Source organism: Eleutherodactylus coqui, chromosome 7 (genome assembly GCF_035609145.1).
Source record: "Eleutherodactylus coqui strain aEleCoq1 chromosome 7, aEleCoq1.hap1, whole genome shotgun sequence".
Taxonomy (NCBI): Eukaryota; Metazoa; Chordata; class Amphibia; order Anura; family Eleutherodactylidae; genus Eleutherodactylus; species Eleutherodactylus coqui.
The window spans coordinates 194862840-194934928 of NC_089843.1; the positions used below are offsets into that span (position 1 = coordinate 194862840).

The 72089-nt window shown below is 42.8% G+C and overlaps 1 pseudogene; it reads right to left on the bottom strand.

Moving 5' to 3' along the window:
* Positions 1-25028: 25028 nt before the first annotated feature.
* Positions 25029-32840, bottom strand: LOC136573570 (uncharacterized; annotated as a pseudogene).
* Between the last annotated feature and the right edge of the window lie 39249 nt (positions 32841-72089).

Here is a 72089-nt window from a genome sequence, read left to right on the forward strand (position 1 = left end):
AAGTCCCAGAAGACTGGAAAAGGGCAAATGTTGACCCTATCTTCAAAAAAGGGAAGAAGGTGGATCCAGGAAACTACAGGCCTGTGAGCCTGACTTCTATACCAGGAAAGATTTTTGAATAAATTATTAAATAGCATGTATGCAAGTACTTGGATAAAAATGGAGTAATTAACCAGAGCCAGCACGGGTTTGCAACAAACAAGTCATGCCAGACAAATCTAAATTTTCTTCTATGACAGAATCACTGACATGCGGTGGATATAGTTTATCTTTATCTGGCATTTGACAAAGTATCTCATACCATACTTATTGAAAAAATGACCAAATATGGGATTGACAAGGCAACTGTTAGGTGGATTCACAACTGGCTGAGTGATCGTACTCAAAGAGTGGTCATAAATGGCTGCATATCCAAGTGGAAGAATGTACCAAGTGGGGTACCACAAAGCTCTGTATTAGGCCCAGTATTGTTCAACATTTTTATAAATGATCTGGAGGAGGGAATTGATGGGAAACTTGCAGATGACACAAAGCTAGGAGGGATAGCCAACACTCTTCCTTAGTCAGACCTCATCTGGAATAGTGTGTCCCCCCACTTTAAAAAAAGACATCGGCAAACTGGAGCAAGTTGAGAGGAGATTTACCAAGATGGTGTGCGGTCTGCAAATCATGTCCTATGAGGAACGGTTAAAGGATCTGGAATGTTTAGCTTGCAAAAAAGAAGGCTGAGAGAAGACTTAATAGCTGTCTACAAATATCTGAAGGGCTGTCACAGTGCAGAGGGATCAGCCCTATTCTCATTTGTACAAGGAAAGACTAGAAGCAATGGGATGAAACTGAAAGGGAGGAGACACAAATTAGATATTAATAAAAAAGATATGAATTAAAAGAAGAAAGTTTTTCCTAAGAATTTTTTTTGCATCCGAAGACACTTTTTAACATGCAACACAAAACACAGAACCCCCTTTCCCCCCTAGAAACCCTTCCTATAAGTCTCTCTTGTACTGTCCCATCATATTTTATAAAGTCCTTCGTTTTCCTGTCACCGCTTGTAGAGTTGTTGTATTCAACATTATTTACTTGTTTTAGAAAAAAACTTTTTGACAGTGAGGGTGATCAATGAGTGGAACAGGTTACCACGGAAGGTGGTGAGTTCTCCTTCAATGGAAGTTTTCAAACAAAGGCTGGACAAATATCTGTCTGGGATGATTCAGTGAATCCTGCAATGAGCAGGGGGTTGGACCAGATGACCCTGGATGTCCCTTCCAACTCTACCATTCTATGATTCTATGAGTCCCACAACTAGGTCTACACTCAGGATTTGTGCAGCCTGGACATTCTATGAAACTGCATGAGAACAAAAGAGCGGTCATCTATAAGATCTATGGTAAGCGTTTGAAATGAGGCATGAAATTAAACAACCTTAACACATGTATGAACAGCCACATGAACTTCTACCACCTGCTGCCTTGGAGAAGCCAACTGGGCCAGAGGGCAGTCAACTTTGTCCTGCTCTGTCTTCCACTGCTGTAGCTGTCTTTTCCTCCATCTCTCTCTCTGTTCATGCAGTAGCCTCTGCCACAGATTTTGTCTAGCGGCAGTAGCACGCCTACTTCAGACCTCTCCTTTGGCATTGATGACCAGGCTGTAGACTTCAGAGCCGGGAGTGGGAAATAGAGAGCAGACGTGGAGCTGGCACCATCACCACCACCTTCACCAATATTGACATCTACCCCATATTCCAGTGTGTTCCAGGTCAGCAGTCATCCCTCTATCCCCCAGCTGTGCGAGCAAAGAAAAGTACCCTCCCAAACATCCACGAGTACAGAGACCTGAATGCAAACATTGCAAATCTGCTGGGGATGGAAATGTTGCCCTTTAGACTAGTGGAAGCAGACACTTTCTATAAAGTAATGGTATGTGCTAACTCACAGTACCAGATGCCTGGCCACCATTTCTTTGCCCAAAAGCTGTCCTTGCCTTGCACCGCCATATAAATGATAATGTGACCATGGTAGAATGCTGTCAATGACAGGATGCACCTGACCATGGACATGTTGTCCATCAAGCATGGCCAGGGGCATTACATATGCTTAACAGCACACTGGGTCAATGTCCTGGATATGGGGAATGAATCTGAAAAGGGTGGCCCACATTTCATGGTACCCCCAAGACTTGCAGGACATTCATCAGTTTATTTCCCCTCTTGCTACTATCTTTCAACACCCTCTACATCTACACGATATTGGTACCTCACACAACCTGGTCTCCATGCAGTGTTGCCCGCAGGAAACCGCATCATTCTGTGCTAAAATTCATCTGTCTAGCATGGCCACACCAATGAAGCACTGTTGACAAATCTGCAGGCCCAGGCTGACACTTGGCTGACTTCACACAAACTGATGCCAGGCAAAGTCGTGTGTCAGAATGGGGCCAACCTGCTGGCAGCCCTTCACTTTGGAAGTCTTACACACATACCTTGCTTAGCCCAGCTGATGAACCTAGTAATCCAATGTTTCCTAATCATTCACCTAGGTTTACATCCACTTCTGGAAAAAGACAGAAAACTGTACTCACACTGTTAGCATTCACACCCAGCTGCCTCTTGTCTGGTGGAGGTGCAGCGACAGTTCGAGCTACCACCCAACCGTCTAATCTGTGACGTACATACATGGTGGAATTCCACTCTGCACATGTTGCAGAGGCTAAACCAGCAGCAGGGAGCGATCAAAGAGTACCAATTGGTGTATGCCATTAACAGACGCTGTATGGAGGTCAGTCACTGGATGCCTGTGGGGGGCTTCAAATCAAGGGTGTGTGTGCTTTTTTAGCCAGGTTTGAGAAAACGACCAAAATAGTCAGTCATGATGACGCCATGATTAGCATGAGTAACTCTGTTGGATGCCTGCTGAAACAGACACTAAGGGGCCTCATGGACAATGGCGTATTGTTGTCACAGGAAGAGAAGGAAGGTATACTATTCTCCCAACTTTCAGGCCAGTTTGTCATTGCTTAACCCCTTAGTGAGCAGCCCATAGTGTTTTTACGTCCTGGCCTGCTGGGCTTTATTCCCAGAGGACGTAAAAAACATGCATCCTGGGGGGTGTGGCTTGGCGATGGCGGTGTGAGCATCCCGTTCTCTGAGCTGCCGCCGGTCCCATCGACAGAAACCTGCAGTATACTCACCACAGCAGCCAAATAGCAGCACCGAGTCTTCCATGGGCCGCAGGATAGTCTCAAGCCGCCAGGCGGCATCATCGGAGGCAGAATCAGCCGGCATTCAGCGCTACCTGCAGTCTCCCAGCACCACGGGCGCCGCACCCAAGATGGCGCCGGCTCACACACGCAGCCTCTTCTCACCACCAGACAACAGCAGGGGGCCCTCCGGAGCCGACAGCCGCGCTGGGGTTTGCTATCGCTCCTGCTCTACAGATGAGGAGGACAGAGAAGAGGCAGAGCAGAGAAGAAGACCGGCGTCGACAAATAAGGTGAACTCCCCCCAGCCCCCAGGGTCCCCTGAGGAGAGTGACAGCGAGTTGGGGAGCGAGCAAACACCTAGCCCAGGCAGCTTTATTGAAGCAGGGCAGAGCCCTCAGGCAGCTACAAACCACTCATCTCCAGCACTCTTATATAAGGAGATGGACATTAACAAATGCTACCAGGGACAAGCACTAGAAGGGAGCCCGCAGAAGCACCCAAGTGCAAGGAGACCAGCCATGGCGCACACCCAGACCACAATGATGGGGCACTCTGCCGGAAGCGGCAACCATAGAGATCGGGGTCACACTGTGCGGCCAACCAGAGGCCATGACATGAATCATGACATTACCAATGTACCCCAAAAACAGAGCCTTTCCCCTGACGGGGCACATTCACACCCAGAAGATAACAGCCGCACGGGCCACTGGGGCCACAGAGGTAACCCTGGCTACACTCCCTCACCCGCCCGCGGACCACCAGACGAATTGATAGAAGACAACCCCTGGGACTGGAAGGAGCACTTGTGGGCACTCCCCACAAAACGAGACTTTTAGAGACTGGAGGACTCCCATAAACAAGCCCTGTCTCTCGTACAACAGGAGCTGCGACACGTGGGTCAACGGCTACAAACTGTGGAGGAGTCACAGGATGAGGTGTTCTCTCAGTTGGACGCCCACAGCCACGTTAGCAATGCTCAGACGCTCCAGATAGCAGATATCTTATCCCACTTGGACAACTTGGAAAAAAGGCACCGATGCAACAACATTCATTTACGGGGCCTGTCGGAAGAGGTGACTCCTGAACAGCTGGAAAACTGGGCATGCAACATGTTAGCTCCCTACTGCACCATGATCGCTCCCTGCCAGTAGATATAGATCGTATCCACAGAAGCCTGGGCCCTAGACCTGAGGACCCGAGAAAACCCCATGATGTAATTTGCAGGATCCATTTCTACAAGGATAAAGAGGCGATTTTGAAACAGGCTCGAGACAACAACCCAACCCTCGTCCATAACGGATCTCCTATTACAATATTCCCGGACTTGGCCCGACGCTCTCTACAGCTTCGCAGGGCGGTGAGGCCACTCCTTAATGCTTTACAGGAGAAGAATATAATCTACACATGGGGTTACCCATTCCAACTGATAGCTTCTAAGAACGGTAAAACAGCAATATTCAAAAACCCCGCGGACCTCCCAAGATTCCTGGGGACCTTGGAGATGCCCATGGTGGCGCTGCCGGACTGGCCGTCTCTACCATCGCTAGTTGTGGACCCCAGAGAGGCTTGGCAAGAGGCCCGACCCGAAAAACGAAGGGGTAACAACCGTCCTGGATTCATTCCTCCCACCTGAGGACTATAAAGAAGTATAACCTCAAGAGCTAAACGTGAACGCCCTGAGAAATAATCCTGTACAACTGGACTTTAACTGAAGAGGCCTGTCGACGGACTGACTATTCAATCCTCTCCACTTTTACCCCCCCCCCCCCCATTTTTTCCCTTCTCTCTCTCCCCTTCCTGTTTCTCAAATCTGTACCCCCAGGCCAACACTTATGTTTGTTCGTTATGACACGTCTCAGGTGATGGGGCTACATTAGTTACGCCACAAAGAGTTTAGACTGCTGTTCAGACTGCACTTACCTAAGAATTGCGAGTTTTGCATTTGTGCCCCATTGGGGCACTTTTCTTATATGTTATCACTTGGTGGGCGGGGCGGGGGTGCTCACGGTGGTATTCCCTTCTACTTCCCTCAATAGGCTAGACGCCACTAAGTGCCATCTATTCTCTGGCACAAGCCAGACGAATACCTACATTCATGAGTTCAGGGCCCTATTCCCTGACTGACAGATTACTGTATTTCTGTCACCTTACCTTACCAAGTCCCAAAATGTACCAACAGATTTTATCCTCACTGGTATCATAGTACCCACCCTGACAAAAAAGCATGCAGAGTTTCTGTGGCCATACACAAAAGCTTACCGTTTAACCTTCTCTCCATGGAGCTCGACACGGAGGGCAGATACCTCTTCTTAAAACTGGAACTGGGGGAAAAGGTACCACGATAGCTAATGTATATTTTCCTAACTCAGGACAGATCACATTCGGGATCCGGGTGTTGGACGAGCTGGCTCGGAGGAGACCTGAACCTATGTATGGACCCACACCTGGACTCGACATCAGGTAGGTCTGGCGTTTCCCTGCCAGCCGTGTGTAGGCTGCGGACACAACTGGCCTCGCTTAAACTCATTGACCTTTGGAGGACTCTGCATCTCGAGGTCAAGGACTTTAGCCATTACTCCACGGCCCACAACAGTTATAGCTGGTTGGACTACCTATTCATTTCGCATGGCCTTTTAGATCTAGCGCCCAAAAGCTCAATCGGTAGGCTAGTTTGGTCGGACCACGCATCGGTCTATGGGGCACTAACAAAGGGAGAAATGGGGTTTGGAAGAAACAACTGGCGATTGAACGATAATCTCCTGGGAGACTTCTGTTGCTTAAATGAGGTACGCCAGGCTATTGAAAACTTTGCAGAGATACACAAGACAGACGAAACAGCCCCACCCTTGAAATGGGAGGCCCTGAAATGTGTCCTACGTGGAATTTTCATATCACACGGGGCAAGGCGTAAAAAAGAGAGAGCGGGTAAACTACGGGATCTATTGACAAAACTAGATTTAGCAGAGCAATCCAACAAATCAAAAGCCACCCTGTCCCTGAGTGCATAAATCTCCCTACTGCGCCAGCAGATCCTAGCGATTATGGACCAGGCCACTCTATGCGCAAGAGAGAAAATGAGAGAAGAATATTACGAGTACGGAAACAAATGTAGCACATGGCTAGCCAGAATGCTTAACCCCCGAGAACCACAGTTGTACATACTCGCACTAAACTCCTCCAGAGGGGAGAAGGTACATGCCAATTCGGAGATAGTGGAATGTTTCCACAAATACTATATGAAACTATACAATATCCGCAACAACAATATAGGTCACGAGGAGTCTGGGGACTCGGGATTGGCGTCCTATGTGGAGGTCCATGGCCCAGGACCCATCTTCGGCAGGGAATTAGAGGCTCTCGAGGTAGACATTTCAGAGCAGAAGATCCTAGATGGAATCCAGAAGCTTAAAATCGGGAAAAGCCCAGGTCCAAACAGTTTCACACCCAGATTTTATAAGACCTGTGGGGACCTACTGGTCCCTCTACTCTGTCGTTCCCTCAATGCTATCTCCGAGGCTTGCCCATTCCCACCTCAGGCACTGCAGGCAATCATAACAGTGATCTCAAAGCCAGGCAAAGACCCCCTGCAATGTGCAAGTTATCGACCGATCTCCCTCTTAAATGTAGACACCAAAATTTTCACAAGAATAATCGCCTCACGATTGCAGCCGCTCATGCCAGGGTTGATTCACGGAGATCAGGTGTGGTTTGTACCGGGCCATGAGGCACGAGACAACACCATATGGACCCTTTCTTTGATTGGAAGGGCCCAACAGGAAGGAATACCCCTATGTCTTCTTTCATGGACGCTGAAAAGGCGTTTGACCAGGTGGATTGGGGCTTTCTAGAAACCACCCGTAAAAAAGTGGGGTTGGGGCCCAGAGTGCGGAGCTGGATTATGGCACTGTATAGTGGCCCCACTGCACGGGTCCGAGTCAATAGCAGACTCTCATCTCCGATAGAAATTAGCAATAGCACGAGACAGGGATGCCCCCTATCGCCCACCCTTTACGTCTTAGTCATGGAATCCCTTGCAAACACTATAAGAAGGAACCCTGATATAAAAGGCTTCCCAACCCCACATTCAGAACACAAACTAGTGTCATTCGCGGATGACCTGCTCGTGTACCTGACTAGCCCCCAGACAAGCCTCCCGGCCATACTGGAGGTATCAAAAGATAAAGCCAATATAGCAACTTTAAAATGAACATTAATAAATCTGAAATCCTGAATATAACCCTTCCACCACCGGAAGTCACACACCTAAAATCCAGTTTCCCTTTGAAATGGAGAGATGACCATATCAAATACCTGGATATCCACATTTCAGCCAAGTTAGATGATTTGTTTAATCTCAACCAAGGGCCTCTTGGCTCCTCGCTGGTGAGGGACCAGGAGAGGTGGCGATCCCTGACTTTGTCGTGGTTCGGCAGGATTAATGCACTAAAAATGAACATCCTTCCCAAGTTCCTCTATGTGTTCCAGACACTACCAATTAAGCCACCAAAAAGTTTTTTCACAAGGCTCAGAAGTGAAACCTGGAACAGAACTAGACCCAGATTGAGTTATAAAATCTTAACGCAAAGAAAGGAATCAGGGGGAGTGGGACTCCCGGACCTAGCCAAATATCATAAAGCAGCATTGAGTGCTTACTTGACTTAATGCTCAGGAGATCCTCAAAACGGTGGGTTGAGCTCGAGCAGGATTCAGCCCCTTTCAAAGCGCAAGGCATATTTTGGCTAAAGGGAGGCCTTGGACGTCGGAGGATTGTGGTCTCCCCATTCCTAAGGTCTATTTTAAAGCAATGGGATGGCTTTGCAGTAAAAACAGGCTTGACCTCGGTGCCCGGACCCTGGACACCCCTGGTGGGGAACCCAGACTTCCCGCTGGGTATGCAAGGCATGCCCCTCCTAGACAAGATGGGGATACCCATCCCTAGAATTCAGGATGTCACGACAGCGGGCAAAATCAAGCCGCTGGAAATATTGCTAATGGGGGGTCCACTGGCCGGTGCGCGGTTCCAACACCTACAGTTAAGCCACTTTATCTGATCACAAGATCAGATCTCAGAGGTCACGCGAAGGCCCACCCTCTTTAAGGAGATGTGTGCTATGTCCCCTGAAAGGAAAGGGGAGATCTCCACAGTTTATGGCATACTGATAGCCGGGGATGCTCCAGACTATAGGGTCAGTTACAAAAGAAGCTGGGAGAGGGAGTTGGGCCAACATATCGAAGAAGGCGACTGGACCAGAGCTCTTATCTTGACACACAAAATGTCCATATCAGGCAGACACCAGGAACTGAATTACAAAATTCTCTCCAGGTGGTACCGCAACCCGGCGCGCTTAGTCAAGATGTACCCCAATACTAGTAGCAACTGCTGGAGGTGCCTGAATGGCTTAGGGTCAATGATCCACATATGGCGGTCCTGCCCCTTGGTGTCTCCTTTGTGGAAGGAGATAAACACACTATACAAGCCCTTACCGCAGTGCGGATCCCTTTTTCTCCAGAACTCACACTCCTATCTATTATACCAGGTCCTATGGCCTCGATCAAGAAAGGACTTCTTAGGTTCTTCCTCCTGGCAATGAGACAGGTGATACCAAAGCTGTGGAACACTATGACGGCTCCTACTCGTTTAATGTGGGTAAATGCCATGGACGACATCAGGTACATGGAAGAATCTTGCTGCGTGATTTAGTAGTATTGTCATGATAAAGGTCTCAGGATTTGGACGATTTCTTATTTTTCCTACATACCTGAGACACATATACAGGATTCTGTGTATTCAAATGTTAATATGCGCCTACACAGATGTGTGTGTAGGTATATAAGTTCTAACTAATTACCTATACTCTCTTAAACAAATTTTTCGTTATATGTTTTGTGTAACTGAGCTGGGAATCCCCAGGGAAGAGATCGCCCTTTCCCAGATGTAGAATCAACAAGAACTACCAAGCACCCATAGGGGCCCTGTTGAATCTCTGTACGTTCTATCCCAACTGAAAGGATTTCCCTAAACTGGACCTGATATTTGTATCTTTGATGTTATACTTAATAAAATATATATTGAACTTAAAAAACATGCATCCTCTGGGAATGACAGCCCTGCAGGCTCAGGACGTGACAGCTCCATGCTGCCGGTTACCGGAGGTAGCCGACAGCATGGAGCTCTCATCCAGAGCTGCAGGACCCCACTCCCGGTGGATACCGACGATCGCGTTAAAGTCTATGGTCAGTAAAAAAAAAAGTAAAGTTTCAGCTCCCCATACGGATCCGATCCGTAAGGGGAGCTGAGAATACTCACACACCCCCCCACCCCCCGTCCTCCGCGCCGTCCGACGTCTTCCTTCTCCTCCCCAGACCTGCTGCCAGTGTCTGCGCATGCGCGGCAGACGCATTACATCACGCGCATGCGCAGAGAGCCAGGAGGCTCTGGAAATTTAAAAACTCCCTTTTCCCGACTAGTATGAGTAGCCGAGAGTAGGGAGCTGTCACCGGGAGCCACTGTATGTGGTTCCCAGTCACATGATCGCTGTTATCCAATGGATAACAACGATCATGTAAAAGTTTTTAAAAGTTTAAAAAAAAAGAAAAAAAAGTTTGTTTCATCTTTCCTCATGGATCATATCGGTAAGGGGAGATGAAATTAGGTACCTAAGCCCCCAGATTTATCCGTAGACCTTACCCGAGCTTCTGCGCACGCGTCCGTTGCCAAAATGGCGGACGCAGGAGTAAAAGCAGCAGATTGCCGGGGTAATTTAAAATCTCCCTGGCTACTAAATGTAGCCAAGAGCCAGGAGATTTCCTGGGGGGCCACAGTACGCGGTTCCCAGTCACGTGATCGCCATTATCCATTGGATAACGGCGATCATGTAAAAGTAAGAAAAAGCTAAAGTTTCGCCTCCCGTCACAGATCCAATCAATGAGGGGAGGTGAAATTACTGAATTAAGGCCACCGGTGATGTCCCCTGATGGGATCCTTATCCGTGGATCTTTCTTCAGCTTTGGCGCATGCGCCTGTCGCCAAAATGGTGGACGCAAGTGCAGAAGCTGCGGAGGGCAAGGGGAAATTTAAAATCTCCTTGCTCCTGGCTACTAATGGTAGCCAAGAGCTTGGAGATGTCGTGGGGGGCTGCGGTGAGTGTTATCTATGAATAATGGCGATCACGTAAAAGTTAAATGACAGTTAAAGTTTAATGTGCCATTCAGTTTGGGCCTCGTTGTGCATTCAGACAGAAGATTAGGGCCACAATGGGTATATTTCTAAACACGGGACAAACGGGGGTATCCATTTTGGGGTGAAAGTCTTCATTCATATGTGTGCTGTAGAAAAAAAACTATTTTTAAAATGACAATTGCCAAAAAAACAAAAATTGTAATTTTTTCCTTCTGCTTTGCTTCGATTCATTCAAAAACAGTGGGGTTAAAATATGCAGTACACCCCTAGATGAATTCGTTAAGGGGTCTAGTTTTCAAAATGGGGTCATTTGTGGGGGTTCTATATCGTTTTGGCGTCTCAAGGGGTCTACAACTGGGCAATGGGGCCTAAAACGCCTTCAAGCAAAATGTCTGTTCTGAAAACCACCCGCTGCTCCTTTCGGTTTGGGCCCAGTTGTGCATACAGACAGAAGATTAGCGCCACAAAGGGTATATTTCTAAACACAGGACAAATGGAGGTATCCATTTTGGTGCAAATTCTCATTTTCATGTGCTCTATAGAAAAAAATCCTGTGCTTAAAATTACATATTTGCAAAAATATGAAATTTTATTTTTTCTCGTCTAAATTGCATTAATTCCTGAAAAGAAACTGTGGTGTCAAAATCCTCCTGACACACTTCAGTGAATACATTAAGGGGTGTAGTTTTGAAAATGGGGTCATTTGTGGGGGTATCTATCGTTCTGACATCTATGAGCCTTTCCAATCTTGGCTTGGTGCAGGAAAATAAAGTGTTCCTCAAAATGTTAATAAATTAATCAATGTTAAATTTGTACGTCTCCTAAATGGTTTTAAAAAAATGAAAGTTTTTCCAATGTGCACCCAAAATAAAGTAAACAGATGGAGATATATATCTTATCAAACATTTCTATATTATGTTTGCACAAATTTGAGATATTACAGTTGGAAATGTGAAAAAATGACGTTTTTTCGAAATTTTCCCAATTTTGAGTCTCCTCACTTAGTTTATAGTATAGTTGCTCAGGAGAAAAGATAACGTTTCTGACCCCCGTCCCAGGTCTCTCACTAGCAAAGCCAGACTCCTACACTGATGAAGGGCAAAAACCCTAAAACAGCTGTATGTACATGGAGTCTGGCTCTGCTTTTAATTCCCGGTCATTGTAACAAGGCTTGTATAAAAAGTCTGACTTTGGCTTGAAGAAATGCTGCCTTTCATTAGGTGGCACTGTGGAGGATTTATTCCATCTCCCTTATTTGCATATTACCCAGAGGAGTGTGCATGACCATTTGAGTCTCCTCACTTAGTTTATAGTTGCTCTCCCTAAGGAAAAAAGATAGCATTTCTGACCCCTTATCTCTCCCTCAACCTGCATATGGAAGGAGATGCAGCACCACCTATTGGATGTCAACATTATGACAAGTCAACTTCTGAATTTTTATTAAGTTTTAAAGGAAGAAAAGAAAATTATTATTTTTTAAATTTATTTTTGTTTTCCAGCAGAATCACACGCATCAAGGAGTCGTCTTTGTTGTGGTAGTTTAGTAAATTCTGGGGGACACTGTTGTTCAGAAACCAATTTGCAATGCTAGAGCAATATTTATTTATCCGTGTTTTGAGGTCATTTATGGTGCAGCCCTCATAATTCAGGCTACAAGTGCATTCAAGCAAATAGACAATGTAATTTGAATCACAATTTAAGAAGTCCCTAATGTTGTAGTCTCTATTTTCGTTTTCTATTAACATTTCTCTCTTATTGTGACAAATATTCAGACAGCACTTCCAGTTGTGTACCCCACATCTGAAGGAACCACAGATTGGTCCACCCCCGTCGGATTGTGTTAGAGCAGGTGATTGGTGAGGACATGAAGGAACCAGTATGTTTCTGAGGTTCTTATTCCTCTGAAAGACTACCCAAGGCGACTAAAGATGTTATCTGTAAGGAAAAGGCTCCACCAAGGTATCCCCCAATGCTGGCATGCAAAGAAATGGAAATTATCAAATCTTTATGGAAATTCTGGAGAATCAGGAGAAACTTTACCACAGACTCAGATTTTATTCAACAATCTAATATTCTCAAAAAATATTCTACACTAATTTGTAGTCACACACAATATGCCATTCCTGGTGAAAAAGGGGGGCTAATGTACTCGCATGTCCATAACACATTGCACTTTCCTGTATTGTTTGCAGTTTATTGTCCTTATTGCAAGTCATTTAGAAAATGTACTTTAAAATGCGCCTCACTAGCAGTTTAAAAATGCTTTTATAGCTAAATGAGAGGTGGACTTACCCGGTGCCAGAAGGGTTAATCCGATGGTAAAGGAATTGCCCTCTGCACCTGTTGTCCACGTTTGCCTTCAGCAGGTTTCTTGCTTCTCCATGTTTCCTTTTGGAGCGGCGTCCGGGGATATCCTTTCACCGTGTTTGTAAGCACGGTCTGGCTGGATTACGGAGTATAAAAGTAAAAGTAAAAACTATCCCGCGCCTTGGCAGAAAACCAATCTTTTTTATTCTTGTTAAAACAACGCGTTTCGACACAATTTGTGTTTTTTTCAAGTTCATACAGACATTGTCATATATGCTGCCTTATATAGTGTGGGATAACATGTATGTGAGGCTCACTTCCCAATCATCCAGGGGCGTGGTTTTTTTTTTTCTCAATTAGGGTGATTTATTTATCATTTGTCTATCCACGGAGCTCTCATGGAATGCATTGCGTTCCATAGTTTTTTTCATTAAACTTTATTGTTTCGATTATTTCTCCTATTCACACCATAATCCTGGTCTGATTCTAAAAACTTCCCTATAAAATTATTGTATAAGATTACTATCTATTTATTTTCCTATATTCTACATAAAAACTCTTTATTTTTTGTTATGTAGTTTTACTATATTTTTTGTCTATTGTTTATTATAAAATCTTCCATGTGTAAGCATTTATCTTATTAAAATTTCTCCAATACTTCATTTAGTCCTTCTGGCATTAAAGTGTTTAGACGATATATCCAGTACATTTCCTTTCTTCTCAGTTTCATTATTGAGTTTTGTTTTATAGTTTCTAAAGGAATTAATTTTAATTTTTCGCTGTTTTTATTGTGTTTTTCTTTGAAATGTTTTGATATACTGTGTTTTTCATACCCCCTTTTTATGTTATACCGATGTTGATTGATCCTAATGTTCAGGCTATTACTTGTTCTTCCGACGTATCGCAAGCCGCAAGGGCATTCTAATAGATAGATGATATTTTTACTTTTACATGTCATTTTTTCTTTTATTTCTATTTTTTCCTCACCTTTTTGTATATAATTTTGTTTGTGACATATATGTGTACAGCATTTGCATTTCGTGCTGTTGCATTTGAAACCACCTGTTATTATTTTATTTTTCTCTTTGAATGAATTGTTTTTTTCTTTTTTGTTATTATTTAGGGGATTTGATGGAGCTAAGCTATTACCAATCGTTCTATTTTTTCTAAAAATAATTCTCGGATTTTTTTCTAGTGTTTTACCTAGATAGGGGTCATTTTTTAGAAAGGACCAGTTTTTTTGTATAATATTTTTTATATTGCTGTGGTCTGTGCTAAATTTTGTAATAAAAATATTGTTGCTGTAGGTGTTTTGTTTTGTGTTTATTTTTTCCTTTGTTTTTTCATTTATGGTTTTTTGGTATGCATCTTTTAATAACTGCTTTGGGTAATTTTTATTTTCAAAACGCTGAATTATATTTTTTGCTTGATCTTCAAAGATATCTTTTTCGCTGCAATTTCTATATACTCATCGTAGTTGACTATATGGTATATTATTTTTCCATTTCTTATGGTGGCAGCTATTGTATTGTAGGTAACTATTTTTATTTACCTTTTTAAAATGAGTTTTTTTGTTTATGATATTGTTTTTAATACATAAGACTAAATCTAAGAAAATGATTTCTTTATTGTCAATTGTGGACGTAAATTTTAGATTTTTTTTTTCGTTTTTGTTGATGCTAATTATGAAATTTTCTAGTTCTAGTTTTGAGCCTTTCCAGATTATTATTATGTCGTCTATATAGCGACCATGATATACTATGTTGTTGTTTTTGAATTTTTCGGCCTCAAATTGTCCCATATATAGGTTAGCGAATGTCGGAGCAAATTTGCTCCCCATCGCTGTTCCGGTTATCTGGAAATAAAAATTTAAAAAAAAACAAAAATAATTGTTTTTTAGTGCAAAAATAATAAATTTTAATATATACTTTTTTTGAGAATGTGGCATGAGTGGGTCATTATCAATGAACCACTCAATTGCTTCTACCCCTAATTCATGTGGAATGCAAGTGTACAAAGATTCAACATCAAGTGTACACCACATATATTCTTCTTTCCATTCTATTTTCTGTATAATTTCTATTATTTGGCTGGAGTCTTTTATATAGGTAGGGAGGCTTATGACATATTTCTGTAAAATTTTATCTATATATTCCGCTAGGCGGCTAGTTACTGAATTTATTCCTGATATTATAGGTCTACTGGGGGGATTCTGTGTATTTTTATGGATCTTTGGTATGTGGTATAGGAATGGGATTTCCGGTTCTATATTTATTATATATTTTGCTTCCATTTTACTGATTGCGTTTTCTGCTTCCGCTTCCGTAACAATTGTTTTTAGTTCTTTATGAATCGTTAATGTGGGATCATTTGTGACTTTTTTGTAGTTATTTTTAACATTAACTAGGTTGTTACCTATTGCAAGTCATTTTGTCTCATATACGTCTTAGCATTGACTATCGCTTCATTTAGCATAATTGTCTAACAGTAAGACTGCCCTTTTTTCCCAAAGCAACAAATTACAGCGCAACCTGTATCTTAACCCAGCAGCTTGAGAAATGAAAGCTGCGCTGTGATTGGTTGAGCAACAAGGATGGTCTGTAAAACAGTTTTGTTAAATGAGACATTTTGACTTTCTGTTTCTATCGATATCAAATTTTTGCATTGGAGGGTCATTAAAATGGGCGTTATGAGGTGTCACAAACCCAGGGATCCTTTCTAACAACCCCTTATTAAAGGGGTTTGTACCAAAAAAACACTTATCACCTATCGATAAGCAAGGATAACAGTATGATTGGTGGGGGTCTCTTTACTGAGACCTGCACTGATCCACAGAACGGAGGTCCCGTGTTCCCCCTCCCCTACATTGCGGGCTTACTGCACCCCCCACAGAGAGGATGAGATTGAATGGAGCAATGGTCATTCATGTTTCGCGGTAGGTGGTGGTGCAACACAGGTTCAGGATGGCGCAATGAGGACAAACAGAGATGGTACATTTTAACAAAAATATAACTTTATTGAACGTATGCATAATATACAGTATTTCTTAACTTGGGGGGGGGTTATGTTACTTAATGCTGTGTAATATCTGGCATTAAAGTCTTCCTTAAAGCGATAGTACTTAGTAATTAGTAGTATTAATACTACTAATCAGTTGGCGCCTTTCACCAACATTTACATTCAGTTCATTTTTAGTTCCGTCATAGCCCGTAACAGGGTCGTAGTATACCAGCCGCAAGGTGGAAATGGACTGGCAGCTGGTATAAAGTCAGCCCAAGCCACATTATGATCCTTTTGTAGTTGTATGTTTGTTATGCCCTTGGGTTCCCTTGCTGTTAATAAAGGGTCATTGAAGTCGTATGTTAAAATTCCCCTAGGTGGTTTGTGATTTTTGAGTTGCTTCTGCCATTAGTTATTACCACCTTAGTATTGACATTTCCTGTATCTACCCAGGGTCAGTACAGGGGGCCTAGGTTTAGGACGTGGGGTCGTACTTGTTGGGATGATCACCCCACTTTAGGCAGCAGTATTTTGCCTCCTTTGGCTGGTAGGGCTAGATTCCTTATCTTTTTACCCTGCTTATGTTTGGTGGTGGTTTTAGTTTCTTATGTAGGAATTTCTGGAGTTTATTTGTCCTGTGGGAACACTGTCTTGCATCCATACTGGCCGTGGTGCATAAATGCTCAGCATGGACGTAACAAGTTCCTCCTGGCAGTTGCAAACCACATGGTATTATCATTACATCTCCACAGAACTATCAGCATTAGAAATGAGCGAACCTACTCGGCCACGCCCCTTTTTCGCCCGAGCGGCGCGATTTTCAAGTACTTCCGTACTCGGGCGAAAAGATTCGGGGGGCGCCGTGGGTGAGTGAGGGGTTGCAGCGGGGAGTGGGGGGGGAGGGAGAGAGAGAGGGCTCCCCTCTGTTCCCCGCTGCTACCCCCCGCTCCACCACGCCTCCCCCAGCCCCCCGAAGCCCTCCAGCGCCCCCCGAATCTTTTCACCCGAGTACGGAAGTACTCGAAAATTGCGGTGCTCGATCGAGTAATTACTCGAAACGAGTATATTCGCTCATCTCTAATCAGCATCGTTGTCACTTATCTGTGATGTAGACACTACATACATTAATATCAATATGGCCATAGGCCCCGACATGAAATAAACCCATAGTAGCAGTGCTCTCACTTTCAGAATGTACACATACATCGTAGATGTCACTACAAATAGCAAGAGGTAGTCACATCATCATGATCATCATACTAGCTTTTTTTAGTTAGACAGGTCCTGGTAGTCGGAAAATCAATTATTAGGGCAACAGAAAGGGCAATCTGCCACAAAGACCGGGGTGCTTGAACAGTATGTTGTCTTGCTTGCGCTGAAGTTCGACACATCGTGGATCGGGTTGACAGATCACTGTGAGGGGCTGGTGAGGACCCAGCAGTCGTTGTACACATTGACACCAATGACAAAGTTAGAGTTGGGTGGAAGGTCCTGAAAAACAAGCACCTCCAGAGAAATAGATACTTCCTGTACCACAGGACACACCAGAAAGGCAGTGGGAGATTAGGGAGGTAAACAAGTCGCTCCGCAGTTGGTGCAGGAAGGAGGGGTTTGCGTTCTTGGAGAACTGGGCTAGCTTTGCTTTTGCTGCAGGTTCTAATGTATGGATGAGCTACATATCAATGGGGAGGGGGCAGTTGTGCTGGGGGAGAAGATAACTAGAAGGTTGGAAGAGTGTTTAAACTAGTGGGGACTGGGGGAAAGTAAACTCTCCATTAAATGTCACCAGTCAAACCAGTCTGACTGCACAGCCACCTTAAGGGCCATTTACATGGGATGATTAGTGTGCACAATTCCTTCAAACAAACGAAAGTGTGCGATAATCGCTACGTCTAAGTGCAAAAACATTTTTTACTGTTCATTTACTTTTTCTTATCGCTGCGTGTAAACGCTCCCCGTGCAGCACTTCACATAGAATGTGAACCGCTGATCGAGAAACCAGCAAGAAATTAGTGGTGATTTGCTTGCCTAAATGCTCTGCACGAGTGCTAACAACCTTAGCACTGAAATCAGCGCTCATGCAGTCGTTTAGCCAACAGTCGTTCCATGTAAACCCAGAATGTGAAAGATTAAAATAGGCAAATCAAGCGACTTGAGTAAATGGGACCCCTGTTTCTTTCATAGAGTGGGAGGGTCAATGTGGTCAAGATGGACTCACTACCTAAATTTCTCTATCTTTGCCAAACCATCCCGATCAGACTTCCTAGATTATATTTGAAAAAGCTGAGATCCTTAATAACGGCATTTGTGTGGAGAGGGCGCAAACCGCGCATGCACTTCTCCCTCCTAACGAGGAGAAAGGAAAGAGGTGGCCTAGGTCTCCCTTATTTTTTCCTCCATTATAGAGCCAGTGTCTCTAACTGCGTGTTGGATCTGCTAAACATAAATCATCGAAGTTGAGGGTAGAGGCAGAGCATGAGGGAGTGGCAGGTTACTTACAGGCGGCCTTCGGGATCTCACCCAAACAGAACAAAAACGTACCCATTTCATCCTCATTTTGTATCCAACTTATCAAAAAATGGGCAAGTTTCGTGGCCTCCAAGGGCCTAGTGGGAATGCGGGGCCACTCACACCTCAAGTTTTTAATCCTCAGTTCGAGGCCACCTTCAGGGGCTCTTCTTTTCTGGTGCTCCCGAGTGCTCCAATACCAAGATTGGGAGATGTCTTGTCACATTCAGGCCTAAGGTCACTGCAGGAGATCCTCAGAGGTAGTGAGGCTCAACCGGGAATGTGGTTACAATCCTTTCAGCTGAGAGGCTTTGTGAATGCACTGACGCCACAGGTGACTTTCTCCCCGGAACTAGCTCTTCTCTCTATGTTTCTCGGATCGTTGAAAGAGGTAAAGTGGAGTCTCCTCTGTTTCTTTATTATAGCAGTTAGAAGAATTATCCCAAGGCTTTGGCGTGCCACTATAGTCCTGACCTGAACGATGTGGGTGGAGGAGCTCCACACACTTATGCACTTCGAGGAGCTGGGGGCAGAGGAACTGGAGAAAAAATTATTATACCTGGCAGACCTGGGCGGCTTTCAGGTCGCCGAGTGGGCTTGAAATGTGGTTGGAGTCGGGCGCCCCCTGAGATGGAGGACTCGGGATGATGGGGACAGGCCCCGAAGATAGGAGGATCTGGAATTAGGCCTCCATTTCCCCATTGCAAGACACTTCCCCTTGTGTCTAACCCTGAATGTGATTTTTCCTGGTCTGTGTATCTGTCTGGTATCTCTTTCCTTTTTTCCTTATATGTCCATTTGGTTAGGCTCCAGTGTCGGGTCCACAGCTGGGGGTGCAGGCCGGTGGGAGTATTGCAGGGGGGAGAATTCTGCTAGGTGATCTGTGATGCTGTAGCCAAGGGGCCATATCCATAAATGTTTAAATGGATTCCCCGGCCGGATCTGGCTTATCCTAGCATAGTTAAATTCTTATGTCCAATAAAGCGGGGATTACACCAACTAAAGTTTTTTGCAGTCTGACGATCCCAGAGGACCAAGTCTATTCTCCTGTAAGACTGTTGTCCAGGCGGGCTGTGGGATGCAAAGTAGGGAGGAGCTTGCCCTGCCTTACCCATTGACTACTGTTGAATTTACCATTCAGAGTAATGCTCACAATTACCCTGTCTTACCTCTATTTTCCCTAATTTCTCAGATTTTTGTTATGTTATATTACATGTTGCAAAAAGTGTAATGAAATTCTTTTTGAACCTAAAATAGGCAAATCACCAGGTGCCAATTAAATAATGTGATAGACCATTGTTTCTTATATGTAAGTACTCTATAGTGACGGGGTCTGATCCACTGAATTATTACATAGCAAATATGGTGCCAATATTCAAAAAGGGTTCAAAAAGTGAACCCGGAAACTACAGGCCGGTAAGTCTTACTTCTATTGTGGGTAAAATGTTTGAGGGGTTTCTAAGAGATGTTATCCTGGAGGACCTCAAGGAAAATGTATGTATAACTCCATTTCAGCATGGGTTTATGAGGGGTCGCTCCTGTCAAACCAACCTGAACAGTTTCTACGAATAGGTAAGTTCTATTCTGCGCTGGGGAGAGTCATTGAATCTTGTGCATCTGGACTTCATACCATGCCACATAAAAGGTTGGTAAATAAAATGAGAATGCTTGGTCTGGGCGAGAATGTGTGTAAGTTCTGCATATACTCGAGTATTAGCTCAAGTATATACAGTACTTACCTCCCAGTCGGCGTCTGTGTCCACAGCGCGATGCTCTCTCCGGCGGTGCGGCAAGCTGCTTCAGACTTCTCCCCGCTATCATCTCCGTCTCAGTTTTGAATTCCCTGCCATCAGCACTGTGTGAAGATGCGCTGTCATTGGATTGAGCGCCAGCCAATCACAGTCGGCGCTCGATAAACCAATTACAGCCATTCAGTGATGTTATTTACTGAATGGCTGTAAATGATCAAGCGCCGGCTGTGATTGGCTGGCGCCTGATCCAATCACAGCGCTTCCTAACATAGCACTGACGGCGGGGAATTCAAAACCGAGACAGGGAGATGACAGCGGGGAGAAGTCTGAAGCAGCTTGTCGCACCGCCGTGGAGAGCATTGCACTGGGCACACAGACGCCGGCATTTTTCTTTTACCTCAATCGAGTCTAAGCCGAGGGGGGCTTTTTCAGCACAAAAAATGTGCAGAAAAACTCGACTTATACTCGAGTATATACACTAAGTGGTCAGTGATAGAAAGTAGAGGGGGGGCTATAAATGGTACATACTCTGATTGCGTCTCAGTTACTAGTGGGGGCCACAGGGGTCAGTATTAGGCTGTATTGTTTTTAATACATTAATGATCTCAAAGATAAATTGCACAGTAAAATATCAATATTTGCAGATGATACAAAAATATGCAATGAACACAAGAGAGAACAGTATATGGTTGCAAATGGATCTGGATAAGTTGGGGCGGAAAAATAGCAAATGAGGTTTAACATTGATAAATGTAAAGTTATGCACTTGGGCAAAGGAAATACATGCCACCATTACACACTAAATGGGAAACCACTGGGTACAAGTGATATAGAAAAAGACAGTATACTGCTTATACACTGTACTGTAATACTGAAGTATTGCAGTATAGTGTAGAAGCAATCAAACAATTACAAGTTCAAGACCTCTAAGGAGAACTAAAATATGTAAAATATAAGTCAAATAAAATGTTTTAAAATAAGAAAGCATTAAATTCAAAAACACTTTTTCCTAATTTTTCCACAAAATGTTCTAAACAATCATAAAATAAGGATAATAGCTATCACCACAAAAAGCCCAAAATATTGCATTATTTGCCTCACAGAGTGAACGCTGTAAAAAAAAAAAAATATAATGCCAGAATTGTGTTTTTTATTGGTCACTCCAACTCCCAATACAAATGGAATATGTAGTGATCAAAAAATTTATGTACATATAAATGGTAGCAATAAAAACTACAGCTCGCCCTGCAAAAATGAGCCCTAACATAACTCCATTGATGAAAAAATATTTTTTTAATACAAGGCTTTTTAATTTTTGAAAATTAGTAAGACAACCCTCCCCCCCAATAAACATTGCACATTGTTGGTAAAAAAAATGTAAATAAAATTAAAATAAAGCCGCTAGAGGAAGTAGTCGCTTTGCTGCAAAACTCTGCTTACAGTTACTTCTCAGATATGCAAATTATTAGAGTTGTGGCATTATTAGATGAAAAGACACCCTTCTTAGACCGCTAGTAGAGAGGATCTTCCCACAAGCACTGTTTAGTTGTCTGCCATCAAGAGGCAGGGGACACCATTGTCACAGGCCCCTGTGTCTGTCAGAACGATTTCCAGCCATTTGGCTGAAGGACATTTGGTCTCACAGCACCCATTTCGTGTACTGCTTTTGACACCCACCGTCCCCTCCATTTGCAATGGTGTTGTGAACGATGAAACTGGACGTTACGGAGTGGAACCAGGTTGTCTTCAGCAATGAATCTAGCTTTAGTTTGGGTACAGATGATGGCAGTTTTTGCTTCTGGAGATGCTCTGGTGAGTGCCCCAATTCTGCTTTTGCTGTGGAGCAGTACACTGCCCCCACTATTGGTGTAATAGTCTGGGGGGCCATCACATATGACACTCAGTTTCCCCTAGTAGTGGTACGAGCGACAATGACAGCTCAGCGATCAGTCACATGTGTTCCTCTCATGGCGGCTTAGAAGAGGCATTTTCCAGCAGAATAATGTTCGGCCACACACACAAGGTTTCCACAGGAATGCCTCCACAACAGTGCCACACTTCCATGAATGCCCAGTTGCCAGATTTATCACCCAATAGAACATGTATGGGTACTAGAGCCTCCATGCCCACCCATATCACATCTTGTATCCAAGCTTCAGTGGGTACAACAGGGTACTGGAGCCTCCATCCCCCCCTGAAACACATCTTGAATCCAAGCTAGAGGTGGTACAATAGGATCCTAAAGCCTCTATGCCCCCGCCCTCCTCCTCGTATGACATCTTGTATCCAAGCTAGAGGCGGTACAACAGAGCACTGGATCCTTCATGCCCACCGTTATCACATCTTGTATACAAGCTAGACAAGGTACAACAGGGTACTACAGCCTCCATGCCCACCCATATTACATTGTGTATCCAAGCTTCAGACAGTGCAACAGGCTACTGGAGCCTCCATGCCCCCTGAAACACATCTTGAATCCAAGCTAGAGGTGGTACAACAGGGTGCTAGAACCTCCATGCCTACCCGTATCACATCTTGTATCCAAACTAGAGGCAGTACAACGGGGTACTAGATCTTGCATGCTAGCCCATATCACATACTGTATCCAAGCTAGAGGCGATACAGCAGGGTACTAGAGCCTCAATGCCACAGCCCCCCATCACAACTTGTATTCAAGCTAGAGGTGGTACAGCAGAGTATTAGAGATTTCATGCCCACCTGTATCACATCTTGTATTCAAGTTAGAGGTGGTACAACAGGGTACTGGAGCCTCCATACCCCCTGTATCACATGTTGTATCCAAGATAGAGGCAGTACAACAGGGTAAGAGAGCCGCCATAACCCCCGTATTACATCTTGTATCCAAGCTAGAGGCAGCCCAACAGGTTACTAGAGCCTCCATACCCACCCATATCACATCCTGTATCCAAGCTAGAGGCAGTACAACAGGGTACTAGAGCTTTCATGCCCCTCCCCTATATCAAATCTTATAGCCAAGCTTGAGGTGGTAGAACAGAGTACTAGATCCTCCATGCCCACAGTTATCACATCTTGTATCCAAGTTAGAGGTGGTACAACAGGGTACTAGAGCCTCCATGTCTGCCCATATCACATCTTGTATGCGAGCTAGAGACAGTACAACAGGGTACTAGAGCCTCCATGCCCACCTGTATCACATCTTGTAAAAATAAATGCTCCTCTTGCTCTAATATTGTAATCACTTATTTATATCAACGTTACAATCACACGAAGTTTCATTTCTTCCAACAACTCCTTCTCGAGGAGGGATTGTTTTTCTGACAATTTGTGTATTTTCATAATGTTAGTGACCATAGAATAAAGATAACATGCTATTTTTACAGCACAATGAATGCTGCAAAGCAGAGCACACAACCCAATTTTATCATTTCACCCCACTTATACGTTTTTCAAAGTTTTCTCATACATCACATGGTGCAGTAAATGGTACCTATTAAAAAATGCAACTCGTTTTCCAAAATAACAAGCCTTCATACAGCTATGTTGATGGAAAAAGAATAACATTATGACTCTTGAATGGTGAGGATTTTAAAAATGGCTGTTCGTTAAAGTCTTAATGATAGACTGCAATATTAAAAATTATTTTTTACCTTTTCTTCTGCCATGAAAAATATTTCCCCTGCGTCTGCAGACGGGGAGCATGATTCCGCATCTAAAGTTTCACTTCGTGAGTCAGGTGTAGGGGAAAATTCAGGGCACGGTTTACAGTCAGATGCTGAAAATGAAAAGAAGAAACATTTTCAATTTCCCTATTGCAGTTCTGGAAGTTATACTTATGTTTGAACTTTTGTTTTGCATTCCTTGGACTTTTGCATAACCAGAGACTTTCTTCATGATCTGTATTCCAAACATTAAGGGTGCGTTCACAAGAACGTATATCGGCTCGGTTTTCACGCCGAGCCGATATACGTTGTCCTCATGTGCAGGGGGGGGGAGGCTGGAAGAGCCCAGGAGCAGAAACTCAGCTCCCGCCCCTTCTCTGCCTCCTCTCCACCCCTCTGCACTATTTGCAATGGGGAGAGGCGGAACGGGGGTGGGGCTAATTCCCGGAACTTAGCCCCACCCCCGTTCCGCCTCCTCTCATTGCAAATAGTGCAGAGGGGCGGAGAGGAGGCAGAGAGGGGGCGGGAGCTCAGTTCCTGCTCCTGGGCTCTTCCAGCCTCCCCCCCCCCCCCCTGCACATGAGGACAACGTATATCGGCTCGGCGTGAAAACCGAGCCGATATACGTTCGTGTGAATGCACCCTAAAGGCAATTTGTGACCACCGTTCTGCTGCCCTCTCTGAGAGCAGCTCTTAGGTTCTATTGAACCTAATAGCTCAATGTTCACGCTGCGGAATTCCACAGCGGAATTCCGCAGCGTGAAATAAACTGTGGCATGTTCTAAATGCCGCGGGAATACGCGCAGCCAGCTTCCATTGCAGTCAATGGAAGCAGGCCGTCACGCTATACTTCCGCTGTAGCACAGCAGAAGTATTGCATGAATACGCGGCCCCACCCACCGCATCATGCATTGTACTGCGCATGCAAGCCAGCCCTCCATGCGGGATGGCAGGATCCGGAGTGGGAAGTATGGGGGTTTGGGGGGGCGCCGTGGTGGACTCTGCTACGATATTCCGCAGTAACATGCCCACTGATTACAATGATATGTCTGCTGTATGTATCTATACAGTAGTTTTTCAGAAACCTACATTTTATCAGTATCATCACACACTGAGGGCTACTTTCTGTAGTCTTGCATTAGTTTGCTACTACTGATAAAATGTACGTTTCACAGACACATAAGATAGACCAATCACTGCAATCAGCGTGCCTCTTACTACCTTATAATGCTTTATAGTGGATAGAATAAAAGTGGTGACAGATTCCTTTAATACACATGTCCGAATACTTACAGGGTAATAATAATCTTTATTTGTATAGCGCCAACTTATTCCGCAGCGCTCACAAGCACGGGAGAACACAGACAATACAGACCAAATTACATGTGGTAGCAAACTTTAACACATTATAACTTAACTACAATGCTCTACATAGAGTTATTATTATGAACTAGGCCCTTGGCTTTGTGATGACACAAAGCTAGGTGGAATGGCTAACACTGGAGAAGAGAAAGAGAGGATTCAAAAAGATCTAGACAAACTTGAACTAATGGGGGGCAACTAACAGCAAAGTCCTACATCTGGGCAAGAAAAATGAAATAAGCACATACAAAATGGGAGAAATTGGGCTAATCAGCAGCACATGTGAAAAAGACTTGGGTATACTATAGATCATAGACCGAACATGAGTCAACAATGTGATACAATGTGAAACACAATTCTGGGATGTATTAAGAGAAGCATAGAGTCTAGATCACGTGAGGTCATTATCACCCTCTGCTCTTCCTTAGTCAGACCTCATCTGGAGTACCGTGTCCAGTTCTGCGCACCCCACTTTAAAAAAGACATAGACAAACTAGAGCAAGGTCAGAGAAGAGTTACCAAGATGGTGAGCGGTTTACAAATCATATCTTTTGAGGAATGGTTAAAGGATCTGGGATTGTTTAGCTTACAATAAAGAAGGCTGAGAGGAGACTTCATAGTTATCTACAAATATCTGAAGGGCTGTCACAGTGCAGTGGGATCATCCCTATTCTCATTTTCACAAGGAAAGACTAGAAGCAATGGGATGAAACTGAAAGGGAGTAGACATAAATTAGAAATTAGAAAAAAAACTCAATGAGTGGAACAGGTTACCATAGGAGGTGGCGAGTTGTCCTTCAATGGAAGTGTTCAAAGGCTGGACAAATATCTGTCTGGGATGATTTAGTGAATCCTGCACTGAGCAGGGGGTTGGACCCGATGACCCTGAAGGTCCCTTCCAAATCTACCAGTCTATGAGTCTGTGAGTCTATAGCTGGCCACACACAGAGCCACCTGAAGCTCATCCCCAGCACTACTAATGAGCAATCACTCAGTTTTAAAAGCAACAACCTTGTAGGTTTGCTATTGGTTAACATCAGGGTCTGGCTAGTAAATTTTAGCCTGGGGGGCAAATGCCCAGTGCTGGCCCATCAGTAGAAGCCCACCCTAGTGGTGGAAATCCACAGTGCGGTTGGCCACACCCAGAAAAATGTACTTTTGCTGTTGCGTTCCTGTCTCAGCTGGTAACAATGTTTGAGATGTGGATTTTATGTATGATCCTGAGTCAAATAGCGGTCAAAAGAATAGACACAGTGGTTTCCCACATCCAAAGAAGTTCAGAGTGCAGAAGTCATCATCCAACGTGATGCTATCTGTCTTCTGGGATAAAGATGGGTTACTGCTTGTGGACTACTTACTTACCAAAAGGGTCTACTATCATGGCTGTCTATTACAACACTTCTGGATAAATTGAAGAAGGCAGTTAAGTCTTAGATGCATGGAAATTTGAACCAGGGTGTCATGTTTCTGAACAACAATGTCTTATCCCACACATCGACCATCACTCAGAGCAAACTGGCTTAGCTGGCCTTCGAGGCGCTGGATCACCCTCCTTAATCGCTTGATCTGGCACTCATCTGTATTCTAATTTGAAGGCACACCTCAAAAGGAACACAATTTGCCTCTATTTCAGGCACTATTGAAGTAGCTGATGTCTTGCTTGCCATCCTACTAAAATAATTCTTTCTGGAGGGTTTGAAGATGTTACAACATTGCAGTCAGAAGTCCAATAATATCTGAGATGACGATGTAAAATAACTGACCTTTCAATGTTCCATATCAGTTTTTTGTGGTCAAGAACTTATCAGCAACCTCTTGTAATATACAGGGTGTGCACAAAAATAGTCCTTTATTTCCAACTGATATAGATTGTAATCAAAGACTGGTTTTGTGCTCACCCTGTATAACACCAGTAGAATTAAATTAAAACCATTTCAACCCTTCCCCATGACATAAGGGTACATCATGGCTGCTGGGTACTTTCCGCAACCGGATGAACCCTTATATCATGTGGATAGTGCGAGATCAGAAGCGATCTCACGCTATCCAGCAGTGGGAGCCAACTGTCAGTGATAGCCGGCCTCCAGCTGTGCATCGGAGATGCATGTAAATCATGGCATGGGAAGGGTTCACAGAGGAAGTACGCTCCCTCTGTGAAGTTGCCGGGCTCTCATGATATGATTGCAGAGAGCCTGGCTGGTTGCCATGGCAACAAGATACCAGATACCGGCGTCCTCTATTGCCATTGCCTATGATTGCTTTAATATGCGATAAGGCATTGCAGGAGAGAAGTCCTGCAATGCCTTATCATAGTGATCAGAGCTGGTATGGTGTAAGTCCCTCAGAGGGACACAAATGGTGTAAAAAAAAAGATCAAAATAATGTACAACAAATCAAAATGTAAAAAAAATCTTTTGGGGGGCTTTTTCTCATATTAGCATTAAAAAAATCATGTATGGTATCGTCGTGTCCGTAATGACACGTACAATACATTGCACATGCTTTTTATCCTGCATGGCAAAAAGAGCAAAAAAGCTGATGCAAAATACTAATTTTTAGCATTTTGTCTCACAAAAAAAAAGCCCTCACAGAGCTCTGTCCATGGAAAAATAAAAAAGTTACAGGACTTTGAATGCAGCGATTTAGAAAAAAAAAAGATTTCCAAAAAAAGAGTTTTTAGTGGAAAAACCTAAAAAAAATAAGAATTTTGGTATCCTTGTAATCGTACCGACCCACAGAAAAAAATGGATTGTGTCATTTATTCTGCATAATTAATGCTTTAACCCCCCCCCCCCCAAAAAAAAATCTATGGCAGAATTGATGCATTTTCTCTCCTTGCAATCATTGAAAAAATAATAAAAGATTTACGATATAGTCCTTGTACCCAAAAATGGCACCAATAAAAACTACAGTTCACCATGCAAAAAACAAGCCCTTATACAGCCGCGTCGACAAAAAAAGAAAAAAAAAGGTTATGGCTTTTGAAAAATGCAGATTAAAATCCGCCAAAAATCGTTGCGTCCTTAAGCCCAAAATAGGCCATGTCCTTAAGAGGTTAAATGTATAAATCCAAAAAAGGTCTCATAGTTCAAAAGAGACTCCTATCACCTCCTCTGGCTGGACGATTAAGGGTACTTTTAGACGGAAGGATTATTGCTCAAAAAATTGTTCAAATGAGCGACAGTGAACGATTATAATTCTAATTGTTCAGTCTAAAGCAAACCAACAACCAAATGACAATTATTCGCTTTCCGCTCATTGTTTAGATTATGCAGGCATAAAAATTATCGGTGGTTCATTCACTAATCGTTCAGTATAAATAGCACTCGTTCCGTCTTTTACATTCACTAATACAGTGAATAAGAAAGACTGAATGATACTGAATGATGCTCTTTTGAACGAGCCAAAGCTGTGTCTGCCTTTCTAAACAGGCTGAACGAGAGTGAACAAGCTAGCGGTGATGTCACTCGCTCGTTGGCTTCTTCAAACGATAATCGTCTCGTCTAAAGGTCCCTAAACTCTTTCTATATTGTAAAGTGCAATGTGAAAAATTGCCACTGTGTGAACTAAGGAATTGTTTGAAAACATTATAGGGGTTTGGGGCTTGTGAAATGGAGGACTCATGTATGTATTTACATATATGCTCTTTAAGCCTATGTATAATTGATACTAGTTGTACGTATATAATTATATACAGAGCACATCCAGGTTATACTGGCATGGTCCATATTGCCCTCTGTACACTGCAATTCAGGACTATTATCTGCATGGAGGTTATCACATTTTCCAGTTCAGGGCCTCAGGCTTCTGCTAGGTGTCGGACTCCACCAGCTTCTCCTGCACTGACATGCTGCTGGAGGAGAAGTCAAGCACTTAACAGCAACCTGAAGTCCATAACCGGAAGATGTGATAACCTGCATGCAAATAACAGCCCAGAGTTGCAGTGCAGTAGGCCACGCACTGGGGGTGCTTTCTCACAGAAGCTGCACTAAAATGCAAGGATGGTAGGGTTGCAACTATAACTACACCAGTGATCCTGTGTCAATGTCTTTGGGCCTGGCCCTCTCCACTCTACACAAACAAATCTGGAGATTCCCGTCTTACTTATTAACTTCTCCAGATTTTCAATACTATTTGAAAGTGCAATGAGAGATCTTCATAGAGAAGAATAGTCAACATTTAGATAAATGTTCCTCTGTTATGGGCTACCTTCTAGTCACTAATGCAAGGTCGTGTGATTAGCTATGTTGCTATAAAAAAAAAGACAGCAAACTCATTTTCAAGAACCAAATGCTGACCTTCTTGAGGTGCAAGCAAATGGCAAGAAACCTTTACTTCTATGATCAAGGTCAAGCTTAATGGTACTATACAGCCACACAAATTAAATAGTCACTGCAGAAACAAAGTGGGCTTGCTGTTGGCTTGTTTCTCTCATTTGCCTCGCACTAGACATCCTAAGCTTAAACTGAGAACCTCCACAGAGATGGATTACACTCAAAAGAGGAATAGCTAACATCTTACATTAAGAAAACCTATATTGAGCCCCCTCCCCTTACCACGCTGATAACATGATAATACACAGTTTTTTTTTACACCTTGAAAATACCCCAACTGTCTAATCAAAGAGAACACGAGATTTTAGAAGAGGAGGTGAAACAAGCAATAAGCTTAAGCCCCAACAACAAAACACCGGACCCCAATAGATTTACAAGTGAATATCAAAAAATCCTAAATCAATAATGTGTCCCCTACTTAACCAGACTCTTTATCCCCTTAGTGAACGCTCATAGGGCTTTTTACAGCAGGCACTAAGGAGTCTAGACCTGCACAATCACCTTTTCATTGCAGTTAGGTTTAAGCCAACACAGGTCTCCAGTGCTGGGAAGAGCCGGGTCCAGGCAGTCTGATGACAGCCAGGATCCTGCTGTAATGGCCTGGAGTAGAAAAACCTGTGTTACCATTGATTTAACCCCTTCCATGCTGCGATAATGTAAGTGGGTGACAGGAAGAGAGGGCAACCACGAAATTCCAATGGGTTTACATAGCAGCAGGAGGCCTTACAAAGGCCTCCATGTCTGCCATGTAGCCCAGCCTATCAGAGCCTGCCTCCAACAGAGTCACAAAGGCATATGCATTGTATTCTGCATTACAGAAGTAAAGCATTTTACTATGCCAGCAATCAAATGATCACATCTTCAAGTCCCCTTGAGTGAATAAAATATTGTCAAAAAAGCTCAATGAAGTTCAGTTTAAAAAAAATCAAGTGTAAAAAAGAACAAAAACATTTCCTGCCTCTAAACACTTTTAAGAGAAAAATAACACAAAAAAATTGCTTATAAATAAAAATATTTATTTATGGCACATGGTGAATGACGTAAAAAATAAATTTGAAAAAAGGCAGAATTGCTATTTTTCATCTGTCCCGCTTGCAAAAAATTAAAGGTGATCAAAAATTGCATTTAACTCCAAAAAGGTATCAATGAAAACTACAACTTTTCCCCCAGAAAAACCCAAGACCTGAAATAACTCTGTAGGTAGAAGCATAAAAAGATATGGGTCTTGGCATGCGGTAATGCAAATTATTATTTTTTTCTTTACAAATGTGTTATATTGTGTAAAGGTAATTTTAAAAACTTACAATTACAGCGATACTAAATTTATATCGTTTTTTTATTAACCCACAGAATGAAGATAAAAGGCCACAGCCACAGCGTGAACGTCGTAAAAAAGAAAGCTAAAAAACAATTCTAGAATTGCTGTTCTTTGCCAATTCTACCTCCCAAAAATTGGAATTATAACTGATAAAAAGTCATCTATAGACCAAAATGGTACCAATAAAAGCTACAGGTTGTCTGCAAGAAAGAAGCCCTTTTACAGTTCTGTCGATAAAAAAATAAAAAGGTTATGGGTCTCGTAATGTGACGACAGAGAACTGATTTTATATTACTTTGTGTTTGTAGTGTGCAAAAGTAGTAACATAAAAAAACTATAAAAATGCGGTATCCCCATAATCGGGCGGATCCAGAGAACAATAAGAAGTATACATTTTTAACCACACAGTGAATGCCAACAAAACTCAAAAAACCATGGTGGAGTTTCTGTTGCCTTTTTTACATTAAGCCCTGATCTGACGATGTTGATGGAGAAATAAAACACTTATGGCTCTTTCAATATAACAATGAAAAAATGAGATATAGCTTGGTCATTAAGGTGCAAAACAGGCCTAGCATTTCAACACTCCACAATGATAGAAGGTTGCACTGAAGCCAAACCTGGGAAAGACCTGATATTCCCCAACTCCTGTCGCCCTATAGTGTTACTAACTCAGGACTACAAGAGCCTTTATAAAATAGTAGCTACGAGATTAAAACTCATTCTTTCTAAGATATTAACAGACACTGAACAAGGCTTCCTTTACAACAGGCTGATTTGCAAAAAAAATCCACAAGTCCATACCTACCACCGTTAATGCACAAGATCACACTGCCCTCCACCCCAACTATGCTTGTAAACTTAGATTCTGAGAAACCTTTAGATAAAGCTTCATGTCTATACATTGGCTTGAGTAAGTTATGTCATACCATCCTGCCATGCTACAGCACCCGGTTCATTAAAGTAATTGTAGTAGTGGTCACAGCACTGCATACTATCCACAGAGAAGTGGCACACATGAACAGGGTCTAGTGACACAATTACTTCAACATGCCATTCTGCAGATGTTAGATTGCCAAGCTCCGTGTTTTCACTCTCCATCGTTGTTGGTGGGCTGTGGGATATAATGTCATGGTGACACAAATAGTTGTGTAACACACAACAGGCCACTACAACTTTGTCTACACTGGCTGAAGATAGGTTAAAAGTGCTGTGGAATATTCTGAATCTACTTGATGCCGAATGCATTCTCCACCATACACCGAGCCCTAGAGAGACAGTAAATATATATGCTCCTTTCCAGATTAAGGAGTCTTTGAGGGAAAGGCTTCAGCAGGTGTTCGTGCAAAGGAAAAGCATCATCCGTAATAAACACAAAATTCACATTTGCTACGGTTTCTTCTTTTGGGGGCAGACAAAGCTTATTCTCCCATAGCAATTCTGCAAATGTGGTCTGTACAAAGACTCCGCCATCTGACGCTTGTCCATTCTTCCCTATGATGAGTGACGATTATCTGTTCAGTCGCATCTGACCTTCAGTTACTTTATGGATCAATGATCAATTTTTCCCAATGTCCACTATCAAAAATTTGTAATTTGTATTGAGAAGGGCCAAGAGGATAATGCTGAAATAACCCTTGTAATTGAAGTGATAAGATCCTGAATTCTGGCATTGTGTAATCAGTACATTTTCTATCGAGGGAACCACGACAATTAGGGATCTGCCACAATTGCTCAAAGTCTCTCCCAACCTTTTGCCACTCTTCTGTAATCTTCGAAAACTGGAAAGGAGAAAAAACAGAAACATATTAAATATGTTCATGAATTCTGTGAACTGCAACACACAATGAAAAAATATAACTGTACCTTTACATGTTCAGCTTGTAGGGCTCTGATGATAGTGTCACATATTTCCAGAAGAATGTGGGATAAAGCAGGCACTGAAATAGCTGCAGTGAGATGCAAATCTTGCAGGGACCTTCCAGTTGCTAGAAATCGTAATGTACATGCCAATCTTTGATCTGCCGGTATAGCTTTACACATTACTGTTTCCTTCTTCTCGATGTATGGTTTTACCGAAGCCAATAAATGTAGGTATGATTCCTGAGACATCCATAAATAGTTGTTTATAGTCATCTGGGGTGCCTTCACTTGGTTTTTTAATAAGACCAATGTGGTGCAAGATCTCCCTTTGTTAAAGCCACTGCTTGCTCCGAAATCTGCAGTGGCATTCGGAGTCATGGTGGTTCTCCTTTTCCGTCTCAGCAACCACCATCATTGCTGTTGGGGAACACTTCGTCCTGGTGATCACGTCTGCACTGTTATTAAGAGAAGAAAAAAAACACTTAACTTTGGCAATCATAGCAACCTCAACAAACACGAACACATTATATTACATATAATTTAACATACAGTCACTTAGCATACAGTAGTCCGATTTCAAAACAATAAAGCAAGGTGATAAGCAAGTGGAAAAGTGAAGATTTGTCATTGCATCCACATGGTGACCGAGCACTTCCGGTTTACAAACTTTCACCCATAACTTTGTGCTAGGGCCAAAAGTTTGAAAACCAGACAGAAAGAAAAAAAAAGTGTTGCTGCGTCTTTTGATTTCGATACCAGGACTGACAGTGAGTGAAACAGCAAAGCTTCTCCCGTTGTAACTATATGGTGACCAAGCACTTTTGCAAACTGTTGCCTATAACCTTGTGCTGGGGCTGAAAGTTTGAAAATCAGACTGAAAAAAAGAGTTGTGTTGCTTGCTTTCGAATACAGCCACACCCAGTACTGAAAGCCAGTGAAACAGTGAAGGTTCACCCCTTGTAACCATATGGCGACCAAGCACTTCCAAACCATCATTTAGAACTACGTGCAGAGGGCCAACAGTTTGAAATAAGAACTACACAATCAGAGCATTAAGATCGCTGCTGCAAAGCACACGGTTACTATAGAGCAAAAAAAGGAAGGAAGCAAAAGTTTGCATTCACAAATAGCTTTGCTTACCTTGGACAAGTGTTGATCCAAATGTTGAAGTCGGTGAATAAAATGATGCGCTGAAGAGATCGCAGCAGCTAACAAGCCAACCAACGTAGCAACGAACAAGCCAACGGATGTAGCAGCTAGTGTTCATTTGAGGATTCTTCGGGCATACTTATGTGTTTTTGTCATGCAAAGCGGGTGGAAAGTGAACAGATGAACCAATAACCATGCGTGGGAGGAGTATAGAAATAGCTAATACACGCCCACCAAAGAAAAGTAAATGCCCTAACAAGTGTAATGATAATTCTGCCTGTGTAAATGCTCCCAACAATTCATTCAATGACTGTAAAATTGATCAACTGACCAACAATTGCTCAATGTAAAACCTCTAAAACAATTTTGGTTAAAACTTTATCACCCCCTCTTGGCTGCAACCCCACTTTGGACACATATATATAGATTCCTTTAGGAATGAGGTGCAATCTACTATACTGGACAAGTGGAAAAGAGAGGCATTCAATATTAATATGCAGAAAAGAAGGGCCATCTTTGCACTCAAAGTCAACCAGATCACCATTAAGCCTGCCGATAAGGGTGCTGCTAGCGTCCTCATGAACAGAACAGACTACATGAAAGAAGTAGACAGACAGTTGACAAACACCAGATACTACACTAAAATGGATCAAGACTTGACTCAAAAATTTGTGAGGGAATTGAGAAGGGTCATCATAAGCCTGTCTGTGCGCTCCAAAAAACTTTTGGACTTGATACCAGAGAACTCCAGGGTTGGAACATTCTATATGCTTCCAAAACACCACAAAGCTGGCAAGCCAGGGAGTCCAATTATCTTAGGTGTGGGAACCCTCACTGAAGGAGTCTCAGGATGGGCAGAACTTAGGTATCCTCAAACCACTGGGGAGAAACACAACCAGCTACTTGCAGGACACCACTGACCTACTGAACAAACTATCAACTGTAGGTCCCCTCCCCAATGGTGCCATCCCGGTCACTATGGATGTGGAATCCTTATACTCCAACATCCCACACAAAGATGGGCAGACTGCCTGCCAGGCACACCTTGAAGTCAATGGGGTTGCCTCTGAATCCGTATTGCAACTCACAAAGATTCATCCTCACACACAATTATTACTCCTTTGGCAAAGAGATATTCCTGCAACTCACTGGAACCACCATGGGCAGTAAAATGGCATCGGAATATGCCAGCCTTTTCATGGTGAAACTAGAGAGTGACTTTCTTGCCTCCTGCTCCACCAAACCATTGGCCTACTTCCGCTAGATTGATGACATCATAATCATCTGGACCAACACCGAACAATAACTAATAAAATTCCATGAGAGATTCAGTGCATTCCAACCTACCATAAACCTGACATTAAGCTACTCATGTACTGAAATCAACTTTTTGAACACCACCATAAAAATTTCAAAAACAACTAAATACAGACATTCCTATACCGAAAAGATATTGATCGACCCACATACATCAGATGGGACAGGTCCCATCCTAAACACATCAAAAAGTCCATTGCCTACAGGCAGGCCATCAGATACAACCTGAAATGCTCCAACCCAACAGACAGAGAGGAACAGTTATACAATCTTAAAAGGATATTTTTAAAATCGGGGCTACCATCCCACCATCAATTGATGACTAAATCACCAGAGCCGCCAGGATACCCAGAATACTGAAATACAAAGAGAAGGAAGAAAACGGTTGTGTACAGCTAGAGGTACTACGGAAAACCACAAAGTAACTCCATCATACCCTACACAAGGATAACCATCTGAAAACCATATTCCAAGACCCTCCCCTCCTATGTTACAGGCAACCTCCAAATTTGAGGAACTTTATAATCAGGAGTTCATTGCCCTCTGACACACAAAAAAGGGACTTATCCTTGCCAGTTAAGGAGCTGCAAGACTTGCTCTCATGTACTGATTGCGGACAGGATACAAATCCCCAACACACAACAGGACAATAAGGTCTCTGGGACAGTCACATATTCCACGTCCGATGTTGTGTACCTGATCATGTTCAGTAAATGTTCTCTTGGGGCCTTTATGTTAGAGAAACTGGACAAAAACTGAAAGCCAGGATGAGATCTCATCGCCACAAGAGAGAAAGACAGAATGCCCTCTGGCAGAGCACTTTAGTCACTCTAGTCAAGGACACAACATAGAACACATGAAAGTTATTATATTTAAAGGGAATTTCAAATCACAAAGCCATAGAAGAATTTGGGAGTTCAAATTTATAACAGCTTTTGACACTTACAACACAGGGCTAAATTCTTCAATAGGGTTCATGTGTGACTGAGAAGTATGAGAAATCTATAAAACAGATAACACTGCTGGCCTGGTGATCTACTAACACTAATTTAAGGACCATAAAACCTTCACATTTTTATCAGTGAACTATTTAAGTATTTATTTATTTCTCTTCCCATCCTGCTGTGGTATTTTTTAAGTGCAAATTAAATCACATCCATGCCTGTGCCTTGTCATATGTATGTGTGTATATATATGCATGCCTCTTTGGATCTATTTCATTATGCTGAGGAAGAACCTTGCATAGGTTTGAAAGCTTGCTATAACATCATGTATTTTTGTTAGGGATTACATCACATTTTTCTTCATCACCTATATACAACACAATCACAAGAGCCTTTACTTCTTTGACAATAAATGGGAAAAATTCATGACCAATTGACCAGTTTCAAGTTCTAAGACAAGAATGCCTTCTATTCACTCTCCTTTTCAATCTCTCGATTGATTCTCAGCTGAGAAATATTGAACAGTCACCATTATACAAAGAAATAACAATTGGAAACACCATGAATAAGCTTGAGGCACTCACAGACAACATATTATTGAGGTTATCATTCCCCAACAAGGGTTAAAGAGGTTTTCTGGGCAAATACCATTGATGACCTATGTTAATGACATTGATGACCTATGTTAATGATCAGGGAAATGTGGTGGGTATAGTATATCTTGATTTTAGTAAAGCATTTGACAAAGTAAGTTACCACTTCCCGTGGTAACCTCTTCTACTCATTGATCACCCTCACTGTCAGAAAGATTTTTCTAAAATCTAATTTGTCTCCTTCCTTTCAGTTTCATCCCATTGCTTCTAGTCTTTCCTTGTACAAATGAGAATAGGGCTGATCCCTCTGCACTGTGACAGCCCTTCAGATATTCGTAGACAGCTATTAAGTCTCCTCTCAGCCTTAGTTTTTGAAAGCTAAACATTCCCAGATCCTTTAACCGTTTCTCTTAGGACATGATTTGCAGACCGCTCACCGTCTTGGTTACTCTTCTTTGAACTTGCTCCAGTGGGGTGCCCAAAACTAGACACAGTATTCCAGATGAGGTCTGACTAAGGAAGAGTAGAGGGGGATAATTACCTCATGTGATCTAGACTCTATGCTTCTCTTAATACATGCCAGAATTGTGTTTGCCTTTTTGGCTGCTGCATCACATTGTTGACTCAATGAGATCAATATACAATTTATTCATATATATATATATATTTTATTTTTTTTTAATTTATTTTTTTAATTTATTTTTTTTCCTTTATTGCTAATTATTCATATACATATATTTATTGTTTTTTTTATATAAACTCTATATCAATAACCCAAACATATTGTGGGGCCTTTATGAATATTTCTATAATTATTTATCTCAGTCTTTACACAAATTATTACCCCTATAAATTATTACCACTATATTTATTATGATAGGCTGGATGCTACTATTAATTTAAGATTGATCTGTGGGTTGGTGTATATCAGATATAAACGCTACTCAGTCCATATAGCAGTGTTTTTACAAACTAAAACCTTTAATCATTTCCCAAAGTACCGTTGTGCTAAATAGTTAGGTATAGGATCACGCACACTGTAATGGTTGAGAGATAATTAAATCATGTAAGACGTGGGATAGCGTGGTGATGCCATAATAAAATGCTTCCATCACATGTTTAGCATCCTAACATCATCCGGCAGTGACTTTTCAGGATACTGAACCAGTCATGTGATGCACATATTTAAGTCATCACGCCCAGTGTTGAAACGCATTATAAGTATTGTTGTGCTTGAAAAAGGCTTATTATTAAGCCGAAACACGTTACAGTTTGGAATAAAGTTACTTCTTTTGGATTACCAATGGATCCTGTTTATTGAGAGACCATAGGTGATTGCCTTTCTAGAAAAAAAACGCTTGTTGGATAATCCAATGCTCTATTGGATTAGGGGTGCCCTGTGAAGCGGCCCCCCTGTGATGTAAGTCTATACTTTCATTTACTGTGCACTATCTGGAGAGCTGGGGAAGTTTTTGGTTGGTGTTTCACCACAATTTTTTGATATATATATTTCTGGTTATCTTTGCTGTATATCCGGGTCTTCCATTGATGCTCTCCCTTATGTGATGTCCTTTGGACCAGAGTGTACTTGCAAACCAGGATTATGGGCGTACTGGTGTTTCCCTCACTGTAGGGATAACCCAGTTACGTTAAGTTCACTATAATTTTACCCCTAATTCAACCTTTGGAGCATTGCCTGCATTTACATATCCCATTTTCATCTTGTAAGCATCCAATAGCATCTTTGACTTTTGACATACCCCCAAAATCCTTTTTTATTGCTTTTGGCCTCTGTTGCAAGTGTCAATTCATTATCAGCTTTACCATTTCTTTTTTTCTATTTAATAGGTTTTTATTAGCATCATAAGAATAAAGTACAGACAGTAATATGATAGAGAAATGCAATATCGGTATTATCTCAAGTAACAATATGTATGCATCAAAACTGCAAATAAGAATTTTACAAAATCAAAGAATTTCTGATTTATAAAGAAAAAGTGGTTAGAAAGAAGCATAACAAACTGTCCAAGGATAGTAACTGGGAGAATAACATAGGAGAAGACTTAGGTTGTGCTGGCTGGGATCTGTTGTTCTACTGGGTTCCAGGAGCACACCTGCACAGGTTGGGGTTAATTGAGCTGGCTGGGTGTGGTATTCTCCAGCAGCCAATCCCCTTTAGTCTGCAGCACATAAGAACCAGCATCTCTCAGCAGTTGTTGCTGGTCTTGTAGTGTTTGGATGTATCTGTTCTCACTCAGTGCTGTGTTTGCATGTAGGCCTGTTGTGTCTCTCTGATTCCCAAAGATGGTTTGGACACCTGTAGTCCTTGTCTGTATCATATGCAGCTCCCCTTTTCCCTTCCCCTGACAAGGGCGGCCTCCAAACGTCTTATGTCTTGTCTGTGTGTCAGTTGGTTGATCCCTGACACAGTTCCCTATGTCAGCACGGTGGCTGACTGTCTATCCCCCTGGTATGAGGACACTGTTAGACTTGCTGTGGTGTTTCATCTGTGTGCATGAGCGCTCTGGGTGGATTCCATGTTGTATGCACTACCTGTTGTAGTCTGGTGTGAGCAGTCCTGTTCTGTGCTCATTCTATCGGTTTGTGGAGTGAACAGATTTGATGTGTGGTGGCTGCAAGAAAGGTTGTGTTGCAGCTTGCTGTGTGACTTGTGTGCTGTTGTCTGTGCTGTTGCAGCTTGCAGTGTGAACTGTGTCCAGTGCCTCTGGACTCCTGGTTAGTGTAGGGACTAGTGGTATAACCAGGAGCTGTGAAGTGGCCCGCTAGCTTCCATGTTTTGATCAAAATGTCAACTAATACCTGGTATTTATATATAGCTTATCACCTGTTACTAGTGGTTGCATTTTGGCTGCTGTATGCTGTGTTTTTGGGCTCTGTGTGTCTTCTTGTTCTGTCCACTTGTCCCTGTCATGTGGCATGTCTTTGTGTCCTGTTCTGTTAGCGTGGTTCCTAGGAGCAGCTAGGGCCCAGATCCGAAGACCACTGGGCCGCCCTTTATCAGGGTGATGTGCCCGCTCAGGTAGGGCCCTGTCATCCTCCCTGTAGTTCAGGGCCTGTAGCTTGAAACCTGGGAAACGATTGCAACACAGACATCATATAGAAAACTTTTTGTGCCACAGATTCCACATTAATTCGTACTTTTCTAACAAGTTAAATCTAAGGGCAAGAACTCTTTCGTAAATGCTGTGTTCGGATACCATTTGTGATAATTCTTCAGTCACAGGAATTTTAGGAGTGCGCCGCCTCCTAGCAATAAGCAATTTTGCCCCCATTAGAATATGGCCTATTAGCTGTCTAATTTGGGGTGAGATTGTTTTTTGGTTTAGAAGCAGGAGGGCTGTTTCTGGGGAGAATGAAACAGATGTCCCTGTTACTGATTTTAGTAGAGAAAAAACTTCCTTCCAGAAAGAAACAATTGATGGGCATGACCAAAATATGTGGAGAAGTGGACCCTCTTGCCCGCATCCTCTCCAGCAATGAGCATTACCAAAGAGATGTCGGGCCTTAAGCTGGGCAGGTGTAAGATACCACCTTGTCAGTAACTTCAGATGGGTTTCCATCATATTTGCACATCTGGACGCTCGATTCGCCCAATCGAAAGACTCCAGCCAACTAGTGGTCCATATAATGTTTCCCTAATTTTTTTCCCAATTCAAAAGATTAAATTTCTTGCCAGATCTCGAATTTTCTGCCAGGTGATCATAAAAGAAACGAGTTTTTGATTTGTTGAGTTGTATATTTCTTGTAAGACAATGAGCTATCGCCTCTGGCACACACACCTCATATAGTTGAGTCATTTGAAGAAAGGATCTAAGTTGTAGGTTTTTAAATAAATCTATTGAGGAGATCTCGAATTCATTTATCAGGTGCGCAAATGCTTTTAAAATGCCGTTAATGAATAAGTCAGAGATAAATCCCAGACACTTTTTAGACCAGTGGGACAATTGGATATCTGGAATAAAATACTCCAGGGTATCAATAGCAATCTTTTTTAATTTAAAGGACATTTTGATAATATGACTAATTTGCCCCATGCCTCTAAAGTAGCTTGGATTGGTAGAGTTAAAGGGGGGATATTGAATACCAATCCTAGGGCAGCTAGAATAGCGGTGAGAGTTTTTGCGTAAATTAAAGAAATTAAGGATTTAGATTCAATTAGCTCTGCTTCTAGGCTAGGCCAACTAATCAATGCGGGTTTTGTGAACGAAGATAAAGATTGATTTAGAATGATGGCACACTGGTATGCTTCAAAATTTGGGAGAGCCACACCACCTTGGGATTTATGAAGCGCTAAACTAGACAAAGAAATTCTGGGAGGATGACCTTCCCAAATATAGCTGGAGAGCTGTTTTTGAAATTTTTGTAAAATAGATTTAGGTACCAAAATTGGCAATGTTCGAAAGTAGTACATTAGTTTGGGAAGGATCATCATCTTATATAAAATAATGCGACCCATCCAGGTGGTTTGTTGTTTTTTGTAACTATCTAACTTGCTTTGTAGGTCTTTTAGTAACGGAAGATAATTTGTAGTGACCAGATCAGAAAGAGGAAGGCACAAGTGGATACCTAAGTATGGGACACTTTTTGATTGCCATTGAAAAGGAAATTCTAATTGTAGTTCTTTCCTTAATTCCTGGCTCAAATGTGGGCTTTAGAAAAAGTTAATTTATAGTATGAAACCTCTGAAAATTGCGATAGGGTTCTGTAAGCTGCTCGAATGGAGACCTTGGGTTTTGATAGAGTTAACAAAATGACATCTGCAAACAAGCTTATTTTATGCTGCCGCATTTCTGCATGAATCCCGTGGATGTGGGTGTTTAGTCTAATTTGTTCTGCTAGTGGTTCCATTATTAAAGTAAAAATTAGTGGCTATAGTGGACATCCTTGACATGTGCCATTTGTAATATCAAAGGGCTTGGATAAAGTGCCATCCACCAGTACCCTGGCTATAGGGGAAGTGTATAGTGCTTTAACTGCTTGAAGTATGTTACCCGTAAAGCCGAACTTTTCAGGAACCGAAAAGGTGAAACCCCAATGGAGTCTGTCAAACACTTTTTCAGCGTCTAAAGCTATTAAAACTGCAGGGGAGCGTGATAATTTCTATTTTACTTAGGAGATTCAACACTTTTCTCGTGCCGTCAGGCACCTGCCTCCACTTTGTAAAACCCACTTGATCCGAATGTACTAAACCGGGAAGGACCTTGAGTAATCTTTGGGCCAGAATTTTTGAATATATTTTTGTGTCGCAATTTAAGAGGGAGATTGGCCTAAAATTTGCAGGGGGGTAGAGGGATCTTTGCCAGGTTTAGGGATGGTAATCACCATGGCTTCAAGCATTTCTTCTAGGAGTTTGCTTTGTGAGATAGCTTGGTTAACCCCTTGAGTGGCACGCCCGGAAAAGTTCTGTGACGAGCTCCACTGCTCATAGTGACATAGCCCGGAAGATTTCCGGGCTATGTATCACTATGGGAGCTGCAGAGCACAATGCCACAAGCTGTGACAGTGTGCTCTGGCTGCACAGACCCACAGAGAATAAAGCAAGGGCTTTGAAAAAGCAGCAGAAGATATTGCCGACATGTCGGCAATGTCCTGCTTTGTTTACAGGTTGCCATAGAGACCATCGGCCTGTCAGAAGCAAGCCGATGGTCTCTGTGGCAGGGAGAGCTGGTTGTTAGCTGTCAGAGGACAGCTAGGTACCAGCTCTTACAGCAGAGATCAGAGAAAACCTCCGATCTCTGCTGTGTTAACCCTTTACATGCTGCAGTCTATGTGACTGCAGCATGTAAAGGGTTGTCACTGCAGCATGTAAAGGGCTGTCACCATCGGACCCCTGGAATGTGATCAGGGGTCCTGATGGGTCCCTGTGGAAGTCCCCTAAAGGGACAAAAAAAAAATAAAAAAAATTTAAAAAATTTAAAAAAAAAAAAGTAAAAAAATTATTAAAAAAATTAAAAAAACACTTGTCTCCCTTTACTTTGTAAAAAATCAAAAATACAATCACACATGTGGTATCCATGTGCGTCGTAATGACCCAGAGAAGGAAGTTAATACATTATTTAACCCCTTAATGACATGGCCCCTTTTTTCTTTTTTCCCCATTTCTTTTTTTCCTCCCCCCTGTTTAAAAAATCACAACTTGTCCCGCAAAAAACAAGCCCTTATATGGCCATGTCAATGGAAAAATGAAAAAGTTATGGCTCTTGAGACGCAACTGCAAAACTAGTTGAAATTCAATGATTAGACCATTTTAAAAAACCTGCCCTGGTGGGCACGACAGGGTGGTAGGAAACCCGCCACTCAAGGGGTTAAAGGCAAGGGCCATATCAGGCGCGAGGGGTAGTGTAAATCGTTTATAGTATTCATTGGATTTTTGAGACTTAAACGTTTTGGTTGTTTCAAGAATTTCTATGGCTGATATAGGTTTATTTAACTAATTTATTTGGGCCTCGGAAAGAGATGGGAGGTTCAGGACATGAAGGAACAATGAGATTTTCTGTAGGGACGGTTGAGGAGTGGAATTATTGTCTTTGAGATTATATCATTTTCTATAAAATTGACGAAAAATATTGGCTATTTGTTTTGGGTGGGAAAATCTTTTTTTCTTTTCTTCCATCTGGATTCAGAGCATCTGAAATAGTTTTGGAATTTTGGTGAATTCCCATCAGGAAAAGATTGTTTCTCCATTGTCTAATTCCCTCTCCAGGGCAACCCTCCAAAAAGGTAGCAGAAATCGAGGCATAGTCAGACCATGTTGCAGTATTAGTTTTAGTATCTCTAACAGATGGTAAAGTCCACCTATCAACTAAAATCAAATCTATTCGTGAGAAAGTTCTATGCCGCGATAAGTAGAAGGGGTATTCCCTGGCTGAGGCATTCAAACATCTAAATGTATCATACAGTGTCTCATTTTAAAGCCAGGGAAGTAGAGAAGGATCATTTCTTGTTAGATTGGCTGAAAAATCTATATGCCTATCCAGTGTAAGGTTAAAGTCACCACAAATAATTAGTTTACCCATTTCATGTCTCCGCAGTTTTTCCATGGTTTTGTTTAAGAAACGGATTTGCGCAAGGTTAGGTGCGTACACATTCAGGATTGTAAAGGGCGTCGAGTTTAGTTTCCCTGTGAGAATTATAAATCTCCCTTTAGAGTCAAGTTGTTGGAAAGTAATTTCTAGTTGAACCGTGTGCCTAAAAGCAATCATTAGACCTGCTTTTTTGCTGTGCGCACATGCCAGGTATATATTTGGGAACTTACTGTGAGAAATTTTCGGACATGCGGAGGCAGCAAAGTGAGTCTCCTGGACACACAAAATATCAGCATGGTTGGATAAAGCTTCCCTTCACAGAGATGAGCATTTGAACGGAGAGTTTTGCCCATTAGCATTTATGTATAGAAGTTTAACCGTCATTTAGTTCACTTTGTTTGCTAGTACACATTAGGGAATCTGATGAATGTCTTCTCAAAGCAATAAATAGAAAAAACAAAAATATCAACTTAAATATTAGGATTAAAGCGTAGAGCATGAGAGAAAAGTTAGGCAACAAGTCCTTACAGCATATGGGCCTGTTCATCGGGGGAGTGGAAAGTTCACATAAACGAGAGCGATGGTCAGGCTCTCATCCTTACTGAATAACTTCTTTTGTTGTCTCAGCAGCTTGCATCGCTTGTTGACTGGTTCTTCACTGGATCTCTGGGTCTCCTGGAGCGAAGCACAGGCACCACAGCAGCAAGGAAGATATTCCACAATTTCAAAAGAGGAGTTGTATCCTCTGGTTTAAGGAGGACATGGTTTGTGCCATCTTTGTGAATCAGAAGTTTCGGAGGAAATCCCACTTGTGGGGAATTTTTTCCTGGCGTAATGTACTAGTGATTGTGGAAAATTTCTTAATAGCCTGTAGTGTGGTTTGAGACACATCCATGTAGAGACGGATTTCTGAGTAGGGTGCTGGTAGCTAGTTTAACCTGCGGGCTGCTGGCATAATCACTTCCTTTATGTGAAAGAAGTGGATCTGTGCTAGTATGTCCCTAGGGACAGTATCCAGAATAAATTTGGGCTTAGGCAGCCAGGGAGCTCTGTCTATTATCAAGTCCATTGGCGTGGCATTATGTAGCATGGCTTGCATTAGTTGCTGGAGATACTTGATAATTCCCATTGCTGGAATGTTTTCTGGAATTCCTCTGAACTTGATATTGTTGCAATAATTTCTGTCCTCCATGTCTGCCATTTTGGTTTTAAGCGCATCAACCTCCTCTGCTAAAGCGTAGTGAGAGTCAACCAATTCGTTGTGGGAGTACACAAGTTCCCCCATTTTGTTTTCAGTGTGTGTGGCCCTCTCATCCAACTCCGCCAGGTTCGCCTTCAGGGAATGTGATATAGAGTCAAAACTGGATTGGAGGGAGTTTCTTAGAACAACCACCATCTCTTTTATGAACGCTTCAGTTGCTAGTTGTTCTTTTATAGACATAGAAGGTCATTTTTAGGAGGCATATATGTACTGCTCATCTGACAGTTTAGGACGCTGCTTGAGTGGGCTGACTGAAGGAGAAGACTGAGGCTGTGCCAGGACTTGTAGAGCCGGCACCATTTTCTGAGCACACAATGCTGAATTATCAGAAAACTTACCCCTAGGATATGTTTCTGAGGAGGAAGAGAAGTTCCCTGGGGACCCGCAGGCTGCGCTCACCTCGTTTGGATTCTCTTGAGGGGGAGTCAAGGTCTGTGGTCAGGAACAGCCTGTGTCTGAGGATTCTCTTCCCGCTCCCAGCAGGGAGGAGGGCGATGGTGGGTCCTCCAGTGTTGCTACCCGCGGTCTGCCGCGTGCGAAGAACTCCTCCAGGCGCCCTGTCTGGGCTCTGGAGGACTTACGTCGAGACATCAGAGAGCCGCCGGGACTGCTGTGCAGGAGGAGAAGTAAGGATCTGCTCAGTTAAGTAGCTTTGACGATGCTTATGAAGAGCCTAGAACATGGAGCTGCGTTCTAACCGGCCATTCTGGAGTTCAGCCAAGCCACACCCTCAGGTTTACCTTTTCTGACACTTGCCTTACAGTTTCTGCAGACCGCATTACATTCTTCTTTAGATAATTCCCCCTCTTTCCATTTGATAAACATATTTTTTCTTCTTTTTTAACATCTGTGCAAGTTCTGTATGCATCTATCCTGGTCTCTTTAAATGCTTCCCATTCTTCATTCTTTTAGGGATTGTTAATGATTGTGCTTTGAGAATCTCATTTTGCAATATTTCCCAACCTTCTTGGACATTTCTGTCCTTAAAGGAGATGTCCCGAGGCAGCAAGTGGGTCTGTACACTTCTGCATGGCCATAATAATGCACTTTGTAATGTACATTGTGCATTAATTATGAGCCATACAGAAGTTATAAAAAGTTTTATACTTACCTGCTCCGTTGCTGGCGTCCTCGTCTCCATGGTGCCGACTAATTTTCGCCCTCCGATGGCCAAATTAGCCGCGCTTGCGCAGTCCGGGTCTTCTCCTCTTCTCTATGGGGCTCCGTGTAGCTCCGCCCCGTCACGTGCCGATTCCAGCCAATCAGGAGGCTGGAATCGGCAATGGACCGCACAGAAGCCCTGCGGTCCATGAAGACAGAGGATCCCGGCGGCCATCTTCAGCAGGTGAGTATGAAGACGCCGGACCGCCGGGATTCAGGTAAGCGCTGTGCGGGTGGTTTTTTTAACCCCTGCATCGGGGTTGTCTCGCGCCGAACGGGGGGGGGGTTTAAAAAAAAAAAAACCCGTTTCGGCGCGGGACATCTCCTTTAAGAACATCCAGCAGTTGGATTCCTCCTACCCTCTTTCTGAGTTCATTAAAATCTGCCTTTCTGAAATCCAAAATGAAAGCATAGCATGATCACTGCCTCCTAAGGTCCCAGCTACCCTTAGTTCCTCAATAGAGATGAGCAAACGTACTCGTCCGAGCTTGATACTCGTTCGAGTATTAGCGTGTTCGAGATGCTCGTTACTCGAGACGAGTACCACGCGATGTTCGAGTTACTTTCACTTTCATCTCTGAGACGTTAGCGCGCTTTTCTGGCCAATAGAAAGGCAGGGAAGGCATTACAACTTCCCCCTGCGACGTTCAAGCCCTATACTACCCCCCTGCAGTGAGTGGCTGGCGAGATCAGGTGTCACCCGAGTATATAAATCGGCCCCTCCCGCGGCTCGCCACAGATGCATTCTGACAGAGATCAGGGACAGTGCTGCTGGTGCCGGAGCTGCAATAGGGAGAGCGTTAGGAGTTATTTTAGGCTTCAAGAACCCCAACGGTCGTTCTTAGGGCCACATCTAACCGTGTGCAGTAGTGTGGAGGCTGCTTTTTACAGTGTTGCACTTTTTTTTTTTTTGTATATCGGCCGTGCAGAGCATTGCGTCCTGCAGTAATTTTACATTGTCCAGGGCCAGTAGTGGTGAGGCAGGGACAGAAGACATATTCAGTGTATATGGGCAGTGGGCCTTTCCAAAAACATTTGGGGAAAAAAATCTATTTGGGCTGCCTGTGACCGTCCTCAGTGTACTGGGTCTCTGCTGGGGGTAGTTGTCCTAATTCATACGCAGCCAGCTAAGTGTTACAGCAGGCTTGCGCAAAATTCTTTTCTGCCTCTGTGTTGCCTCTTACATCACCGCTGTATTCCTGTCCACAAGTGTACTGGGTCTCTGCTGGGGGTAGTTGTCCTAATTCATACGCAGCCAGCTAAGTGTTACAGCAGGCTTGCACAAAATTCTTTCCTGCCTCTGTGTTGCCTCTTACATCACCGCTGTATTCCTGTCCACAAGTGTACTGGGTCTCTGCTGGGGGTAGTTGTCCTAATTCATACGCAGCCAGCTAAGTGTTACAGCAGGCTTGCGCAAAATTCTTTCCTGCCTCTGTGTTGCCTCTTACATCACCGCTGTATTCCTGTCCACAAGTGTACTGGGTCTCTGCTGGGGGTAGTTGTCCTAATTCATACGCAGCCAGCTAAGTGTTACAGCAGGCTTGCGCAAAATTCTTTCCTGTGCGTTCCGTAAGCGAAGTCAGCCTCCAACCACAGGCCAATAAGCGGCACATTTAATTACAGCGTTCTGTTTCTGCACTACTGGTAATACAGCATGCTGAGGGGTAGGGGTAGGCCTAGAGGACGTGGACACGGGCGAGGACGCGGAGGCCCAAGTCAGGGTGTGGGCACAGGCCGAGCCAGTGCGGTGGCCAGGGGTAGAGGCAGGGCCAGACCGAATAATCCACCAACTGTTTCCCAAAGCGCCCCCTCGCGCCATGCCACCCTGCAGAGGCCAAGGTGCTCTAAGGTGTGGCAGTTTTTCACAGAGACGCCTGACGACCGACGAACAGTGGTGTGCAACCTTTGTCGGGCCAAGATCAGCTGGGGAGCCACCACCACCAGCATGCGCAGGCATATGATGGCCAAGCACCCCACAAGGTGGGACGAAGGCTGTTCACCGCCTCCGGTTTGCACCACTGCCTCTCCCCCTGTGCCCCAACCTGCCACTGAGATCCAACCCCCCTCTGAGGACACAGGCATGAGTGCCTACCGACCTGCACCCACACCCTCACCTCCGCTGTCCTCGGCCACATCCAGCAATGTCTCTCAGCGCAGCGTCCAGACATCGCTAGCGCAACTGTTTGAGCGCAAGCGCAAGTACGCCGCCTCGCACCCGCACCCGCACGCTCAAGCGTTAAACGTGTAAATAGCCAAATTGATCAGCCTGGAGATGCTGCCGTATAGGCTTGTGGAAACGGAGGCTTTCAAAAACATGATGGCGGTGGCGGCCCCGCGCTACTCGGTTCCCAGTCGCCACTACTTTTCCCGATGTGCCGTCCCAGCCCTGCACGACCACGTCTCCCGCAACATTGTAAGCGCCCTCACCTACGCGGTTACTGCCAAGGTCCACTTAACAACGGACACGTGGACAAGCACAGGCGGGCAGGGCCACTATATCTCCCTGACGGCACATTGGGTGAATTTAGTGGAGGCTGGGCCAGAGTCAGAGCCTGGGACCGCTCACGTCCTACCCACCCCCAGAATTGCGGGCCCCAGCTCGGTGCTGGTATCTGCGGCGGTGTATGCTTCCTCCACTAAACCACCCTCCTCCTCCTCCAACGCAACCTCTGTCTCGCAATCAAGATGTGTCAGCAGCAGCACGTCGCCAGCAGTCGGTCCTGCATTTAATCGGACGTTACCTCAGCTGTGATGGGCACTGCAATGGGATACATTTATGTACAGCCGGTGGGTTCCAGGGAGCCACCCATGCTGTGGGTGCACACGGAATTCCCATTGCGGAGTTGTACCTGCCTGTGACTATCTATAAAAAAACGCGGTCTGACTGGGGCATGCAGACACCTTGACAGAATGAATAGTGTGTGGCACATAGGTTCCCCATTGCTATGCCCACGTGTGCAGCTCCTGATGGCGGTGGCACAGGATTATATTTCTCATTGCCTCTGTACAGCATTGTGGGCTATCGCCCCACCCCTTTTAAAGAGGGTCGCTGCCTAGCCGTGCCAACCCTCTGCAGTGTGTGCCTGCGGTTCCTCCTCATGGCAGACGCACTTATAAATAGACATGAGGGTGGTGTGGCATGAGTGCAGCTGAAGGCTGCGCAGGGACACATTGGTGTGCGCTGTGGACACTGCGTCGTGCGGGGGGGGGGGGGGGTTGGGCAGCATGTAACCCAGGAGAAGTGGCAGCGGAGTGTCATGCAGGCAGTGATTGTGCTTTGTTGGAGGTAGTGTGGTGCTTAGCTAAGGTATGCATTGCTAATGAGGGCTTTTCAGAAGTAAAAGTTGTTGGGGGGGGCACTCTTGCCGCTATTGTGGCTTAATAGTGGGACCTGGGAACTTGAGATGCAGCCCAACATGTAGCCCCTCACCTGCCCTATCCGTTTCTGTGTCGTTCCCATCACTTTCTTGAATTGCCCAGATTTTCACAAATGAAAACCTTAGCGAGCATCGGCGATATACAAAAATGCTCGAGTCGCCCATTGACTTCAATGGGGTTCGTTACTCGAAACGAACCCTCGAGCATCGCGAAAATTTCGTCCCGAGTAACGAGCACCCGAGCATTTTGGTGCTCGCTCATCTCTATTCCTCAACCATTTCCTCCTGGTTGGTAAGAATTTGATCCAAGATAGCAGATCCCTTTGTTTTCTCTTCTACCTTTTAGTTTCTTATCCGCTCTTGCTGACAACTTTATCTTTAGCCTATCGTAATTGCCTACAATACTGTCCTTTCTGTTGTTTTCTCCTTGTATTCTTACCCAAACAGTTTCTACAGAACTACCATGCTCTGAAGCTTAAATCTCTGTGCAGACGAATGTTTTCCTAACATACAACACAATACCTCCTTCCCTTTTTTTAGGTATGTTTCCTATACATAAGTTGTATCCTTCAAGCCTTGCATTCCAATCATATCTGCGGTGAGCGTGGACCATAGCATGAGGTGAAGCCTGTGGACTTGGAGCTCCATTATGGAGTCAGAAGTGGTTATGGCAATGAAACAACTAGCCAAAAATAAAGCACCAGGCATAGGTAACATACTGGCAGAGCTATTGCTGCCAGTACCAGTGAAAACCATCACAGCACTGTGCCAGGCAGTATGGGCATCCACACTATAGCCACAGGACTGGAAAAAATCTGTCTTCATCACTCTACCAAAGTAAGGTGACTCACAAAATTGCTCCAACTACCGAACAATAGCTCTCATTCCGCATGCAAGCAAGCACCTACTCAAAATTATACAGGAAAGACTGAGATCAGTAGTTGAAGCCACTTTCCGTGATGCGCAGTCAGGATTCCGCCCCTCCCCACACAATTTAAGGCTCCACTTCGAAGTGCAGGGAGTCAGTGATTACACATCAGAAAAGCTGATTATATCACTGACACCAGGGCAATGTGACTGCTGCAGCCAATAGGGTAACTCACTGTGACCGCATATCATAATAAAAAAACAGGGTCCAGGAGCCACCTCATGCTTAGCCTGCAGACTCAGGTTGAACTACTAGGTAAAGGACATGTGGACTCCTAACATGTGACCATGATGTCATCACTGGACCTTCACCCCTTCTACTAATGGAGATGCATTGAATACAAGGAATATAGCAGTGCTGCTATTATCAGTGCAACTACTGCTCTGTTCCTGACACTTTTAGAAATACTAATTTAAGATATTGGCTACTGGCTACAGTTCCCTGGGACTAGGTTACTGTGTAAGGCTGGGTTCACACAGGGCAGATTTGCAGCGGAATTTCGCTGTGGCAAATCTGCTTGTGGCCACTAATCCCGAAGTTAGCCAGCCATGTGGCCGACATTTGTCAAAAATTTTGTCCAAACAGGGCAGAAAATCCGTTGCGGCAAAGCTGGCATTAGCGGGCGCCGTGGCATGGATTCCCAGGATGCAGCATGTCCATTCTTTTTTTTTTCACTTGCAGCCTCGCTCCTCTCTATGGAGGAGCTCGCCGCAACGGAAAAGCATGCGGTGAAGCCACTCCAAAACCCACGGCCAGGTGCCACAGGTTTTGAAGCTGTGCTTATCCCGCGGAAATCTTGAAGCAAAACTGCGAGATTTCCTCTGGAAATATGTCCCATGTGACCCTAGCCTTTAGAGTGCAGAGAAGCTGCAGCGTCAATTGGTATCTTAAACTACTGGGCTGGTACCCTTCTGTCCTAACTGCGCCTGGGGTACATGGCCTGGCTAATAGAATTGCTCGTTGTGATCGGCCAAGTGCTAAAAATCCTGCTGATTTTTGGTGTGTTTATCCTAGGTTCAATTCCTATCAAGGATAACATCTGCATGGACTTTAAAAAATTCCATTCAGCTATTGCCCTTGGTCCGATTTGTACTTACAACTCCAGCACTGCAAAGACACAACACTTGTCCAGTAATTTCTGGAGGAGAAGAATAACAACAAAGAAGACATAAAGACCCCATCCAGGTGTTGCTCTTGGTCAGATTTGAACACAGAACACCATGAACTTCAAAAATTTCCATCATGAGAGGAGATAAAATGGTGCTCTACTGGGTTATCTGCTTGTGTACTTATTGAGCTCAGCTGTTTCAATATCCTCTATCTCAGTTCCTGGAGGGTCTTGCCCACACACAGTTTGAGATACAATCAGTGTACACTACAGCAGCTGATCTACAATTGATAAAGTGTTTTATCTCATATGGTTTACCATCCAGGTGATTCACAAGGGTGTTTGATTTAACTTACTTCAAAAGAAGTAGTATGCCAATTATCCCAAGTAAGTAGTGAGTTCACAACTCTGAAATCCAAAGAGTTCACTGCATTCTTAAGGTCCATTTAGACACAATGATGATCGCTTAAAGGCAATCTTTTGAGCGATAGTAGTTGTGTGCATTTAGGCGCTCTGAGAACTGATGTGTTTTCAGAGCGATCAGCTGGTATCCAGCTGAGTGCTCCGAGCGGGGTATACAGAAGACAGCTGGAGCGCTGTCTTCTGCATACTCCTGCAGTGTTCTCTGAGTGGGACACAAGCTGAAACAATAGTATCAGTGGTATCCTGCTGAGAACTCAGCACGCGGTCCTGATAAGACTCATCGTTGTCTTTCAGCTAGCAAAAAGTGACCGATGAGCGAATCGTGTACGAACAGTGCATGATGGCCGTGCATTTAGACACAACGATTATCGCTCAAAAGACGGTTTTTGAGCGAATTTTGAGCGATAATCGTTGTGTCTAAATGGGGTATTATGAATTTTTAAAGTAAACTTTTTTCCAAACTGCCTTGTATTCAGTTCATGAATAAATTCATGAAATACATGGATGTCACCTTCCCAAAATAAGATGCGGTCAATAAATTTGCTCCAAAAAGAAATGCACTGTGAGTAACTGGCTCGGAGATAGAAAGGAGAGGGTGGTAATAAACGGATCGTACTCTGATTAAGTCACCATTGCTAGTAGGGTGCCACAGGGTTCAGTATGAGGCCCCATTCTGTTCAATATATTTATCAACGACCTGATAGAGGGGCTGCACAGTAAAATATCAATATTTGCAGATGATCCGAAACTATACAAGATAATCAATACAAAGGAGGACAAAATGTGGCTACAAACGGACCAAGATAAGATGGGGGCTTGGGCAGAAAAATGGCAAATGAAGTTCAATATTGATAAATGTAAGGTTTGGCACATGGGCAGGAGAAACGGATGTCACCAATATACACTAATTTGCGTTTTTTGCCTTTCTCTGGACCAACCAGAGATGGGGGGGGGGGGGTGTTAAAAACAGGCTGAACTAGATAGACCTTGTCTTTATTCAGCCTAACATACTATGTTACCTTCAGTTAGCTGGTCGGTGGGGAAGCTGGGAAAAAGGCCCCAACGCATCTAATATTGATGATCAAGTTTAATGAAACAAACCTGGCTATGTGTGGCCACCACTAGGAAGAGATTAGGCGCTTAGTACATACAATTCTTTTGGGTTCACTGTATAAATGTTATATAGTAGGCTCCTAAACTCACTTTATCAGTCTTTGCAGATAGCCAGTTTTTATTATTGATAGACAATTGGCTTTTTAGTCTCACTTAACAATCTTAGTCTTTTTCTTAAATATTAAATATTAAAAGGGTAGCATCTATGGCCCTCAAGAAAAATCCATTTATGGGAAGAGAGTATCCACATTTCAAGTAATAGCTTTGTGGTGACTGTAGAAAAAGATGGGTTACCAGCAGCACTCACTTAAACCCAGTATAGGTAGGACTGGAAAATGCAACAGCCACATAGAAGGAAACTCGAACTGTTGGTCCCAGGAAACGTACATGCATAAGAAAAAAAGGCTTGTGGCAGCATGTATAGGTGCAAAAATTTTCAAATCTTTATTCCTCCATAAAAGGTAAATGCTACGTTTCGACCTTGAATTAGGTCTTCATCAAGCATAAAGCATTACCGACAATATCCACAGTATTTATAACAAACATTAACATAGAACTCCCAATCATATTGAAGCTAAAACAGCTGTAATCAATCCATACAATTATACAAAAACACATGATTAAAAGATATGCTTGTCACAAGTGTCCCATCCACGTCTCTTCATTCAGCCCTGCTTCAGCGTCATTCGTCATGACGCTAGTATACAGCATCGTCTATTGTCCATTGCGCATGCCCTGTCGCTGTTGGACTACATCCTCACAAACAACTATTTAGTGTTTGGCCGGGTGTACTTCTAACAGCTACAGGGCACTGCTATGGGATCTAATGTGGAACCCACTTATGCAAATACGTATATGCGCATATTTGAGGAAGACCATATTTATCCCTCCAGATAGTGGAATCAAGTGATGTGTTGGTATTGTTATATTGACAATATTTTCGTTATATGGAAGGGAACAGAGTTGGAATTGTTACAGTTTCAGTCGTATCTTAATGCAATTCACACCGAATTACAATTCACCCTGACAGATTCCAAGAGTGTCATTCAGTTCTTGAATGTCAAGGTATCTACTACAGGTTCTAGATTAAAGACAGATCTTTTTAGAAAAACAACAGATAGGAATAGCTTGTTGGTCTATGACAGTAACCACCCAAAGAGGATGATCGAATCTCTCCCATGAAGCTAGCTATTACGCGTATAGCTGATGATGACATGATAGATATTAGACATCTAAGGCCTCATGTCCACGCGGAAAATAAGAATTAAAATCCGCAGCGTTTTTTCCGCACGCGGATCCACGCCCCATAGGAATGCATTGACCACCCGCGGGTAGATAAATACCTGCGGATGGTATTTAAAAGTGAATTTAAAAATTTCTGGAGCATGAAATAAAAGGGACATGCTCCATTTTAGTGCGGATCACGCGTGCGGGAGCTCATAGAGCACATAGCTCAATTGATCTCCCGCATGAAAAATAAAAGACAATTACAGTGCATCCGCACTGCATCCGTAGCGGATCAGATTTTCCCCATGGACATGAGGCCTAAGGTTAGGAGACTGACACAAGATGACTTACTGACTGAGAGGGCACATACACAAGGAGAGACACGTATTCCATTCATCCCAACATATAGTCCTGAGAGCCATAGAGTAAACAATATAATTAAAAAACATTGGTTGCTATTGGTAAAGTGTTGTGGTGATATTCCAGAATTTTCTAAAATTCCCCTAATGGCATATAAAAGAGGCCCTAATCTTAGAGATAGGTTGGTAATCCCCCTGGGTAATTTGGGGGGTGGATTGACACAACGGACATGGATACCGACCAAGAATGGTAACTTCTCCAGCTTGGGGTGTTTGTGCTGCGACAATATACTGAAAGATAGCTTTAGACACCATTTGACAGGGAAGAAATTCCATATCAAATGCCAATACACATGTGGTTTTTTGATCACGTCCATGTGGCTTTGGGTACGTGGGGGATACAATCATGGAAGCACGCACCTGTACAGTAAAACACAAAAGTATGATTAGGGCAAGAAATAGTGAGTTGCCAATACAAAGCACTTTTTGGAATGCAATCATTCGATAAGTCAGCTTAAATTCAGGATCATAGACCATGTTGTGCCACTACTTAGAGGAGGAGATCGATTGAGGCTATTAAAGCGTAAAAGACTAAGGTGGATATTCATACTGGATACTATGGCCCTTAAAGGCCTTAATTTGGAGTAGTAAGGATTTGATGTGAATCCGCTGTGTTGCCCAACCAGCAGATGGAACAGACCGGCAGGGCAGAAAGCAGACTCTGGAAAGCTGGATGCTCACCGCTGGAAGGCGTGACTTGGAATGCAAGGTGACCAGGGGATCTAGCCTTATGCTGGAAGCAAGAGATGGAAAGTCTCTGCCTATCAACAGCAGAGAATTCGCACTGACAAGGGCGGCCCTGCACAGAACCCAAGGCATTGATTAACCCTGTCAGGACTGATCACAAGGAAGTTGGATAACACCACGTCGTCTGCAGAACCATGAAGTGAGCAAGTTCAGGACCAGGCTGGAAGTAGTTGAACAAACTGTAGACCAAGCATAAACTGCAAACACAGGAACAAACAGGAGCAGCTATGACACATGCATATATGAAGGCTCATACATCAACACTGCAGCAGGGGCTGTCAGGTCTGAGGCCTCTATATAGTGGTGAAGAGATGACCAACAATCTGCATCTGGGTGGAAGAAGCAGAACCAATTTAACCATGAATGTGCTGGAGAAAGGCAATTACAGATTCAGAGAACGACGCCAACGTCTGCCAGACCTAACATGGTGTACCATTACATGCCATATATATAGATTCTGTGTAATAGTCATACTGTGTAGGAATATCACTCTATATATGCATAGCAGTAACATGCATTATGGTTTTAATTCTAATATTTTCTTTCTCTCTTTTTAGACAGTTTTAATATGGTGTTCAGACGTGTACCTCTCTGCCTTCTTTTGGCTAGTGCATTTGAACAGATTTTGGGAAGCTGTGTCATTCTTTTGATAAAAAGCAGTCCTGATTGTTGATTGATTCAGTGGAATAAAGCATTATATTGTGCATCTATATCGTGTGTGGTCAGTATTTCATTTGAACATATGTACCGGTTTGATTATTCTATGTGCATGGGGGGCTATGTGGATGACAGGGTTCTGGTTCACCTGATGTATGATGTTTTCTATTCAATCTTTACTAGAATGAGAATAGAATAGCAAATTTTGTTGATATTAATGATATTATAGACTTTGCCATATTACCATTTAGTATGTTACATCTAATCTCGTCACTTTTATAACTGTAGGGGGTTGTTGACCAATCATTTGTGTCTGCTATTTTGCCTTCTAAGGTGATTGGGCTAGCCTGTTTCTTAAAATTCACATAATCCCTATATATGGTGATTCATCTAACTAAAATCTTCTCAATTTTTACATATTTGTGAGATTCATAGTTATACACAACTTATTCTGTGTATTCTATTTTTTGTCAATGTTCGATGATACTGTTTTAATTATTGAGTGAGTATAGCGCATTGTGGATCCATGTCACCTAGTGATAGGATATATGAGAGGATGGGCGTGTTGCAATTGTGAGCATTGATGAGGCGTTGCTAGTCTTATGGTAAATAACCCTCTTCTGTGTTGGTGATGAAACCTGCTTTCTTCGAGACGTAGAGAATGACCTCTTGTTACCGTCTCAGTCCTGGGTTTTAACAGATCACAGGAGAGATCCATGTATCCATCCTATAAAAATCATCACATAGCATAATAAATTTAAAATGCTTTGCAGATAGCATTGTTTCTGTGTTCCTGCGTTCTCTTGACCGGTTAATAGTCCTTTAATTTGGAGCCTGACAGCATATGAATGAAACCGTTGAATTTCCTTAACAGGCTCCTCATGAACCCATGCTGATGAGGAGTTATACCGTTGTTTTTCTTGATGTATCCTAGGATGGCATCTCTCAGAAACTCCTCGAATATTTTCCAATTATTGAAGTGAGACTTACCAGCCTGTAGTTACTAGGCTCTCTTTTAGGCCCCTTTTTGTATATTGGAATAACATTGGCAATGCGTCAATCTAGTGGTACAATCCTGGTCTCAATAGTGTGCCAGCATCACGTTCTCTTCATTATTTGTTAGGCATAGTGTTGTGCTTTTGGTAGAGTCTGTACCGGATATTGTAGCCGAGTCCCATTTACATGGGACTTCGCTAACCAGACACAGCTGCTACAAAAATGTGTGCTTGGTGAACAAAAAAGGAACCCTTCACTCAAGTGATTGTCGGGGTGTTAGGAAGTCAGGCTCCCACCCATCTGTTATTGATGGCTTATTCTAGGCATAGGCTATCAATGTCAAAGTCCAAAAAAGAATCTTGAATCAGCACATAATGCTGGACATAAAAATGACATGTTTTTAAAAGTTAAAGTATTCATTTACTCTATTACTAGCAATAAAAATGACATGCTATTGGTCAACATTGAAAAGTCACCATTTCTAGAAAACCATCTTAAAAATGTGGAACTCATCCATTCAACTCGGCATCAAAAATATCACTGACAGCAGAACCTTAGATGGTGTTCCATGCAAATGTAATGCATTCTGACTTTATTGCACGTCTAAGGCACCTTCAGCTTGTATAGTAAGAAATCATGTTTTGAATATCTTGATGTGCTGCATCAATCAAATAAGTTCTTGCTTACAGCAACTCAAGTTGTGCCGAGAGAATATGCAGGCTAGTGACAGAGTTTTCTCTTTATTTCAATAGCATTCCAAGTTTCGGAGGAAGGTCAATATCAGGACTGAAACGTTAATCATGTATTTAGGATTGCCAAACAAAGAATACTTTCAAGCATCTTTTGAAGTGCCGACTTTACAGTTTATTTTGATTAAAGAGCGAGCTCCTATTTGAGCACCAGTCACAATTGTGCCATGTTCTTCATTGGGTGAGAATAAAATTTAAAAAACACCTAAAAAATGCCTCTAAAAGTTTCTTTTACATGTGTGTTAAGATTGAAAAATGGCATAAAAAAATATGTGTGTGAAGGAAGCCAAAAAGAACTCTGCATGTGCCGGTCTGAAAACAACGGTTATAAAAAGAAAGAAAAATCAGATACATTACAGACCCCACTAATGAGCTTTTACCCATTAATCCTTTCCAATCCAATTATTTTTTCTCATTCATTCTCCACAGCTCCAAATAAATTGGAGCTGGTGAGAATGGATGAGAAAAAATACATTTCCCTGCACCCTCCTGAACTGACAGAGTTCAGGAGGGTGCAGGTGCTCACTGCACCGTGGGGGGGGCCTGCTTATCTGTCCGGCGTCTTCCGCATTCTCCCTCTGCCTCCCGACTTGGCAATCATGGGAATTCTGGGAATTAGCTCCGCCCCATTCCCGCCTCTCCTCATTGAAAATAGTGCAGGGGGTGGAGAGGAGGCAGAGAGGGGGCGGGAGCTCAGAGCACTGCTCCCGACTCTTCCAGCCTCTTCCCCCTGCAGAGAGAGATGCCGTATATCGGCTGGGCGTGAAAACACAGCCGATATACGGTCGTCTGAATGCACCCTTATTGTAATATTATTTAAAATGTCTAGGTGTGTGCACATATAATTAATAGCGTTTATGTGAAATAACTATCACCTATGGTTGCTTAACATAGGGAGACCCTAATTGCTGTAGTTTTGGACGGTTGGGTATGCGTGACCGTTATAATAGGTTATGCATTATAGGATTGGTATATATCTGCAGCATCAACCTCCTGTTAGTGGCCATTGCTCATTAATCAATCTTATTATACAATCGCTGTGAAACTCATTATCATTTATAAGGGAGAAATGGAACGAGTTTGGGATATAATGACCAATTAATGCTGTGTGGACCTAGGGTTAAGGCTATACAGTACAGTACATAAACATACCTATGTTGAATCACAAACATCACTCCTCGAATAATAAATTAGGACTCTGAAAATGAACCCTACTGAACATATCTGTTCCTCGTTCTATGGTATTGGGTAACAACATCTTGTGAGATAGTAGGAATGAATCAATAATAATAAGAGAGAATCTTAGTTTACTATAGAGTATAATAATGAAATAAGAGGAGTTTATGTGAGAATTTATTTTAATCAGACACAGATTGATTGGCACAGTTCAAATATTGGCCCTGTGCTTTAATATAAAAAGGGTTATACTACTTCTGTTATATATGCTTTTGTGAATCCACTCTGGTTGATATGGCATATTGACCAACGATACTAAACTAACTGAGTGGCACAACAGATTGATCTCTCTTAGGTTGCATTCACGCGAACGTATATCGGCTCAGTTTTCACACCGAACCGATATACGTCGTCCTCATCTGCGGGGGCGGGGGGGTGATGGAAGAGCCAGGAGCAGGAACTGAGCTTCCGCCCCCTCTCTGCCTCCTCTCCACCCCTCTGCACTATTTGCAATGGTGAGAGGCGAATTAGCCCTACCCCATCCCACCCCCTTTCATTGCAAATAGTGCAGAGGGGAGGAGAACAGGCAGAGAGGGGGTGGGAGCTCAGTTTCTGCTCCTGGCTCTTCTATCCCCCCCCCCCTGCAGATGAGGACGACGTATATCGGCTCGGCGTGAAAACCGAGCCGATATACGTTTGTGTGAATCCAGCCTTATGTTGTACTAGATTACAGAAACAAGTAGTATCTATTTATTATCAGTATTAATTATATGTGCACACACCTAGACATTTTAAATGATATTACAATAAAGGTTATATTTTAAGTTGAGTTCTTTTCAGTGATTAATTCTATTTGTGCAAGGACTTTTCTGCCACTGTGACTAAGCATGCAGGTTTCTGATGCGTTTTTCAGTTGTGTGTAAAGTGTGCAGTCATATACCGTATATAACCAGGTTATACCAGCTGTACATATATAATTATATATAGGAGATACCCAGGTTATACCAGCTGTACATATATAATTATATATAGGAGATACCCAGGTTATACCAGCTGTACATATATAATCATATACAGTATATACCCAGTTTACACCAGCATGCTCCATATCACTGTATTCCTGTATATAGTGATATGGAGCATGCTGGTATAACCTGGGTATCTGCTGTATATAATTATACAAGTACTGCTAGTGTATGTGATACATCTCCTATATATAGTGTTATAGACCACGCTGGTATAACCTGGGTACTTCCTGTTCATCATTTTATATATATATATATATATATATATATATATATATATATATATATATATATATATATATATATATATATATATAAACAAAGGCTGGACAAATATCTCTCTGGGATGATTTAGTTAATCCTGCACTGAGCAGGGGGTTGGACCCAATGACCCTGGAAGTCACTTCCAACTCTACCATTCTATGCTATAAGTACAATCCCTGCTGTACTCACCTATGGTGCGATGTCTGGGCAGCCTGTAAATGAAAGTCCAGGACCTTTGATTACATGACCGAATCTGGCTTATGTGATCCGCATTGCTATGCAACCAAAGGTGTTTTTGCACTTTCATTTACCATCTGTGCATCAATCGCTCCAGAGGTGAGTAGAGCGGCACTAGCCCTTCCCCCTGGTAATCGCTTACTGGCAGTGCACTGAGAGACTGTGACGACTCACAACTGCAATTAGTGGGAGGAGCACGCCGTGGGAGTCTGCAGCCTGTAATTGGCTGTTGGGTCCACGGGTAACAGCCCTCTCCTCTGCGAGTGCTGACCTGCGGCTCTGCCATCTCACATCCCTCCTCTTCCCTCTCTCCCTCCTCCTCCTGCAACCACACACTCTCGACTGCAGCAATCACGTGGAGTACAGTGCCGGTAATGCTCACGATGTGCATTTTGAATATAGTGGGGCCTCTGTGCCCCCTTAGCACAGGGGCCTGGTTGTCATTGCGACCCCTCACGGTACGCCAGTGCCTAAACGTTTGCTTGAAATGAGCGATTCATCACTGACGCCCATGGAGATCCCCCAGCAGGCAGCCCTTTGCTCATGTCTGCATCACTGGGTGTAACAATAATAAAGCTGGTGCAGAGTCTTTGGCTGAAGGGGTAGTGGATTTAATGGATGCATCAATCTCTTCTCTTCTTCCTACTCCACAATCCGGGGGAGGACAGGAGGAGATTTTAAACGTTAACACATGATTGTCTACAATGCTTTGGCTGCTCCTATTACTGATGTAATGATGCGATTCCTGCTAACAGACCTCAAGCTTTCTATTCATAAAGACATCCACCAAGTCTTTTCCTCCATGCAAACAGACATTACATCAATTGGTGACCACGTTGAGAAAAAAAATAGCGGAAATGACGTATGCTTACAATGAGCTTGTCAACTTTGAGATCTCTATGGAGGAGCAGGAGCTAGTAACCATGAAGACCGGTCCAGATGGAACAATATTAGATTTACAGGTATTCCTGAGTCGGTCAAGGCTGAAGGAGAGAAGGAATTTCTTATTGGTTTCTTTACTGCTTTATTAATTGATGCCCTCACCATTGACTGAGCACATAGGCTCCCAAAGCCTAAATCTCTCCATTCATCTGTGCCAAGGGACATATTACCTACATACATTTTTTCAACATAAAAGAAATTAATGGAAGCTGCTAGTATCTCAACTGCCCTTCCAGACTGCTTTAAAAGTATCTCACTCTTCGCAGATTTATCTGCAGAAATACTCTTAGGGAGGTAAGCATACGCACAAAGTACCCAAATACTACATGAACATGGCATTGCATACAAATGAGGCTTCCTAGTGAAGCTTATTATTATGAAAAGTGAAACAAAATTCCATGCTCAGTCACCAGAGGAAGCCTTACAACTCTGCTAATAACTGAGTCTTCTCCCCAGGAAATCCCCTGGACCAGCTGGGATAAGAAACTTTTGAGCACTTTGCAAGGAATCGTCAAGCAGTTCCTACAGTAAACTCTTCAAGTAATCACTGCCTAATTAATACATCAAGCTGGGAAACAATATTCCTACAAAGTTGAGGACATCTTTCCATTTCAGGTATACTCTTTCTTACTTAGCCAATTCTGGCGGTGTGATTTACTAGTAACCATTAAATCCAGTTCTAACAGACTTATGGTAATATGGGTAATATGGGTAATATGGATACCATTTACTCTGTTAAGTTCTTTAGTGATTTTTTTTAGCCCATGTTTTGAGGCTCAATCTTTGCTTATGATTCTTATACTATGGTCCTTTTTAAACTGGTTTGAGCTACATTAACTTATGGTTGCTTCTTGGCTGTACTGGAAATGGGGGCGGGGCCTGAGGAGTCCTCCAAAATGGAGAAGAGCTCTCTTGGGCCCTCCAGATCCCTTTCTAGTCAAAGCAGATTTGTTTCCTTTATGGTATTTAAAATAATCTCTTTTAATCCCTTAACACCACAAGCAGAGTGGTACTTAAGGCAACAGGACGTAGAGTTACACCCAGGGGATAACTTGAGATCAAAAGAGGTCCAGCACTAACCGGCAGCGGGAGTCGGCTGCCACTGACAGCCGGCCTCCTGCTGCGACAGCGGAGGCGCATCGGGACAGCAACCCCCTGCTCTTAACCCTTTCCCTGTCATAATCTATGTAGATCGCGGCATGTAAAGGGTTCACAGAGGGAGCAGGCTCCCTCTGTGACATCATTGGGCCCTCCGCTGTGTAATTGCGGGGGGCGTCGAGTTACCATGGCAACGGGACGCCAGATACAGGCGTCCTGCATTGACAGTGCCTATGGTCGCTATAACAAGAGATGCTTTATCATAGCGATCATAACAGTACATATGTTACAAGTCCCCCACAGGGAAACAAATAATGTTAAAAAAAAACAAAAAAAAAAACACAACCCTTTTTTGTGGCCTTTTGCCTATTAGTATAAACCTTTCTTTTTAAAACTAAAACCCCATATATTTGGTATCGTATCTGTAATGACTCGCACAACAAATTAAACACAATTATTATCCTGCAAGGCCAAAAGTGTAAAAAAATAACTAAAACACTTATTTTTTTCATTTTGCCTCCCAAAAAAGCAATAAAAGTGATCAAAAAAGCCCCAAATGGTACTCATAAAAACTACAGCTTGTTACACAAAAAAGCCCTTGCAAAGCTCAGTCCATGGAAAAATAAAAAAGTTATTGGACTTTGAATGTAGCGATTTTATAAAAACAAGTGATTTCTGAAAAAAACATAAAAAAAACATTGTGTCATTTATGCTGCATGCATAACGCTGTGAAAAAAACAACACAAAAAACAATGGCAGAATTGATCTGTTTTCTCTTCCTGCTATCATCAAAAAATTTGTAAAAAGTTTTACAATACATTTTATGCACCGAAAAATGGCACCAATAAAATCTACAGTTCACCATGCAAAAACCAGCCTTCATACAGCCACGTGGACAGAAAAATAAAAAATAAAAAAGTTACGGCTTTTGAAAAATCGTTGCGTCCTCAATGCCAAAATAGGCAATGTCCTTAAGGGGTTAATGTGTGCCAGTGTAGCACACTGTGGTGATACAGGGCAATCCAGTGCTTTGCCAGTATGAGTTGTAATCTTGTATAGTGTGGCGCAGTTATCTATGGCTGACTTCTTTGGTATCGGTTCACATGTTTAGACTATTTTGTCTGCACTCACCCCTCCCCCACTTTGGTTTGAGGTGCATAACTATATTTTAGTCTGCACTGAACAATCTTATTGCAATCTGGCCCTCTGCATGCTACCAGGAAACATGGTGATTGAGCCTGCTCTGGAATGTATCGAGGGATGCATACTTGGCTTCTTTTTCTGTGAGTTATGTCTTTGTACATTTTTTCTCTCACTTGTTATTTTAATTTATTAATGTTAAGGTCCTAAATTCACCCTTTAAAAAGGTCAATGGTATGGAAGGAAGATCATACAACAGATGCTGTTATCACAAATGTTCAAGAAACATTTAAACATGGAAGATATCTTTAGTTTATCACACACAATTTCCCCATATGTTTCCTCTCCTGCAACGCATAAAAAAATGTGGGGTATCCATAGCCAAAAATTCTGTTACATTCTCTATTGAGAAAGAGAATAACAGGGGTGCAGATTGGGGGGCACCTGGGAAATAGTGACCATAATATAAAATACACTTCAACTTGTCCATCAAGAGTGTTTCATAGGGGAACTACAAAAACACTAATCTTTAGGAAGGCCAAGTTCGATCAACTTAACCTCACTGACTGGGATAATGTCCTCAAAATAAGAGTACAAACAATAAACGGCAAACGTTTAAAAACATCCTACTAACTTACTGTGAGCAGTTCATACCTAGGAATAAAAGGGTTAGTAATAGGAGAAAACCCAATGTCGCTCAATAAAGATGTAAAGGGGGCAATAAAGGGCAAAAATAAAGTGTTTAAGCTACTAAAACAAGAAGGCGGCGTACTAAAAACCTATCAGGAAAAAAATAAATTATGTAAAAATCAGATAAAAGCAGCAACGATAGTGACAAACAGACTTATTGCCAATGAGAGTGAAACTAACCCTAAACTGTTCTTTAACTACATAAATAGTAAAAAGATTAATACTGAAAGTGTTGGCCCTTTAATAAATAATGTAGGAGAAACTGTAGAGGGTGATGGGAAGAAAACAAATCTATTAAATAGCTTTTTCTCCAGTGTATTCACAGAGGAAAACGAAATGTCAGATGTGATGCAGTCATAATGTAAACTCTCCATTAAATGTCACCAGTTTAACCCAGGAAGAAGTGCAGAGCCATTTTAAAAAGATTAAAGTTGACAAATCGCTGGCTCCTGATAGCATATATCCCCGGGTTTCAAGGGGAATAAAGTAATGTGATACACAGACCCTTGTTTCTTATATTTAAGGACTCTATAGTGACGGGATCCTTTCCACTGGATTGGCGTGTAGCCAATGTGGTACTGATATTCAAAAAGAGGCCAAAATGAACCTGGACACTACAGGCTGGCAAGTTTTACTTCTATTGTGGGAAAAATATTTGAAGGTTTTCTAAGAGATGCTATCTTGGAGTACCTCAAGGAAAATGGCTGTACAACTCCATATTACCAGGGATTTATAAGGGATCACTCCTTTCAAACAAACCCGATTAGCTTCTACGAGAAGGTAAGTTCTAGACAAGACCGGGAAGAGTCATTGGATATTGTGTATCTGGACTTTTTCCAAAGTGTTTGATACTGTGCTGCATAAAAGGTTGGTATATAAAATGAGAATGCTTGGTCTGGGTGAGAATGTGTGTAAGTGGGTAAGTAACTGGTCAGTGATAGAAAGAATGAGGGGGGGGGGGGGGGTACATACTATGATTGGGTCACCATTACTGGGGGGGTATCACAAGGGTTACTTTTTAATATATTTATTAATAGCCTGGTAGAAGGATTGTGCAATATTATATCTATATTTTCAATCAACACAAAACTATGTAAATATGTTAACACAAGAGAGGATGCAAGGAGATTGAATCATAGAATGGTAGAGTTGGAAGGGACCTCCAGGGTAATCGGGTCCAACCCCCTGCTCAGTGCAGGATTTACTAAATCATCCCAGACAGATATTTGTCCAACCTTTGTTTGTACACTTCTAATGAAGGAGAACGCACCACCTCCCTTGGTAACCTGTCCCCACTCATTGATCACCCTCACTGTCAAATTTTTTTCTAATATCTAATTTGCATCTCCTCCCTTTCAGTTTCATCCCATTGCTTCTAGTCTTTCCTTGTGCAAATGGGGATAGGGCTGATCCCTCTGCACTGTGGCAGCCCTTCAGATATTTGTAGACAGGTATTAAGTCTCCTCCCAGCCTTCCTTTTTTGTAAGCAAAACATTCCCAGATCGTTTAACTATTCTTCAAAGGACATGATTTGTTGACCGCTCACCATCTTGGTAACTCTTCTCTGAACTTGCTCAGGTTTGTCCATGTCTTTTTTAAACTGGGGTGACCAGAACTGGACACAGTATTCCAGATAAGGTCTGACCAAGGACAAGTAGAAGGGGATAATTACCTCACATGATTTAGACTCTATGCTTCTCTTAATACATCCCAGAATTGTGTTTGCCTTTTTGGCTGCTACATCACATTGTTCATTCATTTTCAGTCTATGATCTATAAGTGTACCTAAGTCTTTTTCACATGTGCTGGTGCTTAGCCCAATTCCTCCAATTCTGTATATGTTTTTTTTCAGTTTTCTTGCCCAGATGTAGGACTTTGCATTTCTCCTTGTTAAATATCACTCTGTTAGTCACTGCGCACTGTTCAAGCTTTTCTAGATCTTTTTGAATACTCTCTCCCTCTTCCCTAGTGTTAGCTATCCCTCCTAGCTTTGTGTCGTCGGCATATTTGATCAGTTTCCAATCAATTTCCTCCTCCAGATCATTTATAAAAATGTTGAACAACACTGGGCCTAGGACAGAGCCTTGTGGTACCCCTCTTGATACATTCTTCCACTTGGATGTGCAGCCATTTATGACCACTCTTTGGGTATGATCACCCAGCCAATTGTGTATCCACCTAACAGTTGCCTTGTCAATCCCATATTTGGTCAATTTTTTCAATAAGTATCGTATGAGATACTTTGTCAAATGCTTTACTAAGGTCAAGATAAACGATATCCACCGCATTTTCCTGATCAACCCAGTCAGTGATACTGTCACAGAAGGAAATAAGATTAGTCTGGCATGACTTATTTGTTTCAAACTCATGCTGGCTCTGGTTAATTACTCCAATTTGTATCTAAGTACTTGCATACATGCTGTTTAATAATTTGTTCAAAGATCTTTCTCAGTATAGAAGTCAGGCTCACAGGCCTGTAGTTTCCTGGATCCACCTACTTCCCCTTTTTGAAAATAGGGGCAACATTTGCCCTTTCCCAATCTTCTGGGACTTCTCCTGTTTTCCAGGAATTTTCAAAGATTATGGAGAGTGGTTAAGAAAATACCTCTGCTGCTTCCTTTACTATCCTAGGATGTAATTCATCTGGACCTTGAGACTTAAATTCATTTAAGTTTGGTAAGTGTTCCCTCACTATCTCTCTGCTTACAGATAGCCTGCATTCTTTATTTCCCCAATAGCAGAGGGAAGATCAGTTGATGTTCCATCTACTTTCTGAGAGAAAAAAGATACAAAATAGGAATTTTAAAGTTCGGCCTTCTCAACATCATTCTTAATCAATTCACCATTTTCATCTTGTAAGCATCCAATAGCTTCTTTGACTTTTCTTTTGCCTTTGACATACCCCCAAAATCCTTTTTTTATTGCTTTTGGCCTCTTTTGCAAGCATCAATTCATTATCAGCTTTAGCTTTTCTGACACTTACCCTACAGTTTCTGCAGACCGCATTATATTCTTCTTTAGATATTCCCCCCTCTTTCAATTGATTAACATATTTTTCTTCCTTTTTAACATGTGTGCAAGTTCTGTGTTCATCCATCCTGGTCTCTTTAAATGCTTCCCATTCTTTCTTCTTTTAGAGATTGTTAACGATTGTAATGACACTTGTAGGACACTGGGAAGTAACATTACATAGTGGTGCACTTACTTTTGTAATTAGCATTGAATTTTTGAGTTGCTTTAATTTTCCTACTTAGGACCTAAAGAATGGTTGTGCAAATGTCATGTTTGTACAACACTGGGACATTAGAGAATTAGTGGCGAGTCAGTCAGGGTTTTCACCTTTATATATATTAGTCTCAGATTACAGGGTGAAGACGGTTTTGGTTGTGTCAGCAGTGGTTCATTTTCTTTTTTATGTAAATATTTAATTGTTTCTGTAAATTTTCTTTACTTATTTTTGTAATTATTTTCTTTTTTACCATCTATGTCCCCTATGATGTTATTTAAGACCCCTGGGGTTCATTTACGTTGACTTTTTTTTTTTTATTTCACACTTTTCCACTTTAGCTGGGGCATCCGTAGGAGCCCCATTCATAAGAACCCCAGTTATAGGGGAAAAACATTCCCCTATAGTGACAATAGTCATGGGCAGAGCTGACGATTTAACTGTGCTGTAACGGGCCCAATGGTCTGCTAGGACAAGGGGCACCTAGTGGTCACATGATCTCTGGGTCACATAGCGGAACTAACACTTCTGCTTTCTCTATTTAGTACATTGCTCATTGAGCACCATGTAGCCTGGAAAGGAAAAGGCAGAAATGGTTAAAAACCATTGTTATATATACACACAGAGGTGAGGTAGAGTCTCCTCAGTATATACACACAGAGGTTGTTGTAAAGCGACCTTATAAGCTGGTTGTTGATCCACGTCTTGGAGTCAGGTAGGATCTATCAAAATGTTAAACCAGGGATTATTCTGACTGGCATTATGGAGACGAAAAGGATTTTTTCCCCCCAAAATGGGCTAATTGGCTTCTGCCTCATTAGGTTTTTTTTGCCTTCCTCTGGATCACAAGGGGTGGAAACAGGCTGAACTAGATGGATATTGTCTCCCTTCAGCCCAACATACTATGTTACTATGTTTAATCCTGTGCCATACTTTTGCTATTGGCCGGGATTAAAGCACAAGACCAAGCGCTGTAAATTAGATAAAGGATGCCAGACCATTGATGGCAGACTCCGATTCATTGATGTCATCTTTGTTATGTTGGATCGGGGAACGCCTTCTCTGCTTCTTACCTTTGATGGTAGCGAGGTATAAATAAATTCTGGCTTTTGAGGTCTGTTGATTTCTTTTATAATGGCCTTGTACTTGATATCTCAAATGGGACACATCAAAGGTAAGTTATCCCTGATAATATTTGCTTTAGTGATGGAGCAATTTGCCGAAACAATCCACTCATCCCCAAGTGTTTGTGGGGCCACTATAACTTATACAGGAGGTGTAACTTGAAGCTCCTGGGCCCCAATGCAAAACCTGCAACAAAGCCCCCAACTATAATGCTTTATTCATAATATTTGGGCTCCCTATATGAAGAAGAGAGGCCTTATGGGCCCTCTATGGCTCCTTGGCCTGGGTGCAACCGAATCCTCTGCATCACCTATAGTTGCACTCTTGGCGCATACCGAACATCGTATTGGGCTTTTTGCATACGATGTAAACTCATTTAAATCCACAATTCTCAATATGGGCATTTCTAAAACCACTCAAGCATAATTACTAGAGATGAGCGAACGTACTCGGATAAGCACTACTCGTCCGAGTAATGTGCTTTATCCGAGTACCGCTGTACTCGTCTTGAAAGATTCGGGGCGCTCCGCTGCTGACAGGTGAGTCGCAGCGGGGAGCGGGGCAGAGCGGGCGGGAGAGAAGGAGAGAAAGATCTCCCCTCCGTTCCTCCCCGCTCTCCCCTGCAGCTCCCCGCTCCGCAGCGCGTCCCGAATCTTTCAGGACGAGCAGAGAGGTACTCGGATAAAGCACATTACTCGGACGAGTAGTGCTTATCCGAGTACGTTCGCTCATCTCTATTAATTACAAAATCTCTACCCATATAAATAGTCTAAAGGACAAATTTCATACCTAGAAATCACTTTAACATTCCCCATTACTCAATTGGTAACCATTAACTTAAAAGCTTTACTAACAAGGTTAGTAAAAGATATTAAAAGATATCAGCGTTTACTAGTCTCCTGGATAGGCAGTATCGCTATTGTTGAAATGTCATTACTCCCCAAAATCTTATATTTATTTCACAATATCTCTAAGGTTGTGCCAATACCTACCTTCCATCCATCCATCCACTCACAGAATCTACCTCACCTCTGTTTGTATATACTGAGAAGAATCTACCTCACCTGTGTGTATGTATATACTGAGGAGAATCTACCTCACCTCTGTGTGTATATACTGAGGAGAATCTACCTCACCTCTGTGTGTATATGCAGAGGAGAATCTATCTCGCCTCTGTGTGTATATACTGAGGATAATCTACCTCACCTCTGTGTGTATATGTCAAGGAGAATCTACCTCACCTCTATGTGTACATGCCGAGAAGAATCTACCTCACCTCTGTGTGTATATACTGAGGAGAATCTACCTCACCTCTGTGTGTATATACTGAGGAGAATCTACCTCACCTCTGTGTGCATATACTGAGGAGAATCTACCTCACCTCTGTGTGTATATACTGAGGAGAATCTACCTCACCTCTGTGTGTATATACTGAGGAGAATCTACCTCACCTCCTATGTGTATATACTGAGGAGAATCTACCTCACCTGTGTGTGTGTATATACTGAGGAGAATCTACCTCACCTCTACGTGTGTATATACTTAGGAGAATCTACCTCACCTCTACATGTATATACTGAGGAGAGTCTACCTCACCTCTGCGTGTATATACTGAGGAGAATCTACCTCACCTCTGTGTGTATATACTGAGGAGAATCTACCTCACCTCTATGTGCATATACAGATAGTCCCCGACTTGCGAACATTCGACTTACGAATTTCGCTAGATACGAACTATCTCTTCTGCACAGTATGATGTAATGCTATGGCATTACATCATACTGTGCAGGGACCGGACAGGCTTCTATCAAGCCTGATAGAAGCCTGTCCGGTCACATCGCGGTTGCTGGGCAGCCGGGGGCCTTCTGAAAGGCCCTAGGGCTGTCTATGCAGAGCGCCTAGCAAGCCGTGCGCTTGATAGGCACTCTGCATAGGCAGCCCTGGGGCCTTTCAGGAGGTCCCCGGCTGCCTAGCAACCACACAGCGTCCCGCTATCTCATCATGGGACGCTGTACGGGCCCCCTGAACGTCGGGTGCAGGCTGTTTCTTACAGCGGGCACCCGGCGGCAGCAGTTCCGACGAGCCGCGCCGCTCGTCAGAACTGTTAACACTTTAAATACCGCTGTCAGAGCGGTATTAAAGGGTTAACAGTTCCGACAAGCGCCACGGCTCGTCGGAACTGCTGCCGCCGGGTGCCCGCTGTAAGAAACAGCCGGCACCCGACGTTGTATGGAGCGGGATCCACCCGCGATCCCCTCCATACAACCATTTGTTCGACTTGCGAACAAAACGGACTTGCGAACGGGCTCCCGGAACGGAACCTGTTCGCAAGTCGGGGACTAACTGTACTGAAAAACTGTAAAGTATATAAGGAAGCGGCCATAGACTGCCAACATGGAGCATGCCTTGGTTCACACAGGGTGGATTTGCAGCATGTCTATTTCTTCTATTTCGCTGCGGCCGCGCTCTTCTCTAAAACGGCTAAGTGCCACGGGTTTTGAAGCAGCGCTTTCCCGGGAAAAATCTTGCGGCTTTTCGCTGCGGCAAAAACGAGAGATTTCTGCCAGATTTCTGACGTGTGAGAACCCAGCCTAAGGCAAAGAAGGGGCTGCAACCTTCAGTATGGGGTTAAATTTGAATCTAATACTCCTCTATGTGTATACGTATTTTATTTTCTATGGAAACAACAGGTAAACACCTGTGCCAAATTAAATTGGTCGAAGCCGGGTATTTCAGCTAGAATTAAATAAAACTCAGGGTCAATTGATGCTGTAATCAAAAAGCGTGAATCTCAAAGGTTTTATACCTTCACCCCCCCACAAGGTGGCTTGGGTTGTCCCTGTATAAAGAATTATTACTATGCCACAATACTTATCCAATTATAAAGTTGGTGGACAGATGACCCCTCCAAACACTGGGTTCACATTGAATCCAGCATTACTGAATGCTTTAAACCTTTCATGGGTTTCCAGGTTAACTAAAAAGCTTCCTACATTTACATCCCCTACAATATCGGTCACCTTATTCATCTGGAGAAAAAATCTTTTTATCATTGAAGTTCCTCCCTCTTCGAACTCCCAAAATGCCCCTAGAGGTGATTTAATTACTAATCCCAGATATACATTTTGATGCCTGGTGTGCCACATGCATTTCTAAAGTAGAGCATTTGCTTGAAGAACAAACAGTAAAGTCTGTTACATGCTTACACAAATCATTTATAAATATGATCAACAGCGACATTTTCTATCCTCACTTGGACCTCAGATTACTGCTATACGACCACAGAAGACAAACTGGGGGTGTTTCTAGGGCATACACAGCATTACCAAATCTTATTTATTTATCTGTCCTCCCCTTCCAATCCAAATGGGAGAAGGATCTCCAAAAGTCTTTTAGTGATGATCAGTAGTTGTTGGCGTTCCAGCTTACTCTTTTTTTTAAACTCGTTTCATTGAACAATAAATCTACCATACAGTATATGAACTTTAC